We start from the raw sequence: 72,089 nt of genomic DNA, 5'->3' as shown, positions 1-72,089 counted from the left end.
AATCCTGGTGCTGCCTCTTGAACAGATAGGCATCCAGGGATTAGCATTGCACTGGTTGGTCGATTTTCTCAATGACAGGGTTCAAACAATATCGATAGGAATATTCCATTCCAGAACCATACCACTGAACAAAGTTGTCCCTCAGTGCTCTTCCCTAAACCCTCCACTTTTCAATGTCTATGTAACCCCGCTGGTCCAATTTATTAAATCTTATGGTTCAAGACATTTTCATGTGTAGATGACATGCAATTGATCATCTCATTTGGGCAAGACATAGAGAGTATCAAACAAAAATTTCTTACCTGCACAAAAGAGATTGCTATGTTAATGACCCTCAATTGCCTCCAACTTAACGCAGGAAAGACAGAAATTACACTGTTTGGCAAAGCTCAGTGTATCTGGAAGGACAAATGGTGGCCGGCAGAATTGGGCTCTGCTCCTGGGCCAATTAGAACCGCAAAACATCTGGGCATAATGTCAGACGATCAACTATCAATGCAAGGCCAGATCACCTCCCTATGTGGCATATGCTTTGGCACCATGCTTTTGCTCCAAAAATCTTTAGATGGCTACCACTGAACTCACAAAAAACTCCCAACCAGGGTCTAATTATCACCCGCCTGGGCTATGGAAATGCTTTGTTTTTTGCCTCCATTGGATTCCTTTTGTCCAAACTGCAAGTGGTCCAAAATACAGCAGCACGTATGGTTATTCACCTACCCCCAAGAACCTTTGCATCCCCCATCCTTAGGGATTTACACTGCCCCCCCATCTGAAAGAGATCAATATTTAACTTTCTCTGCCTGCATACAAATCTCTATCAGGGTCAGGACCAAAATACCTACGCAATAAGCTCACCCCCTATATCCCAAGTAGAAACCTTCGATCTAGCCACCAATCTCTTTTATGCTCCCGACGTATTTGCACCGCCAAATATGAAGGTCGTGCCTTTTCCTATCTTGCTCCGCTCCACTGGAATAAACGTATTCTTTCCATTTGAACATGCCCAAGCTTAGTTGAATTCAAGAAACGCCTGAAAACCTGGCTGTTCTAACTGCCTCTTTCCCTCATCTACCTGCCCTTCAGCTCCCGAATGTCCCTTCAGGGATGAGCCGAGTGCTATACCAAGAATCAAATAACATAACATAACATAATACAGATGCGCCTAGGGCATTGCCATAGGCGAAGAGAAAAGCTGGTGACGAGGGCATGGGTGAGAGCCTTTCTAGTGTTGGTTGGGATGCATCTGAAGATTCTTCGGAGCATGCAAAATGTATGGAAGCATGAGGAGGTGATTGCGTTGACTTATTGTTTCATGGTCAGTTGACTGTCAAGGATTATGCCGAGGTTGCATGCAAGGTCAGTGGGTGTGGGTCCAGCTTCTGCAGGCCACCAGCGGTGGTCCCATGCGGAGGTGTTCTTTCTGCAGAACAGTAATTCAGTTTTGTCGGAGTTGAACTAAATGCAGTTGTCTCTCATCCATTTGGCTACGCTGATAATGACATGGCAGAAGTTGGTTTTGGTGTTGGAGGGCCTTGTGTGAACAAGAGAATCAGTTGAATGTTGTCTGCATAGGAGATTATGCTGAGTCTGTGGGATCTGACAACATCTGCGAGGGGGTCATGTAAATGTTGAATAGGATTGGGCTGAGGGATGATCCTTGGGGAATGCCGCATACGATGTCTTTGGGTCTGTAGGTCAAGTGTGGCAGTTGAATGCTCTGTATGTGTTCTTTGATGAAGAAGGCAACCCACTTGAGGGTCTCTTGCTGTATACCTATGTTGTAGAGTTTGTTGATGAGTGTGTTGGCGGGAGACGGTGTCAAATGTAGCAGAAAGGTCGAGAAGGATCAGGGCCACAGTTTCTCTGCTGTCGAGGAGTGTACTAATGTAGTCTGTGGCACCAATCAGCGTGGTCTTAGTGCTGTTTTTGGAATGGGATCCTGATTGTGAGGTGTCCAGTAGGGGGTTTTATTCCATGAATTCGGTGAGCTGCTGGTTGATGACTTTCTTGAGTACTTTGGATAATTTTTGAGATCGCTGGGGTTGGCAGGGCTTTCTTTAGAATTGGTCTGATGTCTGCGTGTATCAATCTGCTTGGGTTGTTTGCTGGTAAGATGGAAGTATTGAGAATACTGATGATTTGCGTACTGATTAGGTTTGCTACAAGGTGTAGAGGTAGTGGGGGCAGTGGTCAGTGTGAGCCACAGAGTGGATATAAGACATGGTGTCTGAGGTGGTCAGAGTGGTGAGCGGAGACAAGGTGATAAGGGTTTGACTGATGTTCGCTGTTTGGTTGGGGTTGAGGTTGGTGGGTTGGAGGATGAATGTTGGAGATGTTGGTGATCTTCCTGTGGAAGTAGTCTGAGAGGATGTTGCAGAGTTCCTGGGATGGGTGGATGGTGTTCTCTATGGCTGTCGGGTTGGAGAATTCTTTGGCTATTCTGAAGAGTTCCTGTTGGACTTGGACTTTTTGGCTAAAGTTCACTTAAACTTTTTGCTTTTCCCCTAGAACATTTTCCTGACAGAGAGTTGCGAAGTTAGATGTTGTAGATACTTGCCACTGCTAATCAGTGTGCACGTACAGATGTTCCCTGTATAAATTGTAGTGGTGATTGGTTGTCTCTGATTGGTATGTTTGACTTACTAGCAAGATCCCTAAGTGATGTGCACTGTGTGCCAGGGCTAGTACTAAAGAAATGTGCAGAGAGGGAACATAGATCTTCAGTGTAGGGCCTGCACGCATTATGCTAAATTAGCATGTTGACCTGACAAATGCTAGGACTTATCAGGCCTTACTTTCCTTTTTGCATACACATGGGGCACACCTGTAGGACGTCCTGGGTAACCCCTAGGCAAGGTGCAGTGTAGGTAAAAGGCAGGACCTGTGCCAGTGTGGGTGCTAGGCCCTGACAGTGGAAAATACTCCATTTCATTTTTCCTGGTGAAAGGCCATCCTGCCCATAGGACAGAATGGGGAGGCTGGGTGTAGTATTGTTGGCCTAGTTTCCCAAGAATTGGCAATGGAACTGTTAGACCTGGCACCATTGGTGTGGGTCTCCCTTCCATTTTTTTGCTGTTGCCTCACATGTTTTTGCTGGTTATAGATGCTTTGGGCACTGAGCCACTGCTATTCAGTGCCACAGTGCAAGTGCTCCCTATGGTAAATTGATGTATGGATTAGTGACTCCATGATTGGGTTATTTGATTTACTTGTCAGACCGTAGTGCAGTGCACCATGGGTGTCCAGGGCTTGTAAATCAAATGCTGCTGGTGGACTTGCAGCACTGGCTGTGCTACCCACAGAAGCAGCCTGTAAAGTGTGTCTCAGGCCTGCCATTGCAGAACCTATGTGCAGTCTGGTACCGCCATGTTGACTGGCCAAGTGCACCCACTTGCTAGTCCGTAAAGCTTACCTTTTCTTCATATCAGACACACCTAAGGTAGGCCCAAGGGCAGGGTGCATTGTAAGTATAAGGTAAGACATGCCCTGGTGTGTGTGGCATGTTCTGAGAGTGAATTACAGACATTTTCATTTTCTACTATTGAAAGGCTACCTGTTCCCCAAAGGCCAGAATGGGCAGTTTGATTATAACATTTTATAATCCTAACTGACTCAGGGAACTAGGTAGACATTCGAGTTTAGTATGCCTGAACTCAGAATGATAAAATACATCTTCTAGTGAAGTTGGTTTTAACAGTCTGTGGTTGAAAATACCACTGTTAAGAAAGTAGGTATTTTCTTGCCTAACTATCCAAGCCTGCCTCTGCTAGGTTGTGTATTCCCTGTCTGGAGTTTGAGTGACAGGGCTGGGGGATTCCAGGAGACAGGGTGAGTCAGCACAAGGCTGAATAGAGAGATCTACATGGAGAGTGGTGGGAGGAGTTGCACCTGAACCTGAATAGGGCTGTGCCTGCCTTCCACAATGCTGGCTCCACCTCCTGTGGTTTGTCTGATGTCCCTGGCTCACACTGTCAAAGGAAAGAAGGAGCCATGTAAACAAAGTGCTCCAGGACTGACCAGAACTGATTTGGACTAGGCAAAGGCCTTCAGAGACCAAAGAGAAAATGAGTATAAAAGGGGTGACCCAGACCCCAGAACTTTAGATCACTTTTGGGAAACAAGAAGAACCCTTGCTGAGGAGAGGAACCAGAGAGAAACTGAGGAGGAGACTATCCCTAAGCTGAGTGCTGTTTGGGGGATTGGCCTGCAGTGGTTGCCTGACTGCCAAAGAAAGGAGAAAGGAATTGTGTGCGACTTTCATCAACTTGTAAAGGATCTCCAAGGGCTTGAAGATAAGAGCTTGCCTCCTGCTGCAGTCTCAGGGACAACAGACTTCACCAACCAGCTCCCCTGAATTCCCTTGCTTGGAATATTGAAGTGCATGCTGTTGTGCTGGGTCTTCTGAGAGACTGTGTGTTGCTGGGAGCTGGAAGCGCGACTCACGAAGAAGAAGCGTGCTGCCGCCTCTGCCGTTGTTGTCGCATCACTGAAGAAGGGTGTCGCAGCTGCCGCTGTCGCATCGCAGAAGCATCTTGTAGCACTGGAGAAGAGTGTCGCCATCGCAGCAGACGCCGTCGCATCACTGGAGAAGCATGTCGCCGCTGCAGCCGCTGTCGTCCCATCACCAAAGAAGGGTGTCGCCGCTGCCACTATCAAAACGCATCACCGATGGCCCCGCATCACCGAGGAAGAGTGTCGCCGTCGCAGCAGACACCATCGCATCACCGGAGAAGCGTGTCACAGGGCCTGTCGCGGCCCAGAAGATTCTCTGAGTTGCCGCACGGCCGTCGGGCGTGCACACATTGTTGTCGCATCAAGAAGAAGACGCCATTTTGTTTCATTGCACCGGATCTTAATCGCATCACAACGCTGCTGGTCGCATCGCCACGGAAGCGCAGTTAGAAACCAACGCATCACCTCCCAACGCTGAGAAGAACCGACGTATCATCGTCCCCTACGCCGCAGTAGGGAACTGACGCATCACCGTTCTTGCATGTACGGAACCGACGTATCACCTTCCCTGCAACACTTTCGTTGTATAGCGTTACGCATCCGAAGGTACATTGAGCATAAAGTGTTGCATTTACCATCTTAAGAGAGCTAAGCAATTTCTACCATTTTTTAAGTACAGTATTGTGGATTTTTGTTGTTCGTGGTCTTGTGATAAGTCTATATAAAGAATACTTATTTTTGATATAAAACCTGTGTGGTGTCCATCTGTAGTGTTGTCACTGTATTATTGTATGTGTTCACAAATGCTTTACAAACTGCCTCTGAGATAAGCCTGCCTGCTCGTGCCAAGCTACCAAGGTGGTGGGCAGGGGTTATTTTAGGAGTGTACCCCCTTACCCTGACTAGAAGCAAGGGTCCCTATTTGGTCAAAGGTACCTACCTCTGCCAACTAGAGACCCACAGGAACAGTGAAGTTTGGTATGTCTGAACTCACAGCATCATAACGCATCGTTTTGGGTAGATGGTTTTGTCACTGTGTGTCCAGAAACCGCTGTTTGAGAAAATGGCCGAGTTTGTGCTTTAGACTTTTTTGTGTGTCTCAGCAGAATGTGAATTGCATGCCTGGATCTGGGAGAGGCGAGAAAGGCTGAGGGAGGTCGTGGCCCAGGGAAGGGGTGGAGACGGCACCAGGCTGCCCTGCACCTGGAGCGGGGAGAAGGAGAGGCTTTGTGAGGTGAAGAGGCCTGGTTTAGAGCCAAAAAACAATAGACCCATCTACCTCTGAGTGACTAAAGATCCAGGCCCCCAGAGTCAAAGGGAGGACGGTGACAGTGGGTGGGAGAGACGCAAGACTGATTTAGGGAGGGGTCAGGGACCCCGGAGCACAAGGAAACTTCAAAGACAATGAGGGGTATAACTAGAAGAACTGTAACCCCAAGACTTAGGTTATGTTGATGATGTCGTCGAGAACGGTCTCCGTATCGTTCAGAGAAGTGCTGAGAGCCCTTTGAAGATGCCGCGGACTGATCGAGTGTCTGGCGCTTTGACCTATCCGCGATCGGGAAGAAAACCTCTGCCTCAGAAAAGGTTGCTGAATAGGCTGTGGGATACACTTGACCCTTGTTTCGTGATCTGGGGCTTGTGTCAGTTTGTAGCTCTTAACCGTGAAGAGACTGAAGGGGCGCTGCACTGGGTCGTGCCCCCCCCCCCTTCTTCCTGAGCAGGACTTTGCTGTGTGCTGCATCCTGTACCCAAAGGGCCCGAGGTGAGCTGGCTCCCTGTTCGGAAACACAGGAACATAAAAGTTTCCAGGAAGTCTCAAGTGGCGCGGTGGTGGGGCCGTGTCGTGGCAGCCTGAGACCTCCTAAGGGGTGCCTAAGGTGATCGTGGGCACCCAGAGCGAATCAAGACTCTGACGCGCAGGGTGCATGTCTTGGTGCGACAACAGGTGTTGGAGTGCCTATGGATTGTGGACATCGTGGAAGAGAGCCCAGATTCGGGACTCGCAGGGTGTGCGTGTCGCATTGCAGTTAAGGCGCTAGTGAAGAGCGCTGGGACATCGTGGGCACTAAGGATGAGTGAGTCTCTGACACGTGGGTTGGTGTGTGGTGGTGCAGCGAGGGCGTTAGTGGAGAGCTCCTGGTTCCTCGTGTGCACCAGGAGGAGAGATGAGACTCAGACGCGCAGTGTGTGTGTCATGGTGCGACCAGGGCGTTAGTGGCGAGCACCTGGGTCATCGTGTGCACCAAGAAATGTGGTGGGTCTCCAGCACACAGGGTGTGTGTGGGGGTGCAGTTGCAGCGCTAGAGGAGAGTGTCTTAAGATCGTGTGCAGCTGGAGACGGAGCGAGACTCAAACGCGCAGGGTGCGTGTCAAGGGGCCAGCCGAGGCGTAGTGAGGTGTGCCTGGTCATTGGAAGCCGGAGGAGGAGTGAGTCTCGGACGCGCTGGGGGTGCGTATCCAAGGTGCCACCGGAGGTGCTGGTGAGGAGCACTGGGGAGCGATGAAGTCCTAACAGCGCTGGAGAGAAGGGCCAAGCGATCGGGCACTCGAAGGCAATGTGGGGTGGCACCAGCGTTGTGTGGAAGGCTTTGTGAAAGGAGTTTGTTCTGAACGTTGGCGGCCTGGACTGGCAGCCCCCCAGGAGCTGAACTACCAGTCCGAGTGCGCCTTGCCCGTGGTAACAAGGTTCTGGAGTGAGGCCAAGCTGCTGCTGCAGGAGAGGAGAGTGGGTTCGCGTCCCCCCAGGTAAAGTGGATCATCACGTGGGGTGGGGTGCGGGTTCAGAGGGACACTCTCTCAGCTGTGTGCACCTGCTACTTCAGCCCAGATCTCGGTCCGTGCTGGTCCTGTACGGGGCAGTACAGGAGCCAGGGCCCGGATTGAAACTTGGGTGTCATCGTTGATCCGTGTTGGGGGCAACCGTTGCACAACTTCTGAAAACAGTCATATAACACTTTGCATATTTGCTGCTAACAAACTATCGAACTGTTGGACAACGTCTGACACTAGTGCTGCTTAGCGAACTCAGGGGTTAGTGTGCCATTGGTTATTTACTGCACTGTACTGAATTGCACTGTGACGCATTGCCTTGTTCCTTCCTTGCACAGGGCATTTTGGTGGTGATACGCATTGCATTGTCTTCCTATTGCACTGTACCTAATTGCAGCGTGACGCATTGCTGTATTTCTTCCTTGAACAGGGCATGCTGGTAGTGATCCGAGTTGCATTATCTTGTGGTGACTCAGTACATGATTGTGATGCTACGCATTGCATTGTTTCACTGTGGCATTGTACAGGAACCCATCGTTAAGTCGGGCAGTATTCATTTTATTTTGCAATGTGTGTGATTCCAGTGATACGACGTATCTAACCTGTTGAGAACGATTAAAAGTCAGCGTAACTGTTGGTTAGAAGAGGTGGTTGAGGATTAGGACCACCCAACCCACCGGAAACAATATTACCCATTGAGTATATATTGGATTTGTATTGTGTTGTCATTTCGTATATCTTTCTATATAAAGTATACTCGTTTTATACAAACTCGTGTGGAGTTTATTTGTGGGGACATCATTGGGATCGCTGTGGGCGTGGTTGCACATACTGAACACTCGTGCCTTGGAGATAAGGCTGGCTGCTCGTGTCAAGCTACTAAGGGGTTGAGCAGGGCTGTCTCGGCCGGTGTCCTTTCTTGGCCAAACATGGAAGCAGGGGGTCCGAGTCGGGCACTTGACAACAATGGTGTGCGCGGGATCTCCGGCTTCTACCTGTTCCTTTGTGTGGTTGTTCGCTGAGTCAATGCAGGAGGTGATGTCTGCTTTCTTAGCTTCCTTGATATGCCGGTGATAGTTGATGAGAGCTATTTGTTAAGCTGCTATGTTAGCCAGGATCTTAGTGGCGAGCCTTCGTTCCTCTAGTTGGTGGCAATTGCGCTTTATTGTCCTGAGTTCTGGGGTGTACCAGCTGCCGTGTTTGGAGGTCTTGTCTGTATAAGTGGGTTTCAGTGAGGCGGCCCTGAAAGCTCAGACTAGGAGGGCTTGGAGACTGCTGCAGAGGGGGCAGTGGTGAACTGGCCTGCTCGCTGGCCCCTAGACTCACAACAGTGGGTTCCACATCCCCAGGGGCTGGACGGCTTGCGTCGGCCTGTGACTCTGGGTGGGACGTGGTGGGGCACCGTCTGTGATCCAAGGAGCAAAGTTCTGGACGGCCTGGACGAGGTCTGCTGAGTCCTCCTGTTGGGAGGTGGTGAGGGACTTTGACTACTGAATTTCAGTGACCTTGCTCCAGCTGTGGTGGGAGGAGGTCTGACATTTGGTGACGGTGTGCAGGACTTCAGTGATGGTGAAGTGCATGCTGTTGTGAGTCCAGGTGAGTTCTGTGGTGTGGCTGAATTTGATTCTGTCGCTGGAGGTGAAAATGGAGTTGAGTGTGTGTCTGGCTTTGCGTGTGGATTCTGTGACCAGTTGGGTGAGGCTGATGTTCTTCATGTTCTCTAGGAGGGCAGTGGAGTTTGTGTTATCGGGGTAGTCGATGTGGAAGTTGGGGTCGGTGAGTTTGACGTAGTAGTGAGAGCAGATGGCTAGAGGGGCGATGAGGTTGGGTATAGCGTTGCAGAATGTTGCTGCTGGGCCCAGTAGTCTGTAGGGAGGATGTCTCTTATGGTCTTTGTGTCAGTTTTTAATAGGAAGTTGAGGTGTTCCATGAGAGGTGTGGAGTCGTCATTAGTGATGGTGCATCTGATAGTTTAGTTGAAGATGATGGCAATGCATCCTCCTTGTTTGTTGGAACAGTCTCGGTATATCATCTTGTAGCCTTCAGAAGTGGCAGTTGTGATGTCGGGTTCAAGGAAGGGTTGAGCCACGTTTTGGTGATGAAGGCAACATTGTTGGAGAGAGTGGTAAATCAATCAGTCAGTATTTGTTAAGCGTGACTACTCACCCACAAGCGTCTCAAGGTGCTGGTGGTGATGGTGTCCCAAATTTCCGTGGTGTGTTTGCAGAGTGAACGGGCATTGAGCAGGAAACAGGGGAATGGTTGCGGGGTGTTCTTGGTCTTGTTGGCAGGAGTGATGTGGGATCTTTCACAGGTTGAGTCACTGGAGAAGTGGCAGTGCTGACAGATGAAGGGTCCTTTGATGGATTATGGGGAGGAGGAGGAGGTGCAGCTGTTGTTTCGGTGTCCGGGTTCCAGGTCCTGGAGTTCCTTTGTGATGTACCATCAGGTGGTGGGAGGGCCAATGGTCCTGGTGCTGGTTGTTGTCCAACCGATACCAAAGGGGATGATGGACGGAGCGTTAGAGCAAATCAAACACTCACCCCCAGTCAACTGATCTGGGTTTAATCCATCATCATTCTTTAGCTCATTCTTTAGATCACTCCACCACCCCAGTTCAGACATGGCCATATGCAAATCAGTCTGACCCTGTGCCTCCATCATCCCCTTTGGTATCACTTTGTTCGCCCTAAGTTGGCAGGGTATGCCCAGACGTGGGTCCCTTGCTCACTTTGCCAATGGATTCAAGATAGCCTGGCTGATGAGGGTTATGAACCCGAAACATGTCCCAGGATGCTTGTTTCCGGTCCAGTGAAGACATGGCTTGTCAGTTCGGGCTAGACTGTTCCCATGAGGCACAGGGTCAGACTGATTTGCATATGGCCATGTCTGAACTGTGGTGGTGGAGTGAGCTAAAGAATGATGATGGATTAAACCCAGATCAGTTGACTGGGGGTGAGTGTTTGATTTGCTCATACGCTCCGTCTATCATCCCCTTTGGTATCGCTTTGTTTGCCCTAAGTTGGCAGGGTATGCCCAGACGTGGGTCCCTTGCTCACTTTGCCACTGGATTCAAGATAGCCTGCCGGATGAGGGTTATGAACCCGAAACCGGTCCCAGGATGTGTGTTTCCGGTCCAGTGAAGATATGGCTTGTCAGTTCGGGCTGGACTGTTCCCATGAGGCACAGGGTCAGACTGATTTGCATATGGCCATGTCTAAACTGGGGTGGTGGAGTGAGCTAAAGAATGATGATGGATTAAACCCAGATCAGTTGACTGGGGGTGAGTGTTTGATTTGCTCATACGCTCCGTCCATCATCCCCTTTGGTATCACTTTGTTCGCCCTAAGTTTGCAGGGTATGCCCAGACGTGGGTCCCTTGCTCACTTTGCCACTGGATTCAAGATAGCCTGGCTGATGAGAGTTATGAACCCGAATCCGGTCCCAGGATGCTTGTTTCCGGTCCAGTGAAGACATGGCTTGTCAGTTCGGGCTGGACTGTTCCCTTGAGGCACATGATGGATACATTTATGATTTGTTTCAATTAATTTGAAAATAAAGAAAAGACAAAATATCAATGTGACAATTAGATTTGCGTTATTATTTAACGGCATGGTCAAGCAAGAGTGGTCTTTTTCAATAATCGACTTTATTGCGAGGTATCAAAACATTTAGGTACAGCAGAGTCTTTTGTGTTAATTTGTGATTTATCCCCTGCTGCTCTACCTTTATTCATACAGGGGTTCCCCTTTTTGTAGTGGTTACTGCTGAACCTAGAACAAAGTCCGCAAATTGATCCTATAATACTAAGCATTCTGACTGACTGAGCCAATTTCATCGATCCTTCACTGCGCTGATCATCATCGTTATTATATTGAACATTTACAGATAGTTCTTGGAGCAGAATATATATTCAAGATTATTCTTTATAGGAATTTAAGATTATTCTACTTTCTCAAATGCCATTTATTAGCTTTTTACCCCAGCACGCTGCTGCAAACTTTCACCTAATGTGTCTGCCTCTTTCCTTAAATCCTAGCATGTCTCACTGAATTTTCTATGGAATCTGTACTACATGCATATGCTCTTCTAGTCACATGAACCAGAATATCTGATCACATCACTCCCATCTTAAAACATCTTCATTGACTCCCCTGGAAGGGAGAATTGACCTCAATATCACCTTCTCAACTTTTGACGCATTATATATTGCCCAAGTGTGTTATCTCACAGGAAACACAAGGAACACAAACTTCCAAATAGGCTTGTTCCTGACTTGTCCACAGTCTGTGGAACTCTATCATTTCATTTCATTTCAAGCTTTATTCGATTTTAAGATAAAATCATAAAAGCACATAATACAAACATTTTTTTGAATAAAACCGGGTCAACAACATAAGCTTATTCAATCATAAAATCAAGATAAAATATCATTAAAAAGATTCGGAACATAATAATTCGGAACAAATTAGGAACATGAGGATTACATAGATTTTCTAAATTTAATTACTAATTTTAAGAAACTTGAAACTGCGTGAATAAGGGAATCATCTTCTAATAGCAATAATTTCATGTATGCTAATTTGCAGGTACGAATCCCCCAGGCCCTAAGAACAGGTAAAAGAAGAGCTCTACGTGGGACTTTGTAAAATGCACAAAAAAAGACACAATGTATGTCCGATTGTCTGGAAATATCATCACATGGGCACAAAGGGATTTCAGTGAACCAGTCATTACAAAGGGGGAAAGTGACTAAGTGAAAAAACATGCCTAATCTGAGGCGGGTCAGCAGTGTGCGTGCATATGGGCTTAATTCTGAGCTAAGATAATATTGGAGACCCTCGCACTGAGTGATTTCCTGAAACCGAAGTACAGTAGGTTTCATTTTCTCCTTGTCCCATCTTTCCATTACCAGGTAATCAAGAGCCAACTTTTTCAAGGCGGCTCTCGATAGCCCATCCAAACTGAGCGGGTTATCAAAGAATTCTGGATGTCCTATCCTTACACAAAGATTTTTCACGTAGGAGAGCCACCTAATATTGGCCATTCCATTCATTGTGAGACAGTCGGTGATTACTTCCCTATTTAAGGTTGTCTCTTCTGTCACCCAGACCTTGTGCCACAATAAAAGAGGGGAGATGTTAACAATGTCACTAATGTAGGGAAGGCCTACTTCTATATGGGTCATATAAGTAGATGAGAATTTAGAGACTCCTAGCAAATGGCAGATAAACTGATTCTCACAGCTTTGTAACGTCTGCACATTTTCTATCCCCCAGAGCCCTGCCCCATAGGTGGCTGAGGAAACCACTTTGGCCTTATAGATTTGTATTAGTTCCCTAGCAGGCTTCCCCCCAATTTTTGCAGAAAAATTGTTCAGGGCTCCCGCGGAACTTAAAAGAGCTAATTTCCTTGTTGCTATTGCCGGCTTCCAGCTCCCCCTCCTATCAAAAGTCACACCTAAATAACAGAATTTCTCAGTGGTTTCAATTTTTTGGGCGTCCAAGTAAATAGGACAAGGTGCACTTCTAAGGCCCCTGCCGCAGACCATGTTATAAGTTTTAGAAGTATTCACCTTTAATTCCCTATCTCTCATAAAGGAGGAAAATTGGACCACCGCCCGCTGTAGACCTATCCTAGTACGCGACATTATTGCCGCGTCGTCAGCATAGAGTAATAGGGGCACTGAGGTACCCTTTATAGCGGGGTAGTCATATTGAAATTTACTTAGGTGTTCTCCAATAGAGTTAATATAGATGGTGAACAACAGGGGAGCCAATATGCACCCCTGTCTGACCCCTCGCGAGATTTTGTCTGAGCATTCCCCCAGACGTCCGAATCTGACCCTTGCCCCTGCGTCCCTGTAAAAGTTCGCGAATAAACGTGATGATTTGGGCGTCAAGGCCCAAGAAAGAAAGTGTGTTCCAGAGGAGTTCATGATTCACACAATCGAACGCTGAGCTTAGGTCAATGAAGGGAATATATAACTTTTCGCACTTCGCTTGAGTGTACTTTGCAATAATTAAGGCCAGTTTCAAGCACTGCTCGACTGTTCCCTTGCCCGTCCTAAAGCCATATTGTAAGTTAGAGATGGCCTGGTTTTCGGCCTCCCAGCTCTGGATCCGATTTAGGATGATCCTACCGGCCACCTTCATCAGTGCATCCAGAAGAGAGATTGGCCTAAAACAATTTGGGTCGTTTCTCTCACCCTTCTTGAATATTGGCACGACAGTAGCGTCAGGCCAAGATGCCACAAATCCCTGTTGATTAGACTTGTTTAAAACATTGGTAAGTAAGGGTGCCCATAGATCCAACTCTGCCTTATAGACGTCGATTGGGACACCGTCGGGACCCGGAGCCTTACCGGATGGGCTGTCCTTAATAGCTTTAATGACCTCTTGGAGACTGAAAGTAATATTCAGCGGAAAAGCATTTCGCTCGCCTGATCCGCCGAGGTCCGTCAAACTGACATGTGCGAAGGAGGACAGTGCCCTACAGTCGGATTATTATATAATTGCTTAAAATGGTTCACCCAGGTATCCCCTGGGATAGCCACGTCTAAGATGTCTTCCGCTCTGCTTTGCAGGTATGGGGCATTAACCACTTTCCAAAATAGTGCACTATCGCGTTGTTGCGAGGCCTCACGTAAGGTCGCACACGCCTCCCGCTTAAGGGTGGCTTTTCTCGTTTTAATGGTCAGTTTGTAAGCTCCTCTGGCTTAACGGATCAGGTCTTGGTTTTTTGGTTTGGTATGTAGGGCCTTTTTGAGAGAAGTCAAAGCTTTGGTGCATTTATTATCAAACCAACCCTGTGGGCGCTTAGCTGTTTGCCTATGTTCTCTAAATAAAAGATCTTTTACTGACCGTTGGATATTAGAAAAGGCAGCCACGACTTTATCAGGCTCCATGGCAGCTGTTAGACATACGTGAATATCCTCGAGAGACATCGAAACCAAGCTCTTTAAGAAGCCAGCTGGCTCAACTGTATCCCATTTATAGCACCCAGATTAACCTTGGGAGCAGAATTAGGGTTCTTCTTGAGTTGACTACATTCTCCCATTGTTTTTACTGAGAATGATATGGGGTAATGATCTCCGAAGAGAGCCTTTCCAGTCTCCCAGAGGATTGTACAACCAGCATGGGCCGGGGACATTAAGGTGAAATCTATGGTGGAGTTACACCCTCGTCCGTTAAAAGTTGGTTGAAACGGAACGATCGGGCTGCACAGTTCGTTTACAAAGGACAAATTCAAATAGAACATCATATTATTTAAGGAGTTGCCTAATTTTGAGTGGGTGAAATGGGTAGGGCAGTCTTCCCCATAATCTGCTAGGCCGCACAAGCCAGTTGCAGAAAGGGAACAGACAATACAATTAAAGTCCCCTACCCAGATTAGCACCTTCTCACCTGCAAGATTATCTATTAGAGATGTTATGCTATTGAGAAGATTATAAAGAACATGCTCTGTATGGATAGCTGGTACGTTATTATAAAAATGTATTAGAATTACATTGACAGAGCGGGGCCCTTTTAAAGACCAAGACCTGATAAAACTCTGCGTTAAGACACTTGATGGCCCTAAATTCCGCCGTTGTAGCCACATAAGTACAAAGGCCTCCTTTATTCCTACCCTGCTTACTAATAAGTGCGGGTGAATGAAAGGTTTGGAATCCTATAATATGGATTTCCTCGGTCGTCCAGGTTTCCTGCAAACAGGCTATAGTGTGTTTATTAATAACATCCAGCCATGCTTGCTGGTGGACCTTTTTGCTCAAACCTGCCACATTCCACGTAATCAGGCTGTAGGATGAAAAACTCTGCCTAACTTCCATGATTGCTACACTAGATCTTATACTAAAGCTGATGTCGCTGGGTAAATGTTGTGTCGTTAATAGCTGAGGAGTCACGGTGGAGGAAGAAAGCCTACATTCCCTGTTAGTTGGGCTTGCACCGTCAAACTCCTGTATCCTTATTACCCCAATCCCCTCTGTTTCGCCAAATATAACTGGGTTATTTAAATCAGATGTAATAACATTACCCATAGTAGACTTTGAGGTAAAGGGGTCGATCAATGTTAGTGGTCAATCGACCATCTCTAAGCCACTGAATCGGTTATATGTGGGAATACCGGACCAGGGAGCCCAGCGAGTGCGCTCATGATTAACCGCCCTCAACGTATGTGTCCCACCCCAGCTGTCCCAGTCTCTACCCAGATGTCGATGCCCCACTATTTGCCAGGGATTGTCATGTTGGAGATGACAGGGACCCATTGTCTGCCTGTAGCTGTCATAGTCGAAATAGTGGGGACCCATCGATTGCCAAGATGGCTCTTGGATGTTTGAAGACCTTGGAGGATAAAAGAAGGAGAGCCGTTTAATGCTTATTCCTCCACTTTCACATGAATGTTCCCATGCGCAGATATGGTAGGCTGATCTAGGATCATCAAAGGTTACCACGATGCAGTCACCTGGCAGTGATTTCCTGCCATGGCCCACCCAGGTAGTTCTACGTACCTTAAGGATCCTGTAGGACCTTGTCGGTGGAACAGGGCAATTAGTATTGAGCCAGAATTGCACTTTGTTCTTAAGGGACCCTGTGGGTTCTGAATTATAATCCAAGAGTTCAGGGACACCCGTCATTACCACCACAAGGGGGTAGGCTTCCGCGGGGGCAAGTCAACAGGAAGTCTAGCCTGTTGGCCTACCCTCATACCACCTGTGTCAGAAACTGGGGGTGCTGTTTTTGAAGCTGGCAGTGGCCGGGACAAGTTTTTTGAGGCTTGAGCATTTTGTACCATTGTTTTTTTAGACAAAGTACTTGCCACTGTTGAGGTGGCGATATTTTTAGGGGCGGGTTTTGCTGAACTATTAATTTTTGAGTTAGTGGATGGAATTAATTTTTGTAATGGGGCAGTAGGAGTAGATATACGGTTTTGTGGGAGTACTGATTTGGCTGGGTTCTGAATCTGTTTTTTTACTCGTGGAATTTGTGTCTCTGATACCTGCTTAGTCTTATACAGATTTAAAAGATTGGTCAATTTATTTTCTATATTTGTTAACCTACGTTCTATTGGGGTGAGTAGAGTTTTCAGTAGATCCGCTATACTGTTTGATGACATCTGTAAGTTATCAGACCGGAGTGGTTCTCCACCGCTAGGGACATCAATAATGAGGCCACAAAAATGGGGTCGGAACTATCGTGTGCTGGGCGATGTGCTATAGCGGAGTGAACTACTTGTACCTTTCTCGGGTGTAAGTACTCAGTTGAACTAGGCCTAGAAACTGATTTATTAAAAGCTAGTGTGTTGGGAACTAGAGAAGGCTGATTTATGTCCAACTTCTTTTTCCTCACGGCGCCCTCCCTCCTCCCTCTATCTCTTCTTGTTTCTTCTGGCGTAACTTGCGAGGATAGCTGTGGAGATTGCGGGAGAAGGTCAGGCGATGTTTCCAGATCTGTGCTGGTCTGTAAGTCTGATAGCGAAGTTGCGGATAGATCCACCATGTTTGGTAAGCTACGCCTACCTTCATTAAATGACCTGGGATCAGGAGCAGTAACTAGCTCAGGGGATCTTACACTCGCTAGAGCACCGAAAGAAGATCTCTTGGCGCGTGCAAGGTCTAAAGACACCCTACCCTCCATAAGGCTGATACTCTGGTCGATAAAAGAGTTTGCCTTAATGATAAAATCGTCCATTGGACCTAGGAGGTTACCCACTCCTCCCGTGGCCTTTTTTTTCCTGCCTCTTGTTAACACCATTGTAACAGTGGGATAGATGGCTTGCCGATGAATATATAAGGAGCAGGTGTGCGAACCCCGGGGAAGTCCAGCAAGACAGGACAAATGAAGGGGGGTTGGCCCGGTCCCGGCCTCCACCGTCCTCCAACGGCCTCAAACGGCCTGCCCTTTGCCCGGGCTTAGCCCCGGGCGCTCCCCCGCGCGCTCCCGCGCAGCGGGGAGGGATATCAAAGATATAATTAGTGTGACGTGCAGGGGGCGAGGCTGACAAGGAGAGCGGGCCAGGTGTTTTCAATCGGCCAGGCAGGGACTCCTGGGACACGGAGTCCCTGCTGAAACGCTCGCAGCCCTGCCCAGTACCCCAGAGCACCACAAGCCTCACGGACACAGCGCAGTTCTCCCAAAGGTAACACTGGTGAAGCGAGACCCGCAAAGCGGGTCCGGCGAACAGTTAAAATCAAAGGCAGGTCACCAGTGGTCAGAGGGCAAAGAACAGCAGCAGGGCTTCCTCTTCAGCAAGGCGTCCCAGTGAGGAAAGGCAGGCAGACTCCTTTTCACAAACCGTGTGCAGGGGGCGGGGCTGACAAGGAGAGTGGGCCAGGTGTTTTCAATCGGCCAGGCAGGGACTCCTGGGACACGGAGTCCCTGCTGAAACGCTCGCAGCCCTGCCCAGAACCCCAGAGCACCACAAGCATCACGGACACAGCGCAGTTCTCCCAAAGGTAATACTGGTGAAGTGGGACCCGCGAAGCGGGTCCGGCGAACAGTTAAAATCAAAGGCAGGTCACCAGTGGTCAGAGGGCAAAGAACAGCAGCAGGGCTTCCTCTTCAGCAAAGCGTCCCAGTGAGGAAAGGCAGGCAGACTCCTTTTCACAAACCAAGTGCAGGGGGCGGGGCTGACAAGGAGAGCGGGCCAGGTGTTTTCAATCGGCCAGGCAGGGACTCCTGGGACACGGAGTCCCTGCTGAAACGCTCGCAGCCCTGCCCAGTACCCCAGAGCACCACAAGCCTCACGGACACAGCGCAGTTCTCCCAAAGGTAATACTGGTGAAGCGGGACCCGCTAAGCGGGTCCGGCGAACAGTTAAAATCAAAGGCAGGTCACCAGTGGTCAGAGGGCAAAGAACAGCAGCAGGGCTTCCTCTTCAGCAAGGCGTCTCTATCAATAATCCTACTCTTCTGCCAAAACCTAAAAATCTATCTCTTCAAAATATAGCTACTTAACTGATTCATTGTTCTTTATCCTCCACTGCATCCTTCTCATCTATGCATGTTACATGTTCTTTTCCAGTCATTTATAAAGTGCTCCATTGCCCCTGTGACTAGGTCAGTGCTAAAGAAATACTGCAAATAAATAAGCAAATAATTAAATACATAGATAAATAAGTAAATAAAGCATTATGGGCCACATGTAGTAAACAATTTTGCATTCTCAAACAACGTGAAATGCGAAATTCAGCCATTTGCAAATGCAAAATTGCCTTTTATGATGTATGAAATGCTTTGTAGGCGCAATTCTAGGTAATCACAATTTTTCTCAATTACCTAAAATCGTGAATGAAAATAGGGAATCGCAAATAGCGATTCTGTAAGGACATGTTGCAAACATTTTCTAAATGGAAAATGTGAATTTAGGAAATGCTATTACCATCGACTTGAAGCCCATGGTAACAATGTGCAACATTTGAAAAATACACAAAGATGCACTTTTCAAGGTGCCATGTAGCACACACATGGCCCTAGGGCATGTGTGTGCTCCAGGGAGGCCTTAGGCCTCCGGACACCCTTGGCTTTGCGTTCGCTAATTTGCGATTACCAATTAGGTAACTAGGTAAGCAAAACCATTAGCTAATGTAAAACCATTCACACATATGGGCCTTTCGGCCCATAGAAACAAATGGAGTAATATTACCTAATAGCAATTTGCTATTTGCTGAATCACTATTAGGCAATATTAAGGAATCGCTCACTCTTTGATGATTATTTACATAGGTAGCATATTGCGTTTACCAAGTAGCAATTCAATAAAAATTGCTATTTTGATACATATGGCCATATATGTTTTGCAATTTGATTGCAAACCTTGCAATAGATGAAATGTAGTGGTAGCAAGGGTTGTGAACTGCCACTACTTGTTTGCATTTTAGCATACCTCACATTGATAAGAAGAGAGACATGAGTCAAGGAGACCGGGTTACTTTCTAAGGTTCCACTCTTTTCACTTCCACTCATTACCTAAAAGCAGGATGCTGTACAGATGAAGGTAGCACAAAGTGTCAAACCTGTGATATAGACAGAAATCAAATGGCATGTGATCTCAATTACAATGCAATGCATTGCATCCATGGATATTTCAGTCCTCATGTATGCTCTGCTCTTTTGTTCTCCAATCAAATAAATTATAGTAAAAATCTACCTAGAAATCTAAATCAAATATCGTTTGAATTTTGATGGGAGGATTAAAAAAGCAAAAGGATTTTTGGAGCTCACATAGGGTTTCTAGAATGTAAGATATGTGATGATGATATTATAGTCTCAACGTGGCAACATCACAGTCCACACATTTGAACACCACTAATTATATTGCTCAAACGTTCATTTTTGGAGTGTCTGTTTATATAGCGTTCCTACACATCCTTATGTTCAGCATTCATGTAGAAGAACATTGTGCTGAGGCGCAACCAATCAATTAATTGAAGAACTGTGCCTTCATTCTTCAAGAGGTGTTAGCTTAATGTGATTGCATTTAATTTGGCCGCAGTTTATGCCTGTAAAGTAACTGAATTGTACGCCTAAATGGATTCATAACATTGCAAAGTTGCAACATTACTTCCACTGGTGTGTCACAAATCAATTTTTTGTTTGAAGAAACCATACAGTTATGGGATTCTCTTCTTCCTATTTTATCAAAGGGCAACCATTGGAACTGTGCATACAAGTGGAAACCATTTCAGTTGGAAGATGGCAGAATGAAATATTACCTACTAACCAGTCTCATTACTCATGTTAGGTGCAGGCAGAATGGCTCCAAAGGGATCCAAAGGCAGAATCTACAGTGGAGAAGAAAATTAATTAGAGATGTTTTTAATATCTTCATGTGGATTTTGTCAGCTTAACATTCTGCTTGTGCTAGCTATGGCACTTAATACATCTTTTCATTTGGCTGCGATAAATCACTCTGCTCTACGAAGTTAATGTGAAAATTAAAGGGGACGGTTTGTTTTCTTCCACAACGTGCTTTTTGTACAGAGAGAAACCTAGAAACAAATTCAAAATGTGAAATACCAAAATATCAACATAGAGCCGGCATTTTTTTTATTTGCATAATTGTGTTTGTGTGTTGATGACAGGCCAGAAGACGCACTGTAATATTGCTGAGCAACACGCACAAAATGTTGTTTAAAATTTGTTACTTGAGTATGTGCACAATCGTTATTAAACACATCTAAGCTTTTGGCAAGATATCTCATTATATTACATAAACACAGCAGTGTCTTGCCTTCCATAAAAAGTCACAGAACAGTTCTTTCGAAAAACATGCAATACTGAGAGCCAACAACTGAGCTGCAGCTTCTAATGATATTTATTTTTGTACCAACCATGCAGCACTACCCCTAGTAAAAGCTAATGAATGAAAAATGGGTATAAAGCAAACCTATGCGTATTTCTTACGTGTCTAAAATACATTGGGGCTTATTTATGAGCGCTTGCGTTACTTTTGCGCCTCCGGTGCGTCACTTTTTGTGACTCACCAGTGACGTAAAAAATGCGCCCTGTTGCGTCATAGTTACAAAGTGACGCATCTAGGTAGATGAGTCCCTTTGTAAACACCTGCGCCACATTATACCTGCGCCAGGTATAATGTATGCAGGGTGGGCTTTCCTACACAAGTAAGCCTAGTAGAAGTGACGCAGTGAGATCTATGAGATTTCGCTGCGCCACTTCTAGGATGCAAATGCGTCACAGCAGGCATAAGACTGAAGCACCGCACATTTGAAATTTGACTTATCCATGTGAAATGACCCATTGCTGGAGTTGCGTCACTTTTGAGACACACTCCAGCAATGCGTCATTTTTGCGCCTACGGATACGTTAGAAATACTGACGTATCTGTAACTCCTTGCGACATGATGCGTCATACTGTAAATATGACGCATCATTGGCGTCGTAAGGAAGGCGCAATGAAAAGTGACGCATCGCTGTTTTCACGCAGAGATGCGTCACTTTTCACAAATGAGGCCCATAGTTTTGTTATAGTAGTTATTTGTACAGAATTTGGGGTTACCCAAACTATCATGTTATTCAGAAAGTATTTTCCAAAATGTGTTTGTTCTTGCACACTGTCTTACATTTAGAGGCCACTAATGGAGAGAAATTCAATTGAAACTAGCATACTAACTGCTATTCTGTTTTCTCACACTTCTGTGTATAAAAATAGTACCACATCCTGTGTGGATGCGCATCATGCGCTAACCGCTAGGCCTCAACTCACAACATATAGACATGAATATTTTGCCATGAAAACTCATCCATTTTTACAGAGTGAGTAGCTGTGCTGCTTAGGCAAGGGCTCAGCTGCCACACAGAAAAAACTACTATAATGAGACATTTCTTAAAGCTAGAGATCCAGAAGAGTCCAGAGTGTTGTGACGTGCATGGATCTCATTATGTGTTCTTACCCAAAATGCCCTGCAAACCTCAAGGTTTGGCTAAAATCACACATTTCCCTCAAACGTAAACTTCTGGATTCAGCAGAATCCACAAAATTCCTAATGCTCAGGGGCCAATTTTGATGTTGGGCGGAATTGCTTCCGCCCAACACCGTATTGTAAACGGGACCATCTGCCTGATTTGGATGTAGCCTGTTTGGTCGCATTCCAACATTTCCCTATGGTAGAATGTGTTACGGCCGTAAACCAGCCGTACTACAAGCTCCCATAGGGAAATGGGAGGTGGTGTAAATCCCTGCACCCGTGGCAGGGATTAACACATCAGTCTCCAACCCGAGGCCGCCCACACAAGGGGGCCCTGTTAGGTGCCCCCAAACACGCTTTGCAACAGGGTTACCACATCGGAAAGCCTTTTTTGGCAACCGCGCCGGAAACCGTGCATTGTAATCTCAAGGTCGGAAAGACTGCCCTTAGAGATTACGATCCGGCCTCCAACTAGCTGATGGGCTCCTGGAGCCCGTCGGAAGCCAGCTGGAATGGCCAGCCGGTTTCAATTCCGACCGTCAGAAATGAACCTGAACGGATGGCATTGGGAAACTCCGACCAGATTCGGAGGCTTTCCGGCCACTATCGTAATAGGCCTCTCAGTGTTTCCACTCTTCTCTCAATTAAAATGGTACCCCACTTGTGTGGGGTTCACACACAAAGAAAAAAAGACAAACTCAGTACATATTTCCTTGCATCCTTATTTTTTCTTTCAAAACTTTAATGTGGTTGATGAACATTTTATATCCATACCACTACTCGTGTAATGTTGTGGTTGTGAACTGCTCATCAACCACGCTAAAACCTTTAACGCTATGAACACAGTCAATTTTCACTTTCAATGTAGCGTCATTGAATAGATCCACAAACATTCCCGTTACAAAAGACTCTTGGTTTTGTCCTGAAATAGTTTCTGCCAAGTTACGTATTCGTATGTTGTGTCTTTGTGACCTGTTTTCAAGATCTTCGCATTTCAGGTTGGTTGTTTGCAATTGTGCTTTCATGAATCTTGTGGACTCTTCCATCCTTTGCGTTTGTTGTTCCAACTCCTGTATTTTGGTTTCCAGGTCTAGAGTTCTGGTGCCCACTGAGTCCACATCGCTTTGGATCGACATCAGGCAGCTCTGGTAGTCTGCTTTTAGGGTTTCAAGAGTGGTATTCATGTCAATTTTCAAATCCTCTTGGAGTTCCTTCTTGAAAGACTGCAGCGAGGCGAGGAGCTCCTCTTTGGTTAGGGTCATGGTATCCTCTGTGCCAGAGCTGGGTTGCACCTCTGATTGTGCAAAATAACTGGATAATCTACTTTTCTGGGATTTCTCTGGAGGCATATGTGCATTTACCCTCTAGTCCGTTGGTGTTCTGACTCCCAGAATTGCCCGAGTTAGTCTGCACTTCACGGGACAATGTTTAGTTACCTGTACCCCTAAAGGCTGGCTTCCCCCGCGTTTCCTCATGAGTACTTGACTAGTATTCTTCCAGGCTGATCCAGCCCAGGCGTTTGGCGCTGTTGCAATTGGTGGGATGAAGTCAAGCAAATATTTCCCCAGCTACTGGCTCTCTTTCGCTAGTTGTCACCTTCTCCACGTGTTTGTAGCAGCCGGTGACCAAGCATGTTCTGTCGCTGCAGCAAAATTGGGAATTTCCCCTTTTTTCCCCCTTTTAAAGGGGTTTCAGATACCCAGTGTTCCCCTGTCGGACGCTCCTCCCTGGGTGTGTGGGGTGGTGCATCCTCACCGTGTGGTGCCTTTGGACTGCCCCCCTGGCCAGAGATGGCGCTCCTCTTTGATGTTTCGCTGGCCTTGAGGGGTGCATTGGAGACTCCGGGTGCCGCTGTGCCCCTGGATGTGCTTACCTCATGTGGGGCAACCCACCTCAGTCACTGACGAGAAGGCTGGTCAGACATCAGTTCACCTGCTAGGCTGAGACCGCTAAGGAAAGGAACCTGTGTCCTCCTCATACGCCATCTTAAGGTCAGGCATTTGCCAGTCTTCTTGTGTTTCATTTTCTGCAACAGCCTCCCTTCTTAGTCCCCTTAGTCCCCTTTGTCTGCAGAGCTTCTACATTCCTCCCACCTCTGTACCACTTCACCATCGAGGAGCTGCAACCGAAGATATGCCGCTTGGCTCTTTCCACTCCCGGGACACAGCTTTACCTTCTTTCTAGGTGTGAGGAGGTACAGTTGCGTCCCCGCAGCCCCATGCTTTAATGAGCCTAGGGGGCCAAGGAGTTCCACGCCTTGCCCGCCGCTCTGTGTGTCCTTTGGCAGTCCATTGCATGGGCACCGGGGCTCTGGAGCCAGTTGCGGTTTTGCTATAGTGTGCCTCTCTGCTTGCGGCCTATTACCCCCGCGGCCCCCAGCTCTCTTGTCTTTCCGAATCAAATGGCATCTGATGTTTAATTGAGGTGCTCCGGTCTCGGCTGCGGGGTCACCACTCTGATGCTTTCCATGACGCCAGTAATGCTAATAATTCGATCTACCCCATGTTGACATCAATTTGCTGCAGAGCCCTTCTGGATCACTCCCACTCGGCCATCTTGGTTGGCCACGCCCCCGTCTCCTGATCTCTGTCGGGGTCCAGTCCATATACCTATCATCATCGTCAGAAGTGGTGCTTGTAGAAGATGCTGCAATAGTACCCTTCCTTATCTTTATGGAGATCCGGAAGCCAATGTTTCTAAAAGAGGTGGTTTAACTTCTTGCTTGGAAGGAACATCAACCTCCTCTTCTGCTACAACATCGGACAAATGTACTATTACTGTCTGCAGCTGCTGTCCCCTTTGCTATAGTGTGCCTGTCTGCTTGCGGCCTATTACCACCGTGGCCTCCAGCTCTGTTGTCTGGCCGAACCCAATGGCATCTGATGTGTAATTGAGGTGCTCCGGTCTCGGCTGCGGGGTCACCACTCTGATGCTTTCCATGACTCCAGTGATGCTAATAATTCGAATTATCCCATGTTGACATCAATTTGCCGCAGAGCCCTTGTGGATCACTCCCACTCGGCCATCTTGGTTGGCCACGCCCCAGTCTCCTGGTCTCTGTCGGGGTCCAGTCCATGTACCTATCATCATCATCAGAAGTGGTGCTTGTAGAAGATGCTGCAATAGTACCCTTCCTTTTCCTTTATGGAGATATGGAAGCCAATGTTTCTAAAAGAGGTGGTTTAACTTCTTGCTTGGAAGGAACATCAACCTCCTCTTCTGCTACAACATCAGACAAATGTACTATTGCTGGCTGCAGCTGCTGTCCCCTGTGCTGGCTTTCCAGAAACAATTGTGTACTACTTTGCGAAAAAGACAAATCCAATTCAACATTACTATTCGTCAACATCAACATGATTGCGCTGGCAGCCTCACTGACATACATGGTCCTGGGCTTAGGTTGGGTGGTTCTGCTGTTGATGCAGGAGTGCTGCTCTCAGCTTGCTCACCGGAGACTAGTGCAGCCGGCACAACTTTTCCTGAAAAAGTTTGTGGTCGGCATGCCAGTGGTGGAAATCTGCTTCTTCTGTTCCACACTATCCACTTTCTTGGCAGCACCTTTCTATGGGGGCATCTTGAAGCTGTCAGTTGGCAGTGGCACTTAGCTTCACAACAAGCTGAAGAGATGACCGTGTTTCGTAGTCAGTCATGCATCACATTGTGCACAGGCGTTCTGTCTGGCAGTAATGTCGGTGATGTTTTCTTCTCTTGTGCACTTAAAAGCACAAGCAAGAAAAACATCAATGAAACGTGGCATTGTTGCAGTTCAAGTGGTGGTACAAACAAACAATACCATCTAGTGTGGTGACTTAGCACTAATACAGTCTAACTATATATTAGTAAAACCACACTACCAAACTTTCATTGTGTGCAGTGCACTCAGGAAGGATCAGAAAGAGCAACAATAACATACAGATGTAACATTTTGCTTTATGTGTAGCACAAAAAAAACAAATTAAAAAAATGTATATTAAAAAAATTTAAATAAGTTTTTGAACAAAAAACAATGTACAAGTTTAAAAAAAAAAAAAAAAAAAAAAATGTAAATTATAAAATGTAAATACATTTTTTAAAAATATATATCATTTTTTTATTTAATACATTAAAAAAATTGAATAAAACAAAACTAAGAAATGTTAACATTGAAACAACTCAAATTAAAAAAGTTGAAATAAAAATATTAAACATAAGTCAAAAAGAAATATCTTCCAGCATATTAATGTATTAGACTGCTATTAAGGCCATATTGGCTGGAAGCACAAAATGGCTGCCAGCCAGTGCAACATTGACATCAACAACTAACACTGAGGAAGGAGGCATGGTCACAATTTCAGAGAAGACATGCAGGCCTATGGCCAAAGCACACTGGCTGGCTACACAAAATGACCGCCAGTCACATGGTCACAACAACAACAACCAGCAAGAAAGTATAGTCACAAACAAAGAAGACATGCAGGCCTATAGAGAAAGCAAACTGGCTGGCTACACAGAATGGCTTCCAGCCTCATGGTCCGAGAACAATAACAACCAGCAAGGAGGCATGGTCACAAACAGAGAAGACTTGCAGGCCTATGGCAAAAGCACTCTGGCTGGCTACACAAAATGGCTCCAGCCACATGGTCATCACAACAACAACAACCAGCAAGAATGCATGGCCACAAACAAAGAAGCCATGCAGGTCTATGGGGAAAGCAGCACACTGGCTGGCTACACAAATGGCTGCAAGCCACATGGTCAGAGAACAGCAACAACAAGCAAGGAGGCATGGTCACAAACAGAGAAGACATGAAGGCCTATGGCAAAAGCACACTGGCTGGCTACCCAAAATGCACATGGTCAGAACAAAAACAACCAGCAAGGAGGCATTGTCATAAACAGAGAATTCATGCTGGCCTATGGCTTAAGCACACTGGCTAGCTACACAAAATGGTCCCCAGCCGCATGGTCACAACAACAATGACCAGCAAAGAGGCATGGTCACAAACAAAGAAGATATGCAGGCCTATGGGGAAAGCACACTGACTGGCTACACGAAATGGCTACCAGACACATGGTCAGAATGACAACAACCAGCAAAGAGCCATAGGCACAAACAAAGAAGATATGCAGGCCTACGGTGAAACCACACTGGCTGGCTACACAAAATGACTGTCAGCCACATGGTCACAACAACAAGTAAGAGGCCTGGAAAACATATAACACTTGCAGGCCTATGGTGGACACTGACTACACAAAATGGCCCCTGGCCATATTGCATAATAAAGAATGAAGGCAAATGGTGCCCTGTGACAAACACCCATACACACACTAGTTAGACAAAATGGGATTGGTAACACAGAGAGCACAGCATTAATTCAGCAATGCCAAAAATGAAAATGAACAGGACTAAATTTTTTTACAATAATACACATCCTCCAAAGCCATTACCCCACGTATACACTGTTTGCTGGGGAAAAAAAGTTAAATATTATTACAATAAAACACATTTTAATCCAATGCAAAAAGAACAATTGATGGATAGAATGCAGAACTATGTCATACATTCACCCTAGTACAGAGATCTGGACCTATATTCACCGTTTTTTTGCTCCCCATACCATTCCAGGTTGAACCCAGCCAAATGCAAATCAGTCTTGACAGCCCGAACTTCCAGGCAAGGTCCTCCCTGGACTGGAAACAAGCATCCTAGGGCCAGTTCGGGGTTTCACCCCTCGTCAGCTAGGATAGCTTGACTCCAGTGGCATGGAGAGCACGTGACCCACCTCTGGGCATACCTTTCCCACTGGAGGTGAAAATTGCAAAAAGAACAATTGATGGACAGAATGCATGGCCTAAATGATGTTTCAATTCAACAGACACAACTGAAACAGTTGTTTCATGCATCCATGAATAGTACAGGGCCTACTGGCTGGAAGGCCCATTGACAGACTAGGCCACAAAGTGAATTAAATCAATATTGCAAATATATTTAAAAAGTGGGGAATAAATGTAGTAAACTGTGCAACATTTTATCTTCACAAATGAATAAAAATTAAATACAAAAATATAAATACACCCCTACTAAAACTGCAAGCCACCCACCACAATAAATTAAACAAATTGAATAAAAGTATAAATACATGCAGGTGCATGCCCTCAATCAAACAAACAACACCCTTATACACCTGTTTTTCAACTTACTTGTGATATCTCAAAAACATAGTCCTTAAATCCAATGGTATATATGCATCAGACAAGGAGAGGGATCCTTCCAGCTCCAAATCCCAAAGAAAAGAGGCCAGGAGAGGGACAAATCACTGAGAGGAACCTGCTGGATAGGAACAGAAAGTTGGAGTCTCTGGGGCACTTCCTTCTAGTTTGAAAAAAAAAGGTTTTAAAAAATGGCTTCTCGCATGAAAAACACAACTCCAATGGCCAGTATGAGATGAGAATCTACTGCAAATGCCTCTCAGCTGCATTCTCAAGCAGAAAAGCTGCTTGACCGCTCTATTTGCATATGGATGCTAGATTGGTGCCATCGCGGCCAGAAGCCATGCGAGTGAGTGCAAAGTCTTGCGGGAGCTTTCTAGCAGTGTGAGAAGTCTTGTGCATGCTTGCAAGTGGTCCAAGAGTCTTGACACTCATGGTTGAGAGCCTAAAGAAAATTCAAGAGTGTGAATGGAAAAAAAAACTCAGCTTCAATCCCAAGTGGTGAAATTCATGAATTTGGGGTTCCTTCGCGGAGCGCGGAGTGTCCAAATTCCACAAACTACATGAGCAGAGCAGAGTCTACCGCCTGGGATTAGTGTACAGCCACGCAATGTGCCTTAGTAGGGCCTTGTAAATTTGGGCTTGAATAGAAGGCCGCCGAAGAGTCAAAAATGGTGACTCTCCATGGTGCTAGGGGGTTGTAAATATGCCCCCAGGATTCTCCAAAGCATTATATTTTAGTGAATATGTCAACACTTATCGGCCACGGTACTGTTTAGTCGACATTCATCACAGATTTTCCTTTATTCTCTTAACTCTCACCAATTATACAACTATTCAACACTCTTGTAATTCACTGGTTATCCATCTAATACCACTATTTTGTTCAGATACTGGTGATAACTAGGCCTGGGCAAAGCACTACGCTACGCTCGCGTAGTTTGCGAAGTTCGCGCTACTTCGCACTACGCGAACTGCACGTAGCACAGTGCGAACACGCGTAGCGTAGTGTTGCGTAGTGCTGCGGTCATTTTTTGCTTGCTCGCGGTCCTCATTGTCAAGTTGGCGACCGCGAGCAAGCAAAATGACATCCCGGCGAGACTTTTTCCTTGTTCGCGATCAGCAACTGCAAGTTGGCGATCGCGAGCATGGAAAATAAACCTCCCGGCGAGATTCCCAACACGAGGAGGTCAGGTTTCTCATTGCGAGTGGTCGCGTATGCTCGCGACCGCTCGCGATGAGAAACTACCAGTTCGCGTTGAGAAAGCTGAAGCTCGAGTAAAAATCTACTCGAGCAGCAGAAAACTACAGCTCGCACTGTGCAAGATGCCATTTTCAATGATTGCACAGTGCCGGTTGCTTGTCCGCACTGTGCAATCATTGAAAACGACATCTGGCACAGTGCGAACAAGGTACTACGCAGTTCGCGAAGTGCTACGCGTAGCTCGCGTAGTGCGAACTTCACTTCGCGTAGCTTCGCGAAGTGCTACTTCGCGAACTACGCCCAGGCCTACTTATGCTTGCAAATTATATGAAGTAGGGTTTCACATCATTTAATTTTCTCAATGATACAGAGTGAATTGATGTTAATACTGATCCCAGAAATGTGAGGAAAGAAAGCATCTGTATTACTTTTTACCAAAATACACCATAAAAGAATAAGGTTACTACAGCAAGTGTAAACTCACACTAAAGTGTAAGTTTACCTTTGTGAGTCAGGCCCTGAATGTGCCTTGAGTTCAGGCTCTGGTTGAGGGTCCTTTGAATCCCTCCTAGTCATCTAGCAAAAAACTGTGGAGAGAGAATCCGTTTTCTGCAAGAAGAGTGACTTATAATCACACACTTTGATGCGATGGATCCTCTTCTTTTACTAAACAAGAGTGCATTTTAAAGATGCTTCTTGAAGGGACAGTTTTCACATTGGGAATGAGTGTTTTCACGTGTGTGCATCTACATGCAGTTGGAATGTGTATCATTTTATGCCTCAAGAGATAAAATGTTTCCAAGGTTTTTAAAAGGGGTGCTTAGATTATAGGCTTCAGCTCACATATATGTTTTTTCAAAGTTGATATTATTTATTTTGTTTCGTTGACTTGATGCTTGAAGTGGCTGACAGATACAGTCGAAAGGGTTTATTTTTGCTATGCCGATATGGATATGAAGATAGCACAATGAATACAATGTGACTAAGGGACGGGAAATATATTAGTCTGCCTACATTGGCCAAGGCACAGTGAAAAGCCTACATCAGCAACACATAGCAAATGTTAGCTGTCGCATTATGCCGATTGAAGTTTGCAGGCGTTTGTACTGCAGATAAACTGATCAGTGCAGAAAAAGAGTGATTTTATAATCGCTAGTTTTGAACCATCCTCATATCCAGGCGTTGCAAATATCAAGGTATATCAAACGTTTTATCATTTGATCGTTTATGAAAACAATTCACAAATTGAGAGTACACGTGTAAAACAACTCCTAGCATCAAAACATGGCATAGTACATTGTCTTTTTTCTCGACGTGTTGGTCCTGCATGTAATTTATTTTGAAGCTAATGTTGTCTTGGGGGGTCTGGAATAAGAATTAAATTAAGCAAATAAGAACTTGTGTGTTTATTATATTCAGAAGGTTTAAAAACATGAGGTCTATTTAGAAATGTAAAATAGAAATGTGGATTCTATGAAACGTTGAAGAAAATTGGATAAACAAAAAGATGCCTGATAGCATAGGGTTAATGACAGCAAGGAGGAATGCATGTGCGCTTATGTGAAGGTACAAAATTTCTTTCACAAACCACTTCTCTACCAGATAAAGGGGCATATGTACAAGCCCCTATTGCCATGGGAATGTCACTTTTTGTGACGGTTCAGTGGCGGTAGTGGCGTCGCCTTAGTTACAAGGCAGCGTTAAGCCAATTAACGTGGCATAACGCTGCCTTGTAAATAAGGCCCCCTTCACGCTATTCTTAGAGGTGGGCAGTGGGTGTTGGGGTGGGCATTCCACCGCAACTCCCGTTGATTTTGACGCTGCCCCCTATTTACAAGGGCAGCTTAAATAAGAGGCAGTGAAAAAAATAAGACCAGGGAAAACCTGATCTTAAGTTGGCAAAACGGGGAGAATTGTTTTATTTCTCCTCGTTTTTGCTTTTTCCATGTGTGCTGCCTTGTGCACACATGTTCAGGAAAGTGGCCCTTCCAGCACATAAACAATCTGTAAAAAAACCTAATTTTTTTACTTCAATGTGTGCTGCATTAAGCAGCACACATAGCAGTAACACAATTGCACTTTTAATATTGTTTATGTGCAGAAAGGGGGACCTTCCTGTACAGAAACAATCTTCCCCTGCATGCAGAAACCCTTGCACTATGGTGCTAGGGTGCCTGCGTTGGCGCTACACTGCTAAGTGTAGCACCAGCGCAGGGAGAAACGCAAGGCTGCACCATATTTCCGTAAATATGGTGCAGCCTTGCATTTCTGAAGTGGCGGAGTGAGGCGTTAAAACCCTGACAGCAAACGCCGCACTCCACCACTTCTGTTGTACATATGCCCCAAAGTTTCCTGAGCAAGGTGTTAACTCTAAGATGCTAAAAATAGTTCAGATACTTGTGGGAAACATGCCTCTTTACAGTTTGATGGGGTTCAAGCACCTGCCTTGCTGCAGGGCAGTATTCGACATCGAATGCGTCATATTGTGTCAGCTGTGTAAATTAATTTGTTTGTTGGTTCAACTAAGCAGGCCTCAACCTATAGTTGAACATATTCTGTTGCTGTTATCTTGTCAGCTCATACCTATAATGACTCATTACAAGTTTGAGAACACTGAGTTCTGTTTGCAGGAAAGCGAGGACAATCTAAAGGTGCGGTCTCATTTCTCCCTTCAACCGTCTCCTTGCTCCCGGACGGACGTGTGTGTGTGTGTGTGTGTGTGTGTATATATATATATATATATGTGATCAAGGCCCGAGGAGGGCTGAAATTCGTCATGTCAGTAAAGGTCCTGGAGCATCAATAAACACTTTTGCACAACGCTGAGGTCCATGCCCACTGACCAGAGGGCGCGTCGATGATACCGGACCTCTTGGGCACAGTGTGAACTATTAACCACACGCCTCACAACAAGAGAGTCGACGCCGTGTCCTCACATCAAAATGTTGTTTAATGTCAGCCGATAGTGTTAGACGCGTTTCGCCTGCCCAGCAGGCTTGCTCACTAACAAGTAAATAAAGTTTCGTCAGCCATTTTAAACTTTACAAACACCAGTGTCACATGTGAACTACACAATAATAGAGCGCAACAACAGACTCATAGTTTTTTTTACCAAACCGACGATTTGTGTTCCAAATCGCAATGCGATACTACAATTCAAATCGCAAACACCAAATTCATTTCATTTGGGCAACAATCAATATAAAATATGAATTATATAGATTGCAATCATACACATATTTAAAGTGGAGTGACTCATTACGCTAATGCTTGTGCATGCTGAGACATCTTTAAGAAATCAAATACATTTCTTTTAACACACAATATTTATACATATTCACTCACTATTACTCTAATTATAAGAGTGGGCAAGTGGGAAAATTACGAGCTAACCTCTTCTGACTGAATAAATAGACATTGTGTTCAGTTACATGTATTAAGAACATGGGATAGCTCATGCTACCCTATTCCTACAATCATGCCCAAGTGGGCTGTTGTGTCTCATATTAGCGTTATATTGTTCACTCTAAACAATTTCAACGAATTACATCTTGCCCTAAAATTGCAAAGAGTTACAATCTTAAATATCTAATTAGAAACCTCATTACTAGGAACCAATATTAATGAACATTATCGTAAGGGTTCCTTTACCAAGATCGTGGGCTTCCCATTATACTCACTGGGTTTGTCATTTGTAATGTTCGATTTTACTCGCACATCATTGATTATACTTAGTCTGTTGTAAAAACAAAAGTGCCCCGAGGGGGTTCTTTCATGTCATCTTCTGCTGAGACCAGCAATTGTTTTTTAAACTTCTTCAAACTAGAAGTATGTAAACTTGCCTGCAAGCCACGTCCCATATACATTTGCAAAACCAAAGGGAATGATGGACTGAGTGTTGAACATTACAAGCACTCACCCCCAGTCAACTGATCTGGGTTTAATCCATCATCATTCTTTAGCTCACTCCGCCACCCCAGTTCCGACATGGCCATATGCAAATCAGTCTGACCCTGTGCCTCATGGGAAAACTCCAGCCCAAACTGCCAAGCCAAGTCTTCCCTGGACCGGAAACAAGCATCCTGGGACAGGTTTCTGGCTAATCAGCTGTCATCAGACAGGCTAGCTTGAATCCAGTGGCAAAGTGAGCAAGGGACCCACGTCTGAGCATACCCTGCCAACTTAGGGCGAACAAAGCAAAACCAAAGGGGATGATGGACGGAGTGTTGAACATTGCAAACACTCACCCTCAGTCAACTGATCTGTGTTTAATCCATCATCATTCTTTAGCTCACTCCGCCACCCCAGTTCAGACATGGCCATATGCAAATCAGTCTGACCCTGTGCCTCATGGGAACAGTCCAGCCCGAACTGCCAAGCCATGTCCTCCCTGGACCGGAAGCAAGCATCCTGGGACCGGTCTCTGGCTAATCAGCCGTCATCAGCCAGGCTAGCTTGAATCCAGGGGCAAAGTGAGCAAGGGACCCACGTTTGGGCAAAACCTGCCAACTTAGGGCGAACAAAGCAAAACCAAAGGGGATGATGGACGGAGTGTTGAACATTGCAAGCACTCACCCCCAGTCAACTGATCTGGATTTAATCCATCATCATTCTTTAGCTCACTCCGCCACCCCAGTTCAGCCATGGCCATATGCAAATCAGTCTGACCCTGTGCCTCATGGGAACAGTCCAGTCCGAACTGCCAAGCCATGTCCTCCCTGGACCGGAAACAAGAATTCCTGGGACCGGTCTCTGGCTAATCAGCCGTCATCAGCCAGGCTAGCTTGAATCCAGGGGCAAAGTGAGCAAGGGACCCACGTTTGGGCAAAACCTGCCAACTTAGGGTGAACAAAGCAAAACCAAAGGGGATGATGGACGGAGTGTTGAACATTGCAAGCACTCACCCCCAGTCAACTGATCTGGGTTAAATCCATCATCATTCTATAACTCACTCTGCCACCCCAGTTCAGACATGGTCATATGCAAATCAGTCTGACCCTGTGCCTCATGGGAACAGTCCAGCCAGAACTGCCAAGCCATGTCTTCCCTGGACCGGAAACAATCATCCTCGGACCGGTTTCTGGCTAATCAGCCGTCATCAACCAGGCTAGCTTGAATCCAGTGGCAAAGTGAGCAATGGACCCACGTCTGGGCATACCCTGCCAACTTAGGGCGAACAAAGCAAAACCAAAGGGGATGATGGAGGGAGTGTTCTCATGGCAGCAGAACTTTGATGATCGCTCATTTGTTGCTGATGCTTCCCTTGATGTACTTTCTAAAATATTAATAGAGATTGCAGCCATCAGTAGGGTTTGGGAGCCTAATTATTATTAATTGTTAGCATTATTGAAAGAAGCTCTTGACAAGCAAAATAAGATCAGAACAAGACCCCTCCAAATACAGACTCAGTCAAGCGATTTACCTGTGCAGACACTTATGACTATAATGCCCTGCTGGACTTTTTTGAACAGCAAGACTGCAAAAGTTCTGATCTGACCTCTAACCGGCCTCAAAACATCCTAGCCTATATGCTTAAGTTGGCAAACCTATGAGCCTCCTGTGTGTCCAAGTTTCAGGGTGACTATCAACAATTTCTTTGCATATCTGGGATACATTGGGAATCACCACTTACTGATCAAAATATGTCTGACAAATGTAACTGGCTTCATGAGGTGTCTGTCTGCGCTCAAACATTGATACATATGTGGGATCTCCCAAATAGTTTCAGCACCTCACAGAGGTACTAAAAGCCAATAATACAGCAATAATACAACCCAATAAATAGAAGCTTAAATTGGACTCCGAGGCCCAACAACAAACCCTCCCTGCTGTTTCCCCAAATAATGACCCACCAACTGATAATGAAGTAAAAATGTTCCGCCCAATGAGATATTTTCGAACTGCCCAAAAAGAGATGACTGTCTACAAGCTCTATCATAACAAATAGATGAGAAGGACCTCTATGTTACTGGGGTATTAGTGGATAAGTCCATACCATTGTTTAATTGACACAGGACCTAAATGTTGTATGCTGAAGGCATCAGATTCATAAGTCCTTTATGTACACCTTTCAGGAACAACAGTAAAGACAGTTAGTCTTACAGGAGAGCTGATTAGGGAACAACTAACATAACCTCTCCAAATAATGATAAGTCCCTAACTTATTGTGTAAATTGCAATGGACAAATCATTGCACTCCTGATGGTGTCTTCTTGGAAAGTAAGAGTAAGGCACTATTCTTCCAAACATTCCAAGCATCTGTTTCCCCATCATTTTCCCCAATATGCAACGCTCTCTCCCCACAATCAATTGTGAATCCAACACTGAAATGATGTAGGCCAGCTTCTGTTCAAATATCGTTACAACCTGGAGCAAAATTACCATGGATACCACAATATAAAATTTCAAACACAGGTAGAATAGGCATTAGACAAATCATTAGAGATCTCTTACAATAAGGAATCTTAACAGAAATTAGGTCCATTAAATACCCCAATTCTTCCACTAAAAATATTGGGGTGGGCGGTACTCGCAGAGTTTCACTCTGTAGAATTCTGTGGAGTTACAAAAAACTCCGGTAGAGAGAGGGAGTAGGAATACGGATGGTTCATTGTCTCAGAACCGACACTAACTTTTAGTGTTTTCCTCTACTGGTATCCAATGCCACTTACCACAAACCCAATAAGGGTTGTGATGTAAATCAACTGGTACCACACATTTGTTTAGGGTGCTGTACGTGTGGTCAACTCTGATACCTCCATGAGGTTGTGACCACCACCAAAAATAGTGTAGGTAGTATTTATCCTGGTCATGAAGAATTGCCAATCAATAAATTAACAGGCAAGAAACATGTTGACCCTTCCAGCACATACCCTCAGAACCTTAGAGTGAGAATGTGCGTTTCACTATGGTTTTAATCAGGGTAGTGACCACAACTGATTAAAATTGTTCTGATTGATCACTATCTCCTGTTTTATATCTCACTTATCTCCCACATCACTGTCACCTACACTAGTTACTATAGGGCACTCACACGCAGTACACCCATTGGCAGCGGAAAAAAGATCTCTGCAAAAAGGCCCCTTCCGGGCGCCTGATCGGGTATTGCACTGCCGACCCGATAAGGAGCTAGACCCGATGATGAAGCAAGACACCCGCTTGTTGGGTGTGTGAGGGTCTCCATTCCAAAAGGAGGAACCTTCTCTCCTGCTTTCCCCCTTACCCACACCCTAGTACCTCTGGTCTACTTACCACTACCTGCCACATCGTAGGAACAGCATACCATTTCTAGTTCCGAGTTACAAAAAAACTCAGCGATATTCTGCAGAGTTCTGTGAGCAGGTGGATTTTCCACACGGCAATGCTTGCACTGTTTTTTAGCATCAGGAGCTTGTTACACACTGTAAAATCAATATGAACAGCACCACAAGGTGTGACAGAGGTTGATGCTTCTTTCTATCGCTCAAGTTCATTTTCTCCTCAAGTGGCAGCTTTCTTAACGTGAATGATTGCAACCTGCTGCTACTGCCCATGTTGAGAAATATTTCTGGGAGGCATTCTAGTGCCCCAAAACTGTGCTAGTTGACGCAAATTCCAGTTCAAACTTAATATTGGCAAGCATGGAGGAGTTTTGTCAGAACTCTGCGATACTCGCATAGTACTGAGTGGGCAACACTCCACAAAGTCTGCCAGTGGAGTGGAGTTTATCTCCCACCGCTAGAAAAAATACCTCTTCAGGGCCAGAAGGTAAGCCTATCTTTCGTTTAGTGCAAGATTTAAGATAGATAGAAAGGATAGTGTAGCCCACTTGCCCAGTGGTTCCCAATCCAGTTAGCCTACTCTACAACCTTCCCAGTGGTCATGAATATTTCACTGTTTTACAATTAAGTTCTGCTTTTTTCAGAATTCAATTGAAACCTAACAGCCAATAGCTTTGTATGTTAAAAAAAAAAACATTGAGGGACACAACTAGCTTAAGGCTATATGGAAAATGTATCCATCTGCTCCCGATAATAAAAGGTGATCTAAACACCATTACATTACCTAAAGGTTCTACTTTAATTCAGTACATAAATGATTTTCTGTTGACCTCTCTGTTGGCACAGACTTGCATGTATGACACCATTGCACTTCTCTGTCATCTGGTAGCGTAGGGCTACTAGTAGGACTGGGCATGAAATTCCAATCCGCTTGTGGAGTTTGGGGTTTTCTTCCCACTCAGAGCTCTGCTTAGCATGCAGAATTCCAAAAAACTACGCACAGCATAGCTTTCTCCTCACTTGCACTCACCAACATTAAATTGGTGAGCGCGTGCGAGGAAAATCTTACTTCAGACCACCTCCCGGTGAGATTTCTCAGTGATGAAGGTCACAGTGGCCGCTACTGCTCACATTGAGAAATCTTCAGTTCATGTTGAAGAAGCTGCTGCTCGAGTAGAATATCTACTCGAGCAGCAGAAAGAAACAGCGCCCTCTTGCCCTGCAAATGGTGCAGCTTGCACTGATTTGTTAAAGTTAATACGAATGGTGTGACCTAACGTACTCCACCACTTGCAGAACTCCGCACATCGTGGCAGAATCTTTTGGTCACTTTGTGGAGTCACATGTAGCAGAACTCCGTGAACTCTGCCCAGGCATAGTTACAAGGTAACCCCAAAGAAATTGCAGTATTGTGGTACTACAGTGACATACTTAGGGCATGAACTATCTGAAGGAGCTAGAAGACTGTCATTCGATTCAATATCAACTATTACTTCCTTGGCACGGCTGGCTACTGCCTTACTTGGACTCCCAACTTTTCATTGATTGCATGATTTCTGCAGGCTAAGACCCATAAGGAAATCTCAGATCTAGTACCCAGATCACAGCACTGTGATGGTGCTTTTAGTCTCATTAAAGAAAGAACTATGCCGGGCCCCTGCACTAGGGCTCCCATGATTACTCCAAGAAAATGTATTTGTTTTGTCAAAAAAGGGGTGTTCATTGGCTGTTTTAACTCAGAAACATGGGTCTTATTTCTACATAGCAGCCTATTACTCTGCCACCCTTGATCCTGTCGCTGGGGCTTTGCTGCCTTGCGTTGTTCAGTGTCACCGGCAGCTGTGGCTGTTGAACAATCTGTGAGCTTTAGCTTAGCCCATCAATTGATTTTCCATGTCCCTCATGCTTTTGAAATACTGCTAACAATGAAAATAATTCAGCATCCCACTAATACTACTTTAAACCCTGTCTTATTACTACCAACATCACAAAATCAGTTTTTGAGTGATGATGCCTTCCATGACTAAATATTGGCTACTGAATGTCACACTAAGGTGCAACTTAATTTGCAAGACACCCCACTTCCTGATGCTGATGGTAATTTGTTTGTTGATGGTTGTTCCTTGAGGGATTTCCAGGGGAAGGCTACAGGCCTCTTATGCTGTTTGCACTGCACACATGCTTGTAGAATGGGCTTGGTTGTCCAGTGTCAGATGTGCACAAGCAGAAGCTTAAGCTAGAAAATGCTGCATCGAGGAAAACATGTAGATCAACATTTAATTAGAAAGCCAATACGCATTCAGGGCCACCCATGACTTTTGGAGTTAAGAGCCATGAGAGGTTTTCTTATCTCAGGAGGACATGGGACACAGCATGCTCAATGAATATGTGACCTTTTTCAAGCTCTTTTGTTGCCATATAAAATTGCCATTGTTAAATGTGCAGCTCATACACCATCCAAAGATTACGAGTCACGTGGTAATGTCTTTGCAGACTGTCAAGGAAAAGAGCTAGCAGTTTCAGGATGTTTTCCAAATATTGTTGTTAGAACAACATCACATGGTGTATTTCACAAAAGTCCTAAATGTTTTGGACCACAGTATATGAAGCAACATGTTTCTGCAGATGAATTATTGTCTTGGGGCCCGATATACAAAGGTACTTATGTCTAGTAAAGTTATGAGCAGGGATTCTTTGCACTCCTGGTGGAGTCTCTACACTTGGGGCAGAATCTTCACACATGGGGCTGAATATCCGCACTGAGAACTGCAGTATAGAGATTCCACCATGAACATAAGTTCCTTCTTGAATTGGAAGCTTGGTTTCCAGGTGGATGTGTGCAAACAAAGAAGGGGATTTGGGTAAGTCCCAATGGAAAGATATGTGTCCCAACAGCTTTGCTACTCTCCATGGCATGCTTGGTCCATGGTCCCTCACATGCCGACTGTGATGGTAGGACTGTTTTCTCAATGCTGGCATCACCTAAAATGTCATCAAAAAGCTGAAAGACTGTGCCAAAGTTATATTGTATGTGCCCAATACAATTCAGGTAAGAGTACGCCAACTGCCTCAGACCACTTCTTACCTTCACAAGGTCATTTTGAATGTTTTCAGATGGGTTTCATTGTACTTTCCCCAATAAACACATTTAAGGATGTACTTATTTTTGTCTGACTGTTTAGCAAATGGACCAAAGCATAACCAACAAAGAACTGTCACGCATTGACTGTGGCAAAATGTCATCTGAAAGAAATGATTGCTAACTTTGGAATCCTCAAACTTCTCAGTTCATAAAATGAACCTGCCTTTGCTTCTCCAGTTGTACAAGTCACCTGCAAGGTGTTAGGAATGATGCAGAAACTCCACTTTGCCTATCACCCATGCGCAGCAGGGTCAGTGCAATGCAAAAATAGGGTGCTAAAAGGAAAGATTGGAAAAATGTGAGCATCAACTGAACTGTCTTGGATTGATGCCCTGCCACTTGCCCTATTGGCAATGAGGAGTACCCCTGATCAAGTGACAAAATTAAGTGCATATGACATTTTCATATGCACATTCGAGGCCACATGACTACTGCCCCTGACCAATGCCTAATGATTTGGTATTACTGTATTGCAAAAAGCTAACAGGAAGATTATGTTCATTTCATCATTCGGTGCTACAGGTTCTCCCAGATCCGCTTACAGCACCAGGACATTCTTTGCAGCTAGGAAATTGGGTCCTCCTAAAATTCCATTCCAGGCAACAATGTTTTCAGTAATGGTGGAAGCGACCATTTCAGGTTCTCTTAGCAATAGAAACCGCAGTATAGAGCACAGGGATGACTTCCTTTGTGTAAAGCTTGCACACCACGAAGACACACCCACCAGAGGAGCAACTAAAGGCAACTACCCCTAAGAAAGAATTCCTGAGAGAGGTTCTCATCTTTTGTCAAAGAATCCTATTTGTCTGCAACTGACAGTCAGGTGGGACCACAGATAAGTGCTTGTGAAATACTGTCTAACATCTCCGGGCTTAATGGCTCAAACCAGGAAAAGAAATGTTAAGATGGTCAGGAGGTAGCCTTGGATAATGGTGGTGCTGTGTATATTTGTGACTGCCACACTTGTGACTGTGCTGCTGATCATTTTCAAGGAACATATCAGAATTCCTAAAGCTGAAGAAAAACAAGGAACTCTGAATGAAAAACTGGATCTATTAAACTTGTCTGTCACCTTAAATCCAGTTAAAGACTGGTCCAGACTGCAACCCATAAATGAGGGAAATTACTTTGTATAATTATTGGAAAAAGTCATATCAGTAATGAACATATCAGAATGTTATGTTTGCACACATCTGCCTACCAGTTCCCAGGATGATATGACATATTGGGATATTTTCATTAAGCAAAGTTGTGAGTTACGCCTTTCTGTATGAATTATTATATAACACACAGTTCTATTCTGATTGTGGTCAGACATTAGCCCTGGAATTGATTAATGCAAGCCGGGTCCTTGTGCGATTACAGGATATAGAATGGAGAAATAACAGTTAATAGCTCATTATGATAGCAATATGAGACATGGGTCTGTCAATGTTACAATCAATGCAAAGAATGGAAACCCCATAAAAAAAAAACCCATCAAATTATGGGTCCCATATGCATCAGGGGTTCACCGGTTTCATCAATATCCACATGGATTGAGCATAATGATATACTAAGCAACAGCACATGCCACAAATACATTGAGCTGCCACCAAGCCACTAAGCTTAAAGGAATTATATTAGCCTCCCCAGCAACAAAGGCATATTGTTTATTTTTGGAAGGAAGGCTTTTTTTCTGCCTTGGCGATAATCTGGGAACTGTTACTTATCACTTGCCATGATTAGGATGCTTCCTGAGCATCATCAACCCACTACTAGGGTGAGGCATAGGGGAATGGGTGACTGGTTGCACAAACTCTTTAGTTTTTTGGGGTAATGCTTTCACCCTTGAAGATGGTACAAATAGTCACAGAATAATTGGATTGGCCTAATTAATTGAATAGCTTTCTGAAAAGAACAAATCAGCTTTAGGAAATATTACAGATGAGATGATTGTCATTAGAAGCATTGTTATTCAAAACAGAATGGTGTTAGATATCTTATTGGCAAAGGAAGGCAGAGTTGGCAAAATGATCAGGCAGATATGCCACACTTACATCTCAGACAACAGTAATAATATTTTACAGGGAATAAAAACATTCCCCAATGTTGGGAAAAAGGACAAGGACTTGAAGGATGGGGGTCTTTGGTACTACTATCGTATTGAATTGTCATAAATATTTTCCCACAGTGTATCAACTCTGTCATACAAATGATGTATAGATCAGGGATGCCAAAAGGCCAATATGTAGAGATGAATCTGATTTACCAGACTCAAAAAGCAGTTTTAGATGAGCCCACTACTAAACCGTCAACAAAGAAATTGATGCAAAAGAGCTAGAATAATGAATTTATTAAGTGTCAGAAGAGGGAAAGGAGATTCCATTTTCTTTTATATATATTCTGTGACATTTAATAGAGATAGTTTGCAAAACATCAAAAAGGCGGTTAAACTCACAAGGCTTTGCGAAATAATGGAAATCAGGAGTTATATGCCTATGTGTCATTTTGCTGTTTTGCTACAGTTGCACATTTCATAATATCATGCCCAAATATAGTTTGATCCTTGTAGTAAATCTTTGATTGGATAAAGTTATTGGTAATCACCATCACCAATATGCCGGGGAAATGACCTTATTCGTTGTGTTAATACAAGAAGATAAAGGGCATGAAAGCCCCTGTAAATTATGATGGGACATGTTAGCCTCTGAATGAGTCTGGCATCATGCTGCAGTGTTATGATAAATGTTTTACTTTGATCTCTCAAAGTGTACTTGTTTTGACGAATATTAGGTTTCAACATCACTAGTGCCGGGAATAGAGGTGACTAGTAATTGAACGCCCTTGCCTTTTCCTCTGAAGTCTTCCAGCTTTGTTGTCCTAGAGGGGAAAGTTTTAACTCATCTTAAACATCTCCTGGTGTCAGTTCTTATTGACTGTGGAGCTTTCAACATATATATGGATATTCAAAGAGCCTCACATCAAAACATTCCAGTCTCTAAGAAAGAAGTTTGAGTGGCTGTTGAAGTTTGGGATAGAGCCCTGGTGGCCTCCGGCTTGATGGTAGAGGAAACACAATCTCTGTCTCTTAGACGTGCCACCCATTATTAAACCTTTACTGTTGATTAGATTTAGGAAATACCTGGTAAACTAGCCACAATTCTTACATTAACTGGTCTGTGAAGAATTGTTTCTGGGCTCTGAATTTTTTGTCTCCCAGTGTACTGCTGACCAACTTTCCTTTGAAACTCCTGAAGCTCTCCATGACAAATCTGCTCAGTCTGCTGCTCATCTTCCTAAGATGACTCATCACCTATCATGACTTCCATGATGTATTTCAAGAGTAAACAACTAAAGAACATCCTCCTTACCACCCCTTTGACTGTGCCATTGATATCATACCTGACACCATTATTCCCTGCAGGTTAATTTTTTCCTTGTCAACACTGGAATGGCTAGCCCTGAAAGAATACCTTGAGGCTAACTGGGCATATTGTCTGATTGTTCCTTCTAAGTCCCCTGCCAGAGCTTCCTTGTTTTTCATATCTTAGAAGGGGTCATATGAACTCTGGCCCTGTATATACTACAAGGGTTTAAAGCTGGTGACTGTGAACAACCGTTGCCCTTTGCCTCTCATATTAGGCATTTTGGAAGCTGTCCTAGAGAAAGTCTTCACTAAACTAGTCCTAGTACGAGCTTAACACTTCATCGGTATCCAATCAGGTGATAAGAGGAAAACAGCATTGAGGACACCTTTCTAGCATTTCGAGTGATTAATAAAGCCTTACGCCCCTGACTTCTTCGAGCAATTTATGAATGCTGTCTTCTCTGATGTGATCTTCCAGTCAATGTTGGTTTACCCAGATGATATTCTTTTTTTCTAAGGATCCTGCAGAACATCCTTATCATGTTAAAGACAACTTGCAGTGTTTAGGAAAAATTGCTGCCCAATCCCAGTTCTTATTTGTAAAGAATTCTGTAGATTACGTAGGTTATGTTATTTCATCTAAAGGAATTGCCATGCAAACTAAAAAGGTTCAAGCCAATCTTGACTGGCCCATTCCAAACAGAGCTTTCTAGGCCTAGCAAACTCATCAAGAATGTTTATAAACTTGGTTCAGCAATTACAGACCCGCAAAAAATGAGCAAGACCTATCACTGGAGTAATGATGCCACTCTAGCTTTTGAAAGACTTAATACTGTGTTTGTCCATCCTTCCATCATATTACTACAACCTGACACCTCTAGACATTTTATTGTTAAGACTAGGCCTGGGTGGCAAATTCTGTTCCGCTTGCGGAATATGGGTAATTTCGCGTTCCGCAGAAAACGCGGAATTACCCAAAATTCTGCATTACGCAGCTTCGCGGATTTTTTGCTTGTTCGCGTTCTCAAAATGCGCGTTCACGAGATATTTTCCCCCGAGCACGCAAACAGTGATCGCGAACAGGAAAAAAGCATAGTGAAAAAGCAATTCCGCATGCTTGCGGGATTTCTGCCTGTTCGCAGATATTTTTTACCGTTTCGCTGAGCTTTGCGTAGCGCGACTACGCAAATTCCACCCATCCCTAGTTAAGACAGCTACTTTAAATATAGCTATTGGAGCCATTTTGATTCAACCAGATCATGATGGAGAAGAACACCCCATTGCCTTTTACTCAAAGAAGTTTTCCATATCAGAAAAGAAATATTCCTTTTTGGAAAAGAAACTCTTAGCTATTAAGGCAGGTTTTATCAAATGGTGATGTTTGTTTCTTGAAGCCCAATGTTAAGTCACTGTTTATACCGATCACAGAAACGTTCAAGTATTCTAACAAGTTGATTGGCAAAATAGAAGGCAATCTCGCAGAGCATTTTTTTCAAAAGTTTGATTTTTTTTCTTTCTTACATTCTTACATTCCCACAAATCTCACTGCAGGCTCATTACCCAGGCATTATCATGAACCTGGGAAATTCAGGACTGTGGAGAAGAGTATTATTCCAGAAGCTTTAATTTCAGCTACAACCTCTACATTTCTTGAGCCAATCTGTCAAGAAACTAAACGATTACATCCATGCGGACTAAGACTTCTCTATCCCTGTTTACAGATTAAAAAACACTATCGTATGATTTTTGTTCAAGTTCTCTTTATTCTAAAAAGCCTTCACAGAAACACATACTACAGTTATACCACGATTCAATAATATCTGGACACATACGTCGACGAGTTACTTGAAAACCTGTTGGAAATTTGGTCTGGCAGAGGTATGCACTAGGCCTAGGCTGTGAACTTCGCTCCGTTCACGGAGTTTGCGGAGTTTTCTGCACTCCACACTCGAAGGAGCTCGCGGAGTGCAGAAAACTCCGCTTCGCAATGTGTAGCGGATTTTTTTTTACGCTCGCGATCGTGAACAGTAAGTTCGCGATCGCGAACGGTAAGTTTGTGAGCACGAGCTGCCGCTCGGGTAGAATTTCTACCCGAATGGCAGGAATACCAGCACAAACGGCAGTTTGCACTGCACTCTGCCATTCGCGGAACTTCACAGAGTTTTTTCTTCTAACTTCTTGAAGTTCCGCGTAGCAAAACTCTGTGAACTATGCCCAGGACTATTATGCACCCTATCCAAGTAGGAACTGCAATCCTAATCAGGGTAATCAAGATACACAATGAAAGACAGCTTGTGCTCACCCTCTGGTAGCTTGACACAGAGCAGTCAGGCTTATTTAAAGAAGCAATGTGTAAGTATTTGTGCAACACACACACACACACCCCTCATCCACACACACACATGCAAAGTAACACAATAAAAACACCACAAAAAATACTCCAAACAGGTTTAGTAAAATAGTGAATACATGTATGAGTAAAACAAGACCAAAACGACAAAAATCTAATACTTACTGGAATTATGTATTTTTAAAGAATAAACCAAAAATAGTGCTTAGAAGTCATTAGCGCTAAGAGGTTACTTGAGGTCGTGCTAGACAGGGGTAAATCCAAAGTTCAGGTCAACTCCGATGGAGGGCAGGCTGGCTACAGGACTCAGACAGGTCCCGCTGACAAAGCACCTTGGATGGAGCTAGCATCAATGTCGAAGACTCAATGCGAGAAGTCAAGGAGGAGTAGCATCGTTGATGATCCCGTGGATGGAGACGAAGCGTTGCCACTGATCTGCGCTGTTGATGAGGGCTTCAGCATTGAACCACTTTATGCGTCAATGTTGAGCTGAACTGTCTGTCGGTGTCAAGCAATGCAGTCCATTGAGGCGTTGTCGTCGATCGGCTCCTGCATCTAAGGGCAATGCGTCTGTTCTGATCACCACAAGTCATCACTGCACCGATTTTGATATAAAAACAGCTGTATAACCCTCGTCTGAGGCCCAGGACTAGATTGGCATCTCAGGCAAGGGAGGACTACTCACAGATGGCAGAGTCCAGCAGCAGAGTTTGCAGGAAGTCTTTGATGGCCCTGAAACTTCAAAAACAGGAGGCAAGTCCTTGGAGCTGCTCTTGGTTCAAGTGAGATGAGTCCAGTCGTTGTCCTCAGCAAGGCAGAGATCAGCAGGCAGCAGGGCAGCTCAAGAAAGCAGAGAAGCAGTTCCTTCAGAACAGTCAGAAAAGCAAAGCTGTAGTCCTTGTAGCACAGCAGTTTTTACTCCTGGCAGAGTTCTTCAAAGGCCCAGTAGTGTACTGTCTTGGTAGGGTGAGAGCCCCAGTACTAATACAGAGTTGTACCTTTGAAGTGGGGGTGACTTCAAAGCAGGCCCTTGAAGAGCACAGGTCCCCTTTCCTCCCAGCCCTGTCTGTCAGACTGTCTGTCGGGGTAATCAGCCCTTTGTGTCAGAAACAGGACACAGACTATTCCGGTGTAAATGCCAGCTTCCTCTTCCTGTAGAGGAACATCTATTAGAATGTAGATGAATGCAGATGAGATCTCTGTCACACCCACCATTCCTTTGTTTGTGGTAGTCTAGAAAGAATGTCAGAGTGTAGTTGTCACCCACTCCAGATGTATATTGGAGGCAGGTTTCCAAGGCACATACAGCAGTAAGAGCAGAGAAATGCCCACTTTCTTAAAAGTGGCATTTCCAAAATAGTAATTTTAACTCCAACCAGTAATGAGGATGTATCACTACCATTCTGAAGATGTGAAACATTATGCAGCTATTCCTTTCTAATCAGGGCTTACAGCTTAAAAGTAGTTTAATGAATTCCCAATGCTAGCCTTTTGGAGGAGAGAGGAGCAGGCCTCACAGTTTGCATGAATTTAGCTATTTGTCACTACCAGGACATGTAAAAATTAAAAGTGTATGTCATACCTTTTATTTAGACAGCACCTGCCCTTAGGGCTACCTGGTGCCTGCTTACGGGTGAGTTATGTGTAAGAAAAGGGAAATTTAAGGCTTGGCAAAAGGTTTTAAATACCAAGTTGATGTGCCAGTAAACTGCAGATACATGTCTTGCGATGGCAGGCATGAGACAAGTTTGAAAGGTTACTTGTGTGGTTTGTGCAACTAGACCCACTAGTAGCATATAGATTACAGGCCCTGGCTATATGGTATACCACTTTACAAGGGACTCATAAATAAACTAATAATGCCAATCATGTATACACCAATGTTAAGGGAGAACCACATGCAATTTTGCACGCATTAGCTGTGGTAAAGTGCTCACAGACCTAAGATGAACGAAATGATACAGCAAAAAGAGGGGGTAAACAGGCGAAAGATTTGGAGTGAGACCACCCTAAGGATGATCTGTCTAACATGACCTAATAAGGGGGAAACTGTGGTGGCTTCTTCTATCAGAAAATGAATCAAATTCTGTGATGTCTGTGACAAAAATCAATCTGAAACACAAAGAAATGCAGGATTACTATTGTTCTCATAAATCTCTTAGTATCCTTGGGATAGTATATCTACTGACTTTATAGTTGATTTACCGAAATCTTAAAACTGACCCGCTACATGATTATTCTACATTTATTTACTAAAATGGCTCATTTTTCTGTTCAAATAAATTACCAATTGCATCAGAAATGACTGAAATTCATGTTCTGATATATTTTAAATACACCCAATTCCCTTCAAAATAATTTCTGATCGTGGCTCTCAAAGTGCCGCTGTATTTTGGAAATCTTCATATCATAAATTAGTTTTTCAAAGGGCATCAACTTCAGGCTTCCAACCTCACTCTCCGGCAAACCAAGAGATTGAATGAAACTCTTGAATTATTTTTAAGATGATATATTTCTGTCATTCATGACAACTAGAGATCCCCCTTACCTGCAGCAGAGTTTGCTTACAATAAGTCTATTCATACTACTACTTGATATTCTCCTTTTACAGGATTCTATCTCCAAAGCTTTGCAAAACCATTCAGAAACTGAAGATCCTGTACCTGTAGTCCAACCTTCATTAGAGAAAGTAAGGAAGACTTGAGAGACACTATTCAGGAATTTACACATTGCTTAATACAGGCAAATGTATCAGGTCAATAGTGATGGACAACCAACTCCTACCTATAAGATAGGTGACAGAGTTTGGTTGTTGTCAACCTACCTTGCTCTATCAGTTGTCCTAAAATCTCTCCTAGATATTATGGACCTTACAAAATTTCAAAGAACATTAATTCTGCTACAGTACAACTCAAACATCCTTTTTACTGGAAAGTGCATAGTTCCTTTCATGTCTCCCATTTAAACCGTTTCTCCATTCAAAGGGTCATCCTGTTAAATGGAGGCCAAATCTCAATCTTATTGATGGACAATCTGAATATGAAGTTCAAGAGATATGTGACTCCTGGTATTTTATAAGAAAACTTCAATATCTTATTGATTTGAAAGAATGTAACCCCTGCACACATTCCTGGGGGCCATCAGATCACGTTTATCTTCCCTACTTGATCAAACAATTTTATTCCAGGAATTCTCATAAACCAGGAGGTCCTAAAAGGAGGCAGAATGTAAGGGTTAGTTCCTTGCTGTCTTCTCGCCACACACGGGCTGTGCCACAGCAGCTCCCTCTTGTGGCTCCCGATCACGCAAGTCTACCAATATACCAGATTAAGAAACATGGTATACAGGAGAGCTATTGCCTTAAATCCCCCTTGAATTACTAATTAGGACTTTATATTTGTTGATGTTTATAAATATGATTATTTAATTAGGAAATGTATTGTTTTCTTTTGCTATTTTAATCCCAATTCACAATGACTGAACTCTTTCTCGATGGTGTCATGTCCTGATTTCCACTGTAAAAGGGGCTTCATTGTGAAGCTAATTTGTGTCATAATTGTACCTGAATCAGTGCTCATTCACTGGACACCATGGATTCTCTGTGTCCACTCCACTTCCTGTACTACTCTGTACCCTTTCCATTTCATGTACTATTCATTTGCTATTTGCCCTACTGTTTGGCCAGGTCAGCAAGAAGGTTTTTTCATGTTGGTCTCCTGTTTTTTCATCTTCTTGCTGGATTATTTTCTGGATCATTGCTAGAATTCCTTTACAATCTGGCATCTGGTACTGCCTCTGAAGAAAAGAGGACATTTATTTGAACCAAGAGGACTCTCTATTCATTGCCCAGAATATGTGCACTTGTCAGTCTTCATTTATTCTGGGATTTGTAGGCCAGCTACATAAGAATGTAAATTCCAGAAACACATTTACAAAACAAGTTACTGGAAGAAAGTACCAAAACTAACACCTCATACACATAACACAAATAATACCATACTGATGTATGCTAAAATTACATTAAAAATATAACAAACAAATATATAATACAACATAAACTAATTTGAAAACAATGTCTAATGAAATATCCTCCAAGATTTTGAAATAATTACTTGACCAATGAACTACAAACTAAAAATGGTTAAACAATAAACTCTTATTACAAACTAAAGGGTATAGGTAGATAAAAACATACACAATTATTCAACAAAATCCTGACCGAGCACAGAATATTTAGGTTTGATAGAAATATAAAAAATGAAGAAAACAAAACTACCCAACACATTGAAGTTATTTTAGTAAACAGTAATGTGAGAAATTGAGTTATTTAAGCGTGGACAAAGCCCTACTCAACAGTTAACAAAATCCTAGTCAGGGTGACCACAAAAGTCACTAAAGTATTATTAGCTTAAGCCTATGGTAGCTTGGTACAGAAGCAGTCAGACTTAATTTAGCGGCCATTTGTAAAGTATTTACGCAGCACATAAGCAGTAATAGCATGAAAACACAACACAAAAAACATCCAAAACCAATTTAGAAACAATAGAGTAAATTCTAATAAATAAAATGACACCAAAATAAACCATATCCTATCAGCAGATCCACAGATATTGATTTATTTCTTTCGTTTTTTGAAAAATAGTGCCCAGAAGCAGAAAATGCCACATGTGGTTATATGGCTGCACAAGACTTGGGGAAAGTCACAAGTTCAGGTCCAGAGCGATGAAGTGTGAGCTGCGCACAGGTGCCAGTTTAGTCCCTTGTAAGAGTTACCTTCCCAAGTCCAATGTGAGCAGTTCTGTTTGTGTAGGAGAAGGCCGTGACGCGAAGGCCTTCGACTTGAAAAATAGGTCAAGCAAATGGGGTAGTCTGAGCTGCAGTGTGACAAACCGGTCATCTCTGGAGCTTCTCAGTGGTGGATGATTTTGGTCAGTCGCTATCAATGTGAAGTGCAAGTGTCACGTTGCCAGTGCTTATTGACAGTTGCTGTCTGCGCGAAGAGCAGTTCTCGCTGCAACTTTGATTTGGCAGTCATTGTAGGTGGCAGAGTCTTGGTGTGAATGGGCTCATTCTTGGTCATTTAGAGCTGAAACGTAAGGATTTTCACCTTTTCTTTAGGCGTCGTATACTCTGATACAAACCAAGGATTCAGGACCTGATGGAAATTATGGTACCCAACCTTTAATACATGCCATACCAATTTGCAAAATGGAAGGCGTGCTTCTTACATGCAAATTCTAAATTGCTATTCAATATTGGCTGGTAACAGCCTTTTATTTTTTTTATTTTTTTATTTTTTTAAAGTTTTTATTGAAATTAGACAAATCAAATAATACAGATTTTGCGGCTGTGCGATACACAAATGACCAATCAGTAGCAGCATTGTGACATTTCCGGTCCTGAAATAAACAATACCCCATCATGAATGCAACCGACAACAAGACCCCATCTACCAATCCATCATCAACACCTGCCCGAACCTGAACCAGGGGGATCCCTGACCCGTGATCTGTCTCCAGGGTACTAAAGACGTCCCCCTCCCCTGCCCTCATTTCTAACATGGGAAAACGCCACTCGGTGTACAGCACCCGACCCCAGGAGCTTAATATCCCCGCGTCGACACCCCAGCAGGACCCCTACATCTTCGTAATAGTGGGTTGGTACGACCTACCCCACTCCAGTGGGAGCTATTCCGGGATTCGGGGATGGCGGGGTCGAGCCAGGCAAGCCTGCAATGTATGTTTTATAAGGGCCCCAGATGTCCCTAGGACGCGCTATCGTTGGGAGGAGACTAGAGTAGAGCTCGCTATTCGTGCTGCAGAAAGCCATGGCTGTAAGCCATGTCTTGGACGTGGGAGCTGTCTTCCTCCCCCAGTGCTTTGCTATCTCCCGCTTGGCCAGAAGAAGCCCTAGAGAGGCCAGTTTACGGACATTCTTTGGGAAATTGACCGTATAACCCAACAGTGCGACCTCAGGAGTCGGAATGAGTGTAAGCTCTAGCATCTCTTCTAGGATCTTGTGAACCTGAGCCCAGAATGTCTGCAGTCTCGGACACGTCCAGGCCATGTGTGCAAAATCGGCATGTGGTGCAGCGCATTTCCAGCAGGCGTGCGGCCGCGCGGGATCAATGGAGTGGAGTCTAACCGGGGTCATATACCAACGGCGTAGGAATTTATAATGTAGGAGTTTGTGCCGGCTATTCAATGACACTGTGTCAGTGACCTTGCAACATGCCGTCCATTGTTCGTCCGTGATAGGCCTACCAAGGTCTGTCCCCCACTCCTCCCGCGCACGATCATCCGCACAGGGGACCCGCGCCGCGCACGTCCTGTACAGCTTGGAAACAATATGTGCCCCCGTATCGGCGTCAATCAGGGTGGTGAGAGGTTCTAGGGAGGCCGGCTCGAGGGGGAATCCCTGAATCTCCGCCCGGGCGGCGCAATAGAGCCGGCGAAGAACGAACCGGTCCATGAATGTAGCGTCACTTAATCGCGCGTCCTCTGACGCCGAGAAAATGTGCCCACCCGGGTACAAGTCCCCGATCCTGGTGAGGTCAAATTTCGTCAACGTTCGTCGCACTAGTGCTTCATCCGTGCCAGGTAACAGCCCAGGGTTGGGTATCGGGAGGGAAGACGAATACAGCAGAGGCTGAGCCAAATAGCGCGAGAGCCTGTTCCATGCCCAGCTGGTGGTAGACACGGTTTGAATGTCCTTTGGGTCCCTGGGGACACCTTTGGGCAACACCGTCGACAGGCGACCCGGGAGGACAAAGTCCGCCTCTGGGCGAAGGAATGGGATCCGAGCATCAGGGTGATACCAGGCATAGGCATGTGCACACTGAGCGACTAGATAGTATAAATATAAATCCGGCACTCCAAGGCCGCCACGATCTTGTGGGAGTGTGAGGGTCGCCCAGCGGATCCGGGGGTGTTTCCCGCCCCAGACCAGCCTAATCATGAGGGACCGCAGTGTGGAGAAGAAGGCCCGGGTCAGAGGGATAGGGATGTTATTGAAAAGATACAAGAATTTGGGGAGCACTATCATTTTAAGAATAGCTATCCTGGCGGACATAGAGAGCGGGAGCCGCAACCACCCATCCACCTGAGTCTCCAGCCGCGCAATCGCGCGGCCATAGTTGAGGCGGATGATTTCGTCCGTGTTCAAATGTATTTGTATGCCCAAGTATCGCACCGAGTCTGAGCACCACTCAAGAGGGAACTCACATTGCCATGGGGAGGTGCCGATAGTCAGTGGGAAGATGATGGACTTATGCCAGTTTATGCCCAGGCCCGAATGGCTACCGAAACGAAGGATCTCATGTATCAAGGGGGCCAGGTTGGCCTGCGGCTCCCTGACATACAGGATTGTGTCATCGGCATAAAGAGAGGCTAGCAATGGGCCCGTCCGAAACTGGAGACCCCTGTGGAGGTGCCGCTCTTGGAAATGCCGAATCAGGGGGTCCATAGCCAAAATGAACAGGAGCGGTGAAAGCGGGCAACCCTGCCGCGTACCGCGCGTGAGTGAGAATGGGCGAGATAGCGTGCCGTTGAGACGCAAACGGGCCGTAGGGCGACTATAAAGTAGTCTGACGGTCGCCAGGAAGTTCATGGGCATGCCCATGCGCTCCATGACGGAAAGAAAGAAAGGCCACTCCAAAGAATCGAACGCTTTTTCGGTGTCTAGGAGGATCGCTGCAGCCGGAGTGGTCGGGTTAATTCTGTGCAGAACCGTGAAGAGCGTTCGCAAATTAAGCGACGTAGAGCGGCGGGGGACAAAGCCGGACTGTGCGGGCGATATAATGAATTCCATCAGCTGGGAAAGCCTGTTGGCCACTATTTTGGCCAAGATCTTATAGTCAGTGTTTAAGAGGGAGAGGGGCCTGTACGACCCACACAATGTAGGGTCCTTATTCGGCTTCGGGAGCAGCACAATGACCGCCTCACTAAGAGTTGACGGGAGGGAGCCACGTTCCAAGGCCTCCGCATACACCTCTATTAGCTTGGGCGCCAGCAGATCCGAAAAGGCCTTGTAGAAGTCAGCGGAGAAGCCATCAAGGCCCGGGGCAGAAGAGCCCCGGAGCACTTTGATCGCCCCCTGGTAACAGCCTTTTATGATTTGAAAAATCAGTCCGTCAGTCAAACAACTTTATTTGATCAATCGACCATAAAAGCACATAAAAACTAGAATAACACAGGTTCAAAAGGCATCTTATCGCAATAAAAAGTATAACACATCAATCACAGAATTAGTATACTCACCCATTACAAGATACAGAGAATAAAAAGTCATGGGCAATAAAACATTTTCATAAAACGCACCATAAAAAGGGCTATCACTAGGTATACTTCAATATTAAAATGCCAACATCACTCAAAGTGCACTGCATATTTTCTTCTAATTTTTAATGCTTGTGTGAGAAAATTCAAAATTGCATAACACATGGCCAGAGTCTCAAGGTGCTGAAGGAAAAGTAAGCTCTCCTGATGATTACTAAAAGATCTTCCGATTAACATGGATCAGAGAAACATGACCTAAAAACAGAAATTAAGCCCAGATGTACGACCATTCTGTTTTGCGAGTCGCAAGTGACTTGCCTCATCAAGATTCATGAGGCAGGTCAAAATGTGTGACTCATGGGGAATGGGCAAGAACACAGGGATGGTGGCCTGCTGGGCACAGCAGACCACCATGTCTCTATTTGTTTTTTAAATAAAGCAACTTTTTTTTCAAATGCAGCCCGTTTTTGTAAAAGGAACACGGGATGTATTTAAAAGAAAAAAGGAAAAGTTTTCTTTTCATTTTTTTAAAGGCAGGCAGTGGTCAGTGGGACCACTGCCTGCTCTTAAAAAATATTTTTGCATACATTCAACCTCCCTTCCCTTTTGCGACTGGCTTACCACCTACTTGAAGTAGGTTGTAACTGCAATCGTACATACAAGTGCGACTCGCTAATAGGAAGGGACGCCCTTAACACACCCCTTCCAAATAGAGACTCGCAAACCCCATTTCCAATGTTACCATGCTGTCCCTGTAAACTATTACCGACTCACCAAATAGGGTTTGTTCATACTACAACACTTTTTAGAGGTTGCAAACGGCCTGATTTTCCATTTGCAATGGCTAAAAACAGTCATACATCTGGCCCATAAAGAGCAAAACAGCATACATTGCTTGGTTAGCTGAGGGGATCTCCCATCACAGGGACAACATGGTAAACTTGAAAACCAGGTACCAGGCACAGGAAAAGCCACTAAAAAGTGAATCTTGTTCACTTGGAGCTGAGTGAGATCAAACCTGAGCCCCGAATCCTTTACCCATGTCAGGTAAGGCTCCAATCCTTTCTGTAGTTAGTAATGAAACCTATGAGTGAACCATAACATAAGCCTGGCCTCCTCCTTGTGTGGAATAAACTTTTCCTTTACTTGGTTCTTCGAAAGATAGGGGTAATCTTCACAGGATTCACAAATAAACCAGATTTGAAAAATCTTAAAATTGGCATAATACATTAGGAATTTTGCTTTCGCAACCTTGATGACTTTGTAAATTGAGGGGTTTGTGACTCCAAAAGCTGGCATAACATTTAGCCAACAGCTTCAAATATGTTTGTCTTAATCTGAAAACTACACGCTACAAAAAATCTAAAAAGAACAATTAGCAGAAATAAAAAAAACAGCAACAATTAGGCAAGATAGAATCTCCACCCCAGCACTAACTCACCATAAAGAGCCCAACATATTATTTTATAGTATTATTAGTTATACACAAATGATGATGGTTAGTACACAGACAACACAAAAGCTCTAATGTAATAACCAAAGAATTAAAAATATATTAAAAAAGAGGCATCCAAAAACTTCTATGGCCAATACAAAAAGACTATGGCATTATCTTAAAACGATAACTGTTAATATTAAAGAAGTCAATGTCAATATGAATAAAGATACATTCATATCTGAAAACAAAATCACATTTTTGTTGACGAATTCACCATTGCGAACTCCACATCAACCCCGACTCAGAAATATGTAGTCGGGCAGTCTTTGAGACCCAGGCCCGAGGTCACTGATTGACAGGTCATAGGTGGGGCGGCAAGTAGCCAGCAGACAAGAAATCCCGGATCAAAACCACAGATAGGAGCAGTGACACCACAGTGATCCAGGGAGATTGACCCCAATAATGCACAAATGGCTGTAGGAGTGTACGCATTGTTGAACACCATGAAGTCAAATGCCACACGAAGATAGGAGCACATGGCCAATAAGGACACAGCACATACAGTACACACAGTGATCATGTGCTTTCCATGCCAGACATCTGGACACATTACTCCCTGGCTGCATTGTGTCCACACAAGGTTCACATTCCTTACCAAAAAAGAATCGCCTGGACTATTTTATTGAATTCAATGAACTGTATAAAAACCCATGTTAGGCCGATTGTAAATTGAGACAGTCTTCAGACCCTATGCATGTGGTTGATCTCCCGGCTGCACTGTTTAATTAAGTGAACAATTCATGTTTTGCGAAACGTCCTCTTGTCTTTTGTTTTTTTCATGGTATCTCATGTTCCAGCATCAAAACCATACAAAAGCAGCCAGCAATGCAAAACCAAAAGGAATCTATCTTAATTTCTACATGTAAACATACAAATTATAGTGATCACTGTTTAAAGAATAACTAATCTGTCAATTAACTACCACTACTCTTCCCCAATACAATAAACACATTAAACTCTAAACAAGTTCTCCTCCATACGTATGATAACACATTTTAACTAATGTACTAAACCCACATTTAGGATTTAATCTAGCTTCCCTTAATAAATGACAAAACACATTTGCTCGTTAATCAATAGTTGTTTATCTAATTAAAACAAGAATTTAGTTCCATCTACTAAATTTTATTAAGTCGCAGAACATCATATTTACCTAATCTGGCTATTAGTCGTCCTCTAAGTCATCAAATTTAGTCGTCAATCAGTCGGAATTTGAAAGTTCTTCATGCGGCACGCTACAGTCCCCAAAGATGGACAAGGACCAGAGACGTGCAAGCATCTATCAGTGCCCATAAAGTTCACAGTTCATCAAGGAAATGGGCAGCATTCAGTCTGTCAAAAATACAGGTACGCAGCAGTCACGTAGCGTCGCCATCGTCTCCATCAGCAAAGGAAATGATATAAGGGATTATTATTTCTCTCTATTCTACCGTCATTTTTATACTAAAAGTAATGTCAAGATGTTACATTTTATAAAATTTGAGCTTATCCCATTGGTCGGTTGGGATCGTCCGGTGGAGTTTCACACAGTTCAGGAGGTTATGTCATCAAACATGATGTTTCTGGTTCCTTGTGTCTGTCCATTGTTAATGTACTTGGCTGGCTTCCCATCGTGGCCTTGCTTGGTTACAGCGAGAGTAGGATCATGTCGAGGCCATAGGAACAAGTTGTAGCGCAGGCGCACTTTGTCCGAAACCTCGTGGAATGGTAGCCATCGCGTTAAGTCGGCGGCCATTTTTACTTTAGGCCCAAAGGACAACTTAAGCGAAACAAACACAAAAGAGTAATTAATACATAGAAATAATGAATATAATGTTAAACCCTCACTAATTCCCCTATGTGCTTGTAATTATCTAGGGTCGACCGACATTTAAAGCATTCATATTCACCCATTGATGTCATCTGGTGCGACATTACAATAACGTCACAGAAGCAACATATATCATGCGATATTCTATTTTCTACTGTTAGTATGCTTTCATATATTAATTACATATTATATAGCCATGCAAAACAAAAAAAATGCAAATCCCACGTGTACTTCGTTCATTAGTAATGTTGATTAAACAAACATTAAAGCAAACACATTAATAGTTTTATAATTAATAGATTATTCTAATTAGTATAGGCATGCAGATTTGGGGGGGGATTACAAAATGGTGTACTACCCGCTCCATCAATCCCCCCTTTGGTGATTTTATCACCACACCATTACAATTTTGGATTTCTTTTCATGGAGTTGAAATGAGTTATTGCTTTCGCTTTTACATCTCAGTCTCCCCAATTTCTTCTCTTCTGGCTGTCCTATACATATTTTCTTTTACTTCTTCTAATTCTATTTCTTGAAATTCCCTCTCTTATTTCTCATCCTTTCTTCTTAAATTTTCTCTTTTTAACTTTTTCTGAATTTTCTTCTTTTTATGACAGAGGCAACCTAATCTTAATATTAATACTAAGAAAATCACACACAGTAATGGAAATAAGATTTTACCAAAGAGGGTACTACCTATGTTTCCTAAGAAATTTTTAATAGAAGAAATTTTCTTTTCAATCTTTTCCCAAACACTTTCAACCTCCAGTGGTGCAATTTCATCATGCAGATCAGTTATATTTTTAATATACATTTTCAAATCTTTACCTTTGTCTGGAATGTAAGTACAACAATGTTGAACTTTCAGCATTCCACAGACTCCACCCTCTTTTGCCAATAATATATCAAGGGCAAGTCGATTTTGCATCGCCATGGCACGCATGGCAACCATTTCAGTATTTACTAATAAAAATCCTCCAGCGGTGCTTGTTGACAAGCGATCCACTACTGTTGATGGTCTTCTAATTTTGTTCGCATTCAGAGATATTCCCACTGCTGGTATTAATGCTACAAAGATATCACCTACAATTTCTGACCAAGATTCTCTCTTTCTTCGTGCTACATAACTACCTAACTTATGTACACCATATTCTCCTCTTCCCATATGAAAAATCTTTTGGAAAACCAGGCCTACATAACATGTGCCACACCAATGGTCTGGCACACGATAATACGCCTTGCTCCCGCAGATAAAGTATAACCCAGGAAAAACTGGATCATTTCCTCCTTTAAATCCCCATCCACCCATGATTCGGTATATATCATGGCACTCACTGTTACCTACAAAGTAATTATCAGATGCAGTCTGATTCCTGCTAATACACAATTTCCCTTTCTGAGGCCAATCTAAAGCCATAGTTGGACTAGCTTCTCCCTTCAAGTGTTTTTCCATTTCTACATCCCAAACTGTCTTTTCCACTTTTCCCTCAGATGCCTTCCTTTGCATTTTCAATCTCCTTTCTTCAACCATATCCAAAAACATCTTTTCTTCTTTCTTTAAACTGCAAGTCAAATTATTTCTAAATATATACTCTAATGTTAATTCTTTAGTCTCTAAGAAAAATTCACCTAATACCTTTGCGGGTTTTACCTTATTTAGCTTGTTAATTGACGGTACTTGTGAAAATATGTTACCTACATATGAAAAATAATACTCTAACTTCCCTGTTTGGTAAATAAACTAGCTGTTACACTACATGTTATTCCATAAGTTACTGGAAGGTGGTGATAAGTCCCTCGCTCCGAAACAGATGCAGGTAACTGCATACAGACGTAGCACTCCCTTATGTCCATTGTTTTTACATATTCATACAGTAATTTCGAAAATACATTGTTAGAAAAATCAGTTATAGACCTGTCTTTATGTAAATAATTTCTATCTATTCTAGTCGGAACTACCTTCTGAATCTTTTTTATATTAATTTTGTTTTCACTATGAACTTCTATTGTATCAATGGTAAACTTAAATGAGGTCATCAGAGCTAGGACACTCCACAGAAGCATTAGTAATCCTTTACAACAACAACACATTGTACACCATCGCTTCAAAAATATACATCTACCTTTTCTACTATCTGTGTTTGCCATTTTATAAAAACGAACAGTGTCTTTTGACTTAGCCTCTTCTACTTCACAACTAGTTTGTCTAACCCAAGGCTCTAAGCACCTACTTGGTTCTACCAGTTTTTGTCTTTTTCCCGTATTTTATTGTCTTTCCATTAGCAGCTTTCTTGTCTCATTCAGTTTTACATCTCATCATCTTTCACCTTTCCTTCGTGATCTGAATACAGAATGTCCTGAACATCCGCTTCTTCTCCAATATCGGACAAGATAACTCTCAGGATTTCAGATTCTTCGTCTTCCTCAACCACTCTGGATTTTCCTGGCTATCCGCCTCTTCTTTTATTTCAGGCAGGGCCACATACGTCCATTCCGGCGACTTATACTTCTGGTTAGATTTTCTCGTTCTTTTGCTTTCTTCTATTACAATTATTTCTTCATTTTTGGTTTCTCTTGACTTGTTATTTCATTCACCTGTTCAGCTCTTGGTGAATTTACTCATGTCAGTCGATATCTCAGTCTTTTAATTTTATTCGGCCAAACTTCATCTTTTGCTGATCTTTTCAGTTTACTTCCTTTATCATTCTTTTCAGTTCTCCAAGCTCTCTTTCTTAAGACTCTACCTTCTGGTACTTCGTCTTCGCTTTCCTCCGACTCTGTTTCAACTTGCTTTTTACTTTCAACAGCTTTTCTTTCCTTCGCTTCTTTCGTTTTCCCTACTTCTGTCCCTCCTCGGGTTTCCTGCGCACAATCTTCCTGCTGACTACTTGTCCCTTTCTCTAACTGGATGTTGGAGTTCCCTACACCTCCTCGGGGGTCTTCGGCAAGAATCTTTCTCTCTCTCTCTGTATTTGGCACCTGTCCATCTAATTTTGAAATTTCAGGTGGAATTTCTCTCAACCTTTCATCTGGAACTTCTTTATCAACAATTTTGTTAATTGTCTTTTCACTGTCTTTTCCTTTTCTCGAGTGTAAAGTTACTTGTTCAGTCTCAGAGTCTGAGCTGGTAGCAGAAATCTGTAACCTTCTTCTCAAGGACATACTTCTTGGGACAAAAGTTAGATCTATCTCCGATTCCCCCCTTTCAGGGTTTTCTTTTGTTCTTGTCTCTTCATCGTCTGATTCAGTACTCGATTCTGTTTCATCAAAGTATTCTCTTTCGGTGCTATCCACTGGATTTGGAATTCTCAAAGTGTGACTTGAATGAATCCAGTTCTTGATTTCAGCACACTTCACAGCTGTTGTTGTAGTCAAAATCACTTGTCTTCTGTGTACTTTGATTCTTACCCACTCCCCTGGGCTCAGATCATGAGCTTGCTTCTTTTCAAAGGTGGTGGCATCCGCTCCAACCTGATGAAATACAGAATGAACTGCGTCAGCTAGGCTTTTACAGTAACCCAACACCATGTCATCAGTTATAGGCAACAGCTTGTTGACTGGTATGAACACATGACGCATTGCTCTACCCATATTAATTTCATGGGGTCTGAACCCTGAAGTTCTGTCTGGAATTGATCTAATAGTCATGAGTACTAGAGGCAAGACATCAGGCCATTTCATACTCGTGGCTAAACACATTTTCCCTATCCTGTTTTTGATAGTACCATTCATTTGTTCCACCACACCAGAAGCCTCTGGGCGATAGGCACAATGTAGTTTTTGTCGTACATTCAATGCTTCACAAATCAGTTTTATGATCTCATTATGGAAATGTCTTCCTCGGTCTGATTCAATTGTTACTGGGAACCCGAATCTGGGAATAAATTCCCTCAAAAGCAATTTTGCCACTGTGATTCCATCGTTTCTTCTCGTTGGGTATGCTTCTACCCATCTCAAAAACAAACAGACCATAACTAGAACATACCTCAGCCTGTTACAAGGAGGCATTTTAATGAAATCTACTTGCATTCTAGTAAAAGGTCCTCCTTCTCGACCTATTGTTCCTAGACTCACCACTGTCTTTCTTCCAGGGTTGTATTGCTGACATATAAGGCATCTTTATTAAAGACTTTCTGCTACAAGTCTAAATTTTGCATTGTACCAGGTCTGTTTGAATGACCTGATCATAGCATCTCTCCCTATGTGTCCCTGACCATGATATATCCGTGCCATGGCAGACATCATGATATCAGGCATAACTGGTCTTCCATCCCGATAGACCCACACATGGTCCTTCTCCCTTGGTGAACATCCTGCTTTTACCCACTGCTTCATTTCCTCATCTCCTGCTTCTTCCTGCAATTGTCTCACTTCCTCCCAAGTACCCAAAATGTTAGTAAACATTAAGGTGCAAGAAGTCACTTCCTTCTCCTTTGCCCGATTAATGGAATTCTGATTTCGTGCACAGTATTGGGCCATATCATTGGCGTACTTGTTGCCGATGGCGATGTAATCGCCATACTGACTATGTGCAGCACACTTCACAACAGCCAATTGCTTAGGCAGCTGTATCGCCTCAAGCAATTTTCCAACCACTTCAGCGTTCTTAATGGGAGTTCCACTTGATGTCAAGAATCCTCTCTGTAGCCATATTTGGCCAAAGTCATGCACCACACCAAATCCATACTGACTGTCAGTGATCACAGTCACTCTCACACTCTTCCCAACCTTACATGCTCCAGTCAAAGCAACAAGTTCAGCTACTTGGGCTGATCTCACTCCTTTCAGGTAGGATGCTTCCATTACTGCTGCAACTGTACATACTGCATATGCTGCACTCAACATTCCATCATCTGTTCTCAGGCAAGAACCATCTATAAACATCACAAAATCACTTTCTGGCAATGGTACATCTTTTATGTCAGGACGTGGTTTGGTACAGAAGTCGAGTGCATCCAGACAATCATGATCCGCTTCATCTCTGACTTCCACATTCTCAGCATCAGGCAATAACGTTGAAGGATTCACATTCAAGCACCTCTCAAGGCTCACATTTGTTGCACCTAATATAACTTTCTCATACTTAGTTAGCCGACTATGTGTCATGTACTGAGTGCGACTTCTTGTTAAAAGGATTGCCACATCATGAGGTACAAACACTTTCACAGGATATCTCATCACAAATCCTTCACTCTGTTCTAAACTCCGACAGGTAGCAGCCACTGCTTTCAAGCACCCAGGTAAGGCTACAGCTACTGGGTCTAGCATTGATGAAAAGTATGCAATTGGTCTCCTCAGTTTTCCATGCTTCTGTATTAATACAGAAAGTGCACATCCATTCCTCTCACTGCAATACAACGCAAACTCCTTCTCATAATTGGGCATTCCCAATGCTGGCACTTCACACAAACCATCCCTCAATCGTTTAAAAGCTGCCAATTCCTCTTTGTTCAAATCAATGGGATCTCTCATATCACTTCTTGTCAAACGTACCAAAGGCCTTGCAATCAGGGAGAAACTGCTTATCCACTGGCGACAATATCCAACCATTCCAAGAAACATTCTCACCTCTCTTTGCTTCATGGGGGCTCTCATTCCTTTTATGATCCTGATTCTGTCTATTGTTATTTTCCCCAGTCCCTTTTCGATATTACGGCCTAAATAATGTACTTCTTTCTTACAGAATTGCCATTTTGATGGTGACACTTTAAGTCCTCCATCAGCCAGATGATTCAGCAAGGCTATAGTGTCCATTACACAAGCTTCACGAGTCTTCAACGCCACTAAAAGGTCATCGATGTATTGCACTAACACTGAATTTCCAGGCATTTCTAGGCTTTCTAAGGACTTTTTCAATATCTGATTAAAGATTGAGGGGCTTTCTGTATACCCTTGTGGAATTCGGCACCAAGCCAAAATACGTTCGCCGAAACGAAACGCAAAAATCTGCTGGCTGTCATGGTGCAATGGGATGGAAAAGAAAGCATGGCATAAGTCAATTACAGTATACCATTCTGCATCATGGGGAATCTGATACAAAATCACAGATGGATTCGGTACAATAGGACAACATGACACAACGATTTTGTTTATCTTTCTCAAATCTTGCACTCTCCTGAACTTTCCATTAGGCTTTTTCAGTCCCATAATTGGGGAATTACATGGACTACTCATTATTTCTCTCAAAATGCCTTGTTTTATCATTTTCTCAATTATAGGGGTAACACCTTCAACTATCTCAGGTGTCAGTTTATATTGAGGGACATTTGGATAGCTTATTCCTTCCTTCACTGTTGTTTTTACCGGATCCACATTTCTCATTAGTCCCACATCTTCTCCCGTGAAATACCAAACTTCTGCCTTTACAGTTTGTTTCAATTCTTTTGGTAATTCATCAGGGTTAAATGCAGCATAGGCTTCATTAACCTCAGTTTCCCTGTTTGCCAATGTCATCTTATACAGCACATCTTCATCAGGGGTCTCAAATGCTATACCATCAGGGGTACAGAAAATAGTGCAATTCATTTTGCACAGCAAATCCCTTCCTAACAAATTCACAGGACTTGTATCGCACACAACAAAGCGGTGCATTTCAGAAAATTTCCCTATGCTAACTTTCACTGATTCTGTTAGATAAATTTAAATATGTCTGTTGGATACACCAACTACTTGGATTGTTTCATCTGAGAGAGGAAGATTCTTAACATCAGCTGACCTAACAGTTGATCGAGTAGCACCAGTATCTACTAGGAAAGTAATATTTTCATTATTTATCTTTCCATCCACCGATGGGCCTGTCTGGTCTACTTCTAGAGTTGCGCCAAGTACGCACTCTTCTTCCTCCATTCGGCACCGCCAATAACCTTCTTCTGACTCGCCCTCGTCGCGTTGTAGCCAATACTGCGAAACAGCGCTAGCGCGCGGCAGCTTAGTTACCTGTTCTTCGTTGTCGAATCCTGTCTTATTACTGTATTTCTGTGAATTTTTGCTTTGTGGAAAAGGCAGTTTTGGCACCTGATTCTGTTGGGTAACAACCTGCTGCTGTCACTGCGGTTGACCACTCCCCTCATTCTGCACCTGTGGATTCAATGATGCATTTTCATTATTAGTACTTGGGGGAAATTACTCTACCGCAATTATGACATGGGAATTTCTTTTTAGCTTCTTCTATATTAAAATTTCCCTTACCTTTCCCAGGAGTGAATTTTGGTCTGGGTCCTGTATTATTCGCTTGTTCCGCTAACTGTGCTACCTGTCTTTCTGCCACATAGCTTTCTCTTTTAATTTATGCTGTTTGGCTTCAATCTCATCACTAAAATATTTTGCATGTCTCAACACTTCATCTATTTTCTTGTTTTGCCAATCTACAGTATGTTGGTTAATGATTTCACTAATTTCTGGACGTAAACCATATACAAATCTGTATAGAAAATGGCTCAAATCCTTTTCACTCAGGTTTTCATCACCACTGAACTGTTTAAAAGCCAAAATTAATCTTTGGTAGTACGCATGTACCGACTCTTTACTCTCCTGATGAGTTCTGTCAATTTTCACCCAATCAGTTTCTTTGGGAGGTACTTTATTTTTCAAAAAGGCAATAACCTGTTTGCATTTCTTCATTACCTCGGGGTCTGGGGCTCCTGTCTTTGGATCCCTAGGGTATTCCTGTGTAGGCCAATTTATCATCAACTTACATTCTGTCCATAAATCTGCTGGTACTATTATGTCAAATAAACTATTCAGATCAATCCATAATACTTTAGATAATTTCACAAATCTGTCCACTTGCCTTTACTACTCGACGGGTTTTTCGCGTAGTCGGGGGAAGTAAATGACAAAATATCTTGTCTAGTCCATGGAACATGTACATATCCTCCTCCTGGAATTTCTCTCATGGGGCATTCTGTTACTACCTTTTCTTTTTCTCTAACAGTGAACGCTGTAAATGTTTTATCTGAGGCATCATCTCGTTTTCGGTACCACCTGCTTCTCCATTTACCCACATCTCCCCATTTTCTCAGCAAGATAATTATTTCCTTGATTTGACATATTCGTCCTGTGATATTCAAATTTTCAATATCCTTTTCAGTAAAATCTATTCGATATGGTTTTCGTAAAGCCTTTACCCTTTCAATATCTATTCCCATTTCATTTGCTACTTCTTCTAATCTTTCATGCAGATTTGTTGCTCTCCATGTTACACTTTTGCACAAGAACAGTAACTCCTCATCCTGGTAGGTTTTTAACTTCTCTGTGGGGATAGTTCCTACTATTAACTCTTCCAGTACCATTCGTAGTTTGGCCACATCTATTGATTGGGATTCTTTGTCTTTTCTCTGCAAGCTTCTCAACCATTCGCTCAGTTCCTCTGAAGATGGGCCTACTTGTTTCTCTACATTACTTCGTTCTAAGTCCCTTTGAGTCTCTAATATGGAATCCATTGTCATTGTAGGTCTTTCTGCTATATTCGGGCCTAAAAATGGGTTATTCAAAACATTTGGTTCGATCATACCCATTGTCTGTCTCCATTGATTTTCATTTAAGCTCTGCTCTGGCTTCTCAATCTGTTTATTAGTGTTATAAGGAACTGTTAAACAATGTTCACTATCTTTCTATTTATCAAAAATAGGCATCACAGGGACTATAGTCACTGGAACAGTCACAGCTTCTAAATTTTTGGTCAATTCTCTTATCTTTTCTGTTAATTCTAAAGTTGTTTTTGCTAATTCTACCGAATTTTCACCACTCATTTTATCATCTGATTTTCTCTCTATCTCTCTCATGGAATTATTTTTCCCTAATTCTTGGGGTACTGGTTCATTCTTAATGATTCGCAAAGTTTCTCTCATTGGGGCACTTGGTGTCAGATTCTGGTTGATACGGAGGTGGATTTTTATAAAACATGTCATTCAGAACATCATCCTCCGATTCATTCACTCCATACCCTCTTGGTTCTATATTATGTCTCTTTTCTGTACATTTTTTCTCTCCAATTTCTTCAGCAGTTCTCACAGGAAACAGACCTTCAGTCATACTTGCATTCCGCCATCTTCTCATTCTCTCATCATGAGTGTCATGCCCATATCTACTAAACATGTACTTATACCTTCCGCCACTTCTCTGTCTTTCTCTGTCATGCATCTCATCTTCCCATTCTGCTAGTGCTTCAAACTGTGTTGGTCTAGGTCTTGGTTCTAGATTCATCATTTTATCTCTCAAATTTCTCAAAACTCCTAAATTAAATGAACCATGCTCTGGAAATGCCAAAACTCCATCATTCTTTGTATATTTCACCCAATTATCAAACCAAATACAAGTATGATATCCGTATTTCGCAACCATAAAGGATGCGGGGGTTTTCGGTGGGGGAAGCAACTGTCCCTCCCTAGTCACAATCGGTTTGTCCCTTTTAAACAATTTCTTGATTTTCCCAAACCAGGACTTTTTCTCCTTTTCCGGTGGATCGTAATACATCATTTTGTCTTTTGTGTATCGCTATTCTTTTCCTTACGACTGTTCTGTTATTTTAACCAATTGTAGCGCGACTCACACCAACGCACCAATCCGGAGCGTCTATGTCACTCCTTCAATTCTCCAATCCCAACGCGTCTCACAGCAACGCACCAATCAGCAGTGTCTACGTCACCCTGTGATTCTCCACTCCTAGCGCGGCATGCACTAATACATCAATCAGGGGCGTCTACGCTTCTTACTGACTAGCCAATCCCAGCGCGGCTTTTCTGACGTCAGCTCACTGTTGCTGCTCCTGCTCCTGCTTTTCTTGACCCCTCCTTTACAAAATTTTATCGGTAACTTTTCTTACGTTCTTTTATTTACAAATCTGTTAGTAACAACATAAAAATGCCACCATCATCTGTTTCGCTAACAAAAGAATAGTTAACAACCTTTCTTACAAGGATTCCGTCTTTCCCGAGAGCAGCGCTTACCTCTGCCCTACTATGGAATCGTTACTTCCGTTGATAAAGTAGCACATCCCTCTACTTCACCCTTCTATCAATCATTAGCTAACCGTTTCTCCAGAATTAAGACACCTAGTTGGAGACCCAATGCTCCTGAGAAATAAAACCAGAGTTTCACAATTAACCTGAATGCCTTTTCATTTACGCACTTTCATACGGGAAAATGTAGTTCATTCACAGAGAATTCTGTCTTTCCCGAGAACAGCGAACAGTCTGTTCTACTACAGAATTATAACATACGTTAGCAAAGTAGCGCTTCCCTCTACTTTATCCTTCTAGCAAGCTTAGGGAACACCTATTACCTTTCCAGTGATAAGCGTTATCAGAGCTCCTTCTGGACTCCTGATACCTAAGACCAAAATTTCACAGGTGACCTTCGCTACCATACACTTCTCTCATACAGAAAATTTCCCTAATGGCAACACGTGGCGATGTTACTGAGTCGAACCCAGACAATGCGTTGTGCGACTCCAATCGTTACACATTTTCCCTGTGTACCTACAGGGCAACAACAATTCCGTCTTTCCAGAGAGCAGCGCTTACCTCTGCTCTACTATGGAATCGTTACAAACTTCCGACTTCCTACATCCCAGAAGCCGTCAAACAACATAGAGCTTGACGCGACTCAACATAGAGTGTTAATACATAAACCAATACCAATCAATAATCAGTAAGCAATTTACAAGCAATAATCACCAAACCAAAACAATTAAAACCATCATACTGCTACCAGAAAAACTGATGCATCGCGAAAACTTAGGTACCGGGGAAACAGGACAAGATCACGTACCAAATATCCTTCCTTCGTCACAGACCAAATATCACATTAACACATTCATTCCTACAATCATTGGTGGGGCCCATAACACCAACGTTCACAGTTCACTTCTTTCTGGCCGGCACTTACAGGAGAGATGAATGTTCCAAGCGCTGACATGAATGGAATACCTTATAACCTATAGAGAGAAATGTATTTACACATTTATACACTAATATCCTTACCCCTACAGATCTCGATCCTAAGCATTAAGATACTCCTCCCACGTGATCAATGGATCATTTAGTTGAATTAGTATATTGATTTAGACCAGCTAAAACCCACAATTAAGGTTTTAATCTATCCTCCCTTAATAAATGACAAAACAGATTTGCTCGTTAATCAATAGTTGTTTATCTAATTAAAACAAGAATTTAGTTCCATCTATTAAATTTTATTAAGTCGCAGAACATCATATTTACCTAATCTGGCTATTAGTCATCCTCTAAGTCATCATATTTAGTCGTCAACCAGTCGGAATTTGAAAGTTCTTCATGCGGCACGCTACAGTCCCCAAAGATGGACAAGGACCAGAGACGTGCAAGCATCTATCAGTGCCCATAAAGTTCGCAGTTCATCAAGGAAATGGGAAGCATTCAGTCTGTCAAAAATACAGGTACACAGCAGTCACGTAGCGTCGCCGTCGTCTCCGTCAGCAAAGGAAATGATGTAAGCGATTATTATTTCTCTCTATTCTACCGTCATTTTTATAATACAAGTAATGTCAAGATGTTACATTTTACAAAATTTGAGCTTATCCCATTGGTCGGTTGGGATCGTCCAGGTGGGGTTTCACACAGTTCAGGAGGTTATGTCATCAAACATGATCTTTCCGGTTTCTTGTGTCTGTCCATTGGTAATGTACTTGGCGGGCTTCCCATCGTGGCCTTGCTTGGGTACAGCGAGAGTAGGGTCATGTCGAGGCCATAGGAACAAGTTGTAGCACAGGCGCACTTTGTCGGAAACCTCGTGGAATCGTGGCCATCGCGTCGTGTTAAGTCGGCGGCCATTTTTACTTTAGGCCCAAAGGACAACTTAAGCAAAACAAACACAAAAGAGTAATTAATGCATAGAAATAATGAATAAAATGTTAAAACCTCACTAATTCCCCTATGTGCTTGTAATTATCTAGCGTATAGCGAAATTTAAAGCGTTCATATTCACCCATTGATGTCATCTGGTCCGACATTACGATAACTTCACAGAAGCAACATATATCATGCGATTTTCTATTTTCTACTGTTAGTATGCATACATATGTTAATTACAAATTATTTAGCCATGCAAATCCCACGTGTATTTCGTTCATTAGTAATGTTGATTAAACTTCATGCAAACACATTAATAGTTTTATAATTAATAGATTATTCTAATTAGTATAGGCATGCAGATTAGTAGGGGTATACAAAATGTTGTACTACCAGCTCCATCAGCGCCCTAAAACATTACAATCACATTACCAGGTTCGGTCCACTAGGTAGACCAGGAGCAACATGGCTGATTTTAGCCGGCTGCACACCTGACCCTGACATTGAATCAATGTCAGACGTGGAATTACTTAAAAAACATACAAAAGCTAATAGAACTATTCAGTTAAACCACAATTGTCTGAAAGTCCTGATAAGGTCTTTCCTAAAAACACTCCTACCTCTTCTAAAAAGAAGAGGGAAAATAGCAAACAGAATTCCAAAGAGAAGCGTTCTCATTCCCGAGGCAGGTCTCCTCCACAGAAGGAGCCCTCTGAAAGGAGGTACAACCTCAGGAATAGGGATAATTTTAGAAAACCTGACAGATATCAAGATAATGATACACGTTCCTCTCATACCTTTCAGATATCGTCACAGACATCCAAAAGAAGAGGAAGGTCAGAAAACAAGGAAGAACGCGTGAAGTCCAAAAACGATCAACACGTTCAGAAAAATAAAGTAAAGCCTCAATTCTCCAAGAAAAAGATAGCAGGTCTGAAGATCAGACATGCCGAGAATACTGAGAACCCAACTCAGGAACGGAGAATGGGCCCAGACCATGCTAGACAGTGCATCAGAAGTTACAATAGCTCGCCAGATCCTGAAGGGACTTCTGGAGACAGTGAATTTGAATGAAGACATACAGATTGAGACCGTAGATACCAGGGTTAGTTCTCCACATAGTTTATATGAAATAACACTCCGGATGGAGGGAGACATACCAAGAAAAGTGAAAGGACTCTTTTGGGAGCATCTTCAAAGGGCTATGATATACTTCTAGCAGAACAGGACTGGCCACCAGAATTTGTCAGGGAGTGCCCACGTGGCGAGGACATCATTATGCCTGCCTTCTCCAACCATATTCCAGTTCATTTAAAATATACATTAGCCAGGAAATGGGCAGTAGCCCAAGGTCCAGCACTGTATAAAAATCATGTAGAATGGTATGAGGACTCACCTCACCATAAAATCCAGTTATAAAATCAACCGACTGCACAAAGGCAGTACCCAGTTAAGCAAGAAGCTAACAAACAAGTCAGGGAGATCTTAGATCACCTTGAATATCAGGGGGTGATTGAAACATGCACCTCATCAATGAACAATCCTTTGTTTCCTGTCGCCAAACAAGACAATACATATCATCTAGTTTTGGATTACAGACACTTAAATTCTAGTTGCGAAACATTTGCAGTGCAAAATGCACACAGTACAGCATTAATGAATAACATTGTGCGTAAAAAATATAAAACCACATTAGACATTTCAAATGGTTTCTTTTGTCAAAATAGTGCACCAGAAAGCAGATATTTGACCGCTTTCTCAATAATGGGGACACAGGGTCAATTTTGTCGACTGCCCCAGGGATTCAAAAACAGCCCGGGGTTATTCTCAGTAAACTTATGATGACGAGGTATTGTCATATGTCGATGATATATATCTGACAGACGATGACCTGGATAGGCACTTGAACAGGGTGAGCACCATAATATTGGGCTTCAACTCAGAGGGTTACAAATTCAACTTTAAGAAGTCAAGAATTGACCACCTCAACATCCTTTTCGTAGGATATGAAATATCAAGTGAAGGCAATAGCCTGGCAGCCAACTTTTTAGAAAAGTGTGCGCTGCTCCAACCTCCGAAAACGCTGAAAAATGTACAGTCGATTCTAGGTTTCCTGAATTTTGGAAGAACTTACATTTTAAATTACGCAGAAAGGGTTAAACCTCCCTACGAATTAATCAAACCGGATTTTTAAATCACACATTGGACACAAAAACACACAGAAATTTTGTGTTCACTACAAACAGACATGTTAGCAATGAAACACTTGCAAACAGGCGTAAACGTATGCAACTTAGTGATCCGAATAATTCCGGGTCAATGTGGATTCACCTACTTAACTTTTAATGAAGGTGGAAAGGTACCAATTGCATATAAATCCCACTTGTATACACAAGCAGAAATGAAATTCACTTCTACAGAAAAAATTCTGACAGCAGTTCAAACCGCTGTAGCAAAAGAAAGAGCCCTAGCACAGGGGAAACGCATTATGGTTGTGACTCCTGTACCAGCCCTAGAGGCAGTTACAAAGGCTAGCATTCCAAATGCAAAAGCTTTACATCCGAGATGGATACAATGGGTTAATTCTCTTGCTGCAACTGATGTTGAATACGTTTTTGATCCATATTTAAAAACACAAGCATTCCTGCAATATGAACACGAATGTCCTCTGCCTACTGAAATTCTCCCTCTTGACCAGTACGAATTTATAATTTATACTGACGGATCTGCACAGCCCACTACGGGGAGTAAACAAGCTTACAGTGCAGCGTGTGCTATCGTTAAAGGTTGCATGCGAGATGGCAAATTCAGACCAATGGTCACAAAAACCCAATCTCTAGGAGATTGTACAGCTCAGCGAGCTGAACTACAAGCATTCAAGATCGCGAACTCCCCACACTCATAGTGTGCGATTCTTTTTACTGTGTTCAATCTTATAATGAATATTTACAGAATTGGATTCAAAATGGTTTCAAAGATGCAAAAGGTGGCACAATCAAGCAGAAATTGCTTTGGGAATAAGTAGTTCAGTTGCGAAACGGACTACAGAATTCTCACGTGATACACAAGCTGAGTCATCAACGTGATGGCGTTCACGTTGAAGGGAATTCATTGGCTGATGAAGCCGCGAAAGAAGCTGTGCAAACGGCTTCCGTAGCTGCAATCACTCGTACAAAAACGAAAATAGACAGCAAAATAATGCTGGTTGTCTATGCATCAAGCAAAGGCAGCGGTGTGGCATTACCCAATAAGTTTCCACTCAAATACTCATATATAATTGATGCAAATTGCTTTCCTTGAGGGGGGGGGGGGGGATAGAGTAAATCCAAACAGGGAACGTAGGGCAGCTTTGATTTACGAAGCGCATCTGGGAGAGGGTCTGATACATTAGGGGATCTCAAAGACAATTTTAGAACTAAAAGAGATGTACTGGTGGCCAGGGATGAATACTTTCATTTACATTAATAACTGCATAGACTACAATAGAGATAGCAGTCCAGAACGCCACCAGATACCTGACTACAACATAGCCA

This window comes from Triturus cristatus, chromosome 6, assembly GCF_964204655.1.
Source record: "Triturus cristatus chromosome 6, aTriCri1.1, whole genome shotgun sequence".
NCBI lineage: Eukaryota > Metazoa > Chordata > Amphibia > Caudata > Salamandridae > Triturus > Triturus cristatus.
This window is presented reverse-complemented; position numbering follows the sequence as displayed.